Raw genomic sequence first — 72,089 nt, forward strand, 5'->3', positions numbered from 1 at the left:
CAACTCGAAGGTTAGGTTTGGTTTTGATTTACCAGCTCAAAAGCAGGATTTAATTTGACCGACCAGCTCGAAAGTAGGATTTGTTTTGACTTACCAGCTCGAAAGCAGGATTTGTTGACCGACCAGCTCGAAAGCAGGATTTGTTTTGACCGACCAGCTCGAAAGCAGGATTTGTTTTGACTTACCAGCTCGAAAGCAGGATTTGTTGACCGACCAGCTCGAAAGCAGGATTTGTTGACTGACCAGTTCGAAAGCAGGATTTGTTGACCGACCAGCTCGAAAGTAGGATTTGTTGACCGACCAGCTCGAAAGCAGGATTTGTTGACCGACCAGCTCGAAAGCAGGATTTGTTGACCGACTAGCTCGAAAGCGGGATTTGTTGACCAACCAGCTCGAAAGCAAGATTTGTTGACCGACCAGCTCGAAAGCAGGATTTAATTTGACCGACCAACTCAAAAGCAGGATTTGATTGACCAACCAGCTCTAAAGCAGGATTTGTTTTGACCGCCAGCTCGAAAGCAGGATTTGTTGATTGACCAGCTCGAAAGCAGGATTTGTTGACCGACCAGCTCGAAAGCAGGATTTAATTTGACCGACCAGCTCGAAAGCAGGATTTGTTGACCGACCAGCTCGAAAGCAAGATTTGTTGATTTGAAAATGATTGACATTAATGAAGTTGTAACCCGAAGGCTTGGAAAGTGATAGGTATTGATAAAGTTGTAAACCGAAGGTAGAAGCATGACTGATGTTTGTAAGATTGTAACCCGAAGGCTTGAATTGAGAATCTGATAGAGTGGGCGGCCCAAAGGCCTGATTGATCAAATTGGATGATTCGGAGGTCAAGATTTGAGAATTACATGACCCGAAGGTCGAAATTGGGAGTCGAACGACACAAGGGATTGAAATGGGAAATCAAAGGTTGAGATTGAAAAATTGAATAACCCGAAGGTCGAAGTTGAGGATTTGAATGACCCGAAGGTCGAAATTAGAATTTGAGTGACCCGAAGGTTGAAATAGAGAATTCGGAGTCGGAAATTAGAAATTGGAAATTGGAAATTGGAAATTGGAAATTGGAAATTGGAAATTGGAAATTGGAAATTGGAAATTGGAAATTGGAAATTGGAAATTGGAAATTGGAAATTGGAAATTGGAAATTAGAAATTTGAAGTTTAAAAATTGGAAATTGGAGATTTAAAAATTGGAAATTGGAAATTGGAAATTGGAAATTGGAAGTTGGAAATTGGAAGTTTAAGAATTGGAAATTGGAAATTGGAAATTGGAAATTGGAAATTGGAAATTGGAAATTGGAAATTGGAAATTGGAAATTGGAAATTGGAAATTGGAAATTGGAAATTGGAAATTGGAAATTGGAAATTGGAAATTAGAAATTGGAAGTTTAAAAATTGGAAATTGGAGATTTAAAAATTGGAAATTTAAAAATTGGAAATCTAAAAATTGGAAATTGGAAATTGAAAGTTTAAAAATTGGAAATTGGAAATTGGAAATTGGAAATTGGAAATTGGAAATTGGAAATTGGAAATTGGAAATTGGAAATTGAAAATTGGAAATTGATTGACCTAAAGGTCGAAATTGGAAATTTGAAATTTGGATTCTGAAATTTGGTATTTGAAATTGGAAGTTGGACATTTGGAAATTGGAAATTTGAAAGTTTGAAATTTGAAATTGGAAATTGATTGACCTAAAGGTCGAAATTGGAAATTGGAAATTTGAAATTTGAAGTTTGAAGTTTGAAATTTGAAATTGGATGACCTGGAGGTCAAAATTGTGAATTGGTTTACTGGGAACGACATGGGTTCTATAGGGATTCAGCCTAAGAACGACATTGCTTCAGTTGAGGACGACATTGATTCATTGGGAACGACATGGGTTCTGTAGGGATTCAGCGTAAGAACGACATTGGTTCAATTGAGAACGACATTGGTTCCGCAACGGTTCGACCTACGAACTATCAATTCCATAGGGATTTAACCTAAGGTGCATAGTTTAAGGAGGAATGATTCCAACTTGTGAGCTTTAAATAGACCAGGTGTTAAACTGGGTTTTTGAGGGAAGATTCGAATCAGAATTCAACTCTTCAAGGAAAAACTAGATGAATTGGATTTTGAAAGAAAATTCGAGTCGGAACTCGGATCTTCTAGACCAACTCGCAGGATAGTTTGAGTAGAAGTTCAAACTTTTAAAGAAAAGCTAGGCGGATTGGATTTGGAAGAAAATTCAAGTCGGAACTCTAATTTTCTAGACCAACTCTGATGGAAAAGAAAACTTGGATCGGAACCTGAATCTTCGAAGGAAAACTAAATCCATTGTGGAAGAAAAAGAAATTCGAGTCGGAACCTGAATCTCAAAGGAAAACTAGATCAACTTGGAAGGAAAGAAAATTTGAGTCGGAACTCGAATCTCGGAGGAAAACTAGGTTAACTAGAAGGAAAGAAAACTCGAGTCGGAACTCAAATCCCGAAGGAAAACTAAACCGGTTAGAAGAAAAGGAAATTTGAGTCGGAACTCGAATCCCGGAGGAAAACTAGATCAACTAGAAGGAAAGAAGATTCGAGTCGAAACTCGAATCCCAAAGGAAAACTAAACCGGTTAGAAGGAAAGGAAATTTGAGTCGGAACTCGAATCCCGGAGGAAAACTAGATCAACTAGAAGGAAAGAAGATTTGAGTCGAAACTCAAATCCCGAAGGAAAACTAAACTGGTTAGAAGGAAAGGAAATTCGAGTCGGAACTCGAATCCCAGAGGAAAACTAGATCAACTAGAAGGAAAGAAGATTCGAGACGGAACTCAAATCTCGAAGGAAAACTAAATCAATGTGGACACTGAATTTTAAAGTGTACCAGTGCGAACACCGGATTTTAAGGATGTACCAATACAAGCATTATGTTTTAAAAAATTACCAGTATGAATACTGGGTTTTGGAAGATTACCAATACGAGCACTGGATTTTGGAAGATTACCAGTACGAGCACTGGATTTTGAAGAAAAATTTACCAGCACGAACACTGGATTTTGGAAAATTACCAACATGAACATTGGGTTTTGGAGAATTACCAACACGAACACTGGTTTTTGAAAAATTAACAGCACGAACACTGGATTTTGAAAAATTATCAATTGATTCTGATAGAAGATTTTTGGTCTTCACCCTCACGATGACTTGGACAACTGTGGGGGCCTCAGGATTTATCCTTTATCCTGAATGGGTAGTTCGATGCAAATGCAAATTGATGCAGATGAATGCAGGTGAATGCAAATGAATGCATGCAAATGCAAATGAATGTAAATGGGTGCACATGCATGCAAAATGAGCGATTTGTTTGATACTGCCTGCATGCAGAAAGTTTTGAAGCCAATTTTCAAAATAATGCCCCAGTATAACTGGGGAGTGAGAGTTTGGATGAAAGGATAAGTAGTTGATATTTGAAGAATGCTTTCTGACTTTCGATTGATTCAGAGACTCTGAAGAGGATCATTCCTCCTGAAAAAACATTTTGCAGAGAAGGAGAATAAAAGTGGCACCGAGCTTGCAGGAAAAATAAACAACTTTATTGATATATTGAAGGAAAGTGACAACTCAAGGAAAGACAAACGGGATTGTATCATCCCATAAAAACAAGACAAGAAATTGGAAAAGCACTAGTGTTATAAAAAATTTTTTGAATGATGGAAGAAAAGTGTGATCAGGATGATCGGTCCTCCTTTTCATCTCCAACGAGGAGATTCTTGTCAATGCCATCTTGAACAATATTTTTAAAGACAAAGCAGTGCTCGGTGTCGTGACCCATTGTCCGATGAAATTTGCAGAACTGATCTTTAAACCTTCCCATGGTCACAGCAGGATCCGCTATCTTGGGGAGTCTAACCGTCCCTTTGGCTATCATTTTTTCCAAAACTTGCTCCAGTGGCTATTCTAAGGGAGTAAGATTGCGATCGTATCCCCAACCATCATGCTTTGGTTTTCCTTGGAATTTTAATTCAAATTGGACACTTGAGGAAGAGTTGCCATTTCGCTTATCCATTTTATCCTTTCAACTCGCGAGGTCATTTCTCTCTGGGTTTGGGTTTCCTGAGCCTCCAACATGATTTTTTCTACCTCCTCTTTTGCTTTGTTCATTGCTATTTCTGGTGGAATTGGTGAATACTGTGGAGTGAGCCTTCAGAGATCCGACTGTGTCTTTTGCCAGCATGAATTCCAGAAAAGTCTCGAATATTTGATCCAATGGGGCCATCTTGCGATCCTGGTTCGGATCATCACGCTGCACCTCTTGTCGAGTGCTTGATTTCTGCTGAGACTTGGATAAGACAATCGACTGGTATTCTTTCTTATTCTCAACGAAGAAATTCTTGTCGATATGATCTTGGACAATGTTCTTGAAGATGAAACAATGGTCGGTATCATGCCCTACCGCCCTATGGAATTTGCATAATTGGTCTGTGAATCTTCCCATGACTGTAGGAGGATTTGTGACTCTTGGAAGCTTTACCAATTCCTTGGCCAACATATATTCAAGGATTTCATCGAGAGACTGCTCGAGAAGAGTAAACTGGCGATCGCAATCCCAGTCGTCCCGCTTTATCTTTTCTTTCTGTTGATTCAATTTTCCACTCTGCTTTAAAGATTTCTCTTTCTGACTTGTATGATTGCCTTTGTTATCTTTGCACCCATCGCGGTTGGTATTGACAAAGAAGGCGGGATTCGTCTTCTTTTTTTGGATCTTGATTATTCCTGACGGGGGTGATGCTCTTGTAGAGGTCTTTGTTCGTGAAGACCTTCTTGCCCTTGTCGCGGGCTTCTAAATTTTTAATCTTCTTTGCCAATTTCTTCAGTTGTATTTGGACTGGATCATCCATTGCTTGATTTTTCAATTTATAGGTTGTCCCTTGTCTATGAGAGGATCTTTGAAGTGCTTGTTGAACTTCATACTCTTTATCGGTGTCACCTACCGATCCTGATTCATCAGATGTATCTTCATGTTGGATATGTTTCTTGGATAGCTTTAAACATTTCTTGACTGACCGGCCTTTTGCCTTCTGCTTGACCTGAATCTTTTCTGTACTAGCTTCGGTTTGTTCTGCTAGCATTTTTGTCAACATTTCTTTGAACATGACATACATTTGGGGATCGATGCCATCATCCGCCTGCTGACCCTGACTCTGAATTGATCGAGGTGAGTCCATTTCTTCTTCTGAGGCTACTGAGTATGCAACACCTTCAACTGATGAGGTTTTCTTTCCGGACCTTGTGTGAACCATCAAGTACCACAAAATGCTCTCTTGAATGTCACTAATGCTCTCTCTGCAAGGCAGAACTGATGATTAGGCTTTTGAAGGAAATTTGGTTGGAGGAAAATATTTGTTGTGAATTTTGGTAGACAATTGAAATAATATCCCATTACTAGGGATTGAGTCGTCGCTAGAGTTACGACAATTGCACTGCTATTCTTTGGAAAATAAACAACTAAAAAATATGCCTTGTTACCTAGGCGAGGTCGTCAAACCAAGGTGAAATGAAGATTAAAGGAATTTTATTGAAAATATGATTTTAATAATACACTTGACAAAGGGGAGGGGGAGAGACAATTTTCCACCACTCCTGATAATCAGAGGACACTCGAGGACCAGGAAAAATAGTAAGAGTAACAAAGGAATCTCAGCCATGTCTGGCAGAATGGTATGCTCCGGACCACTGATCTGATGTGAGATCGAATTCTGGCAAGATCCCTAATAGTGGACGAATCTCTATACGCTTTTGTCTCTGAGAGAACTGCCTGACACACCGCTCTGGATGGTAGTATGCGCAGAAGAAGGGACCAAGTAACCTGAACCGCTTGCTGTATGCATAAGTATATCTGAGAAGTGACTCCTGACGATCAAAGTAGTCCCATACGACTTCTTCCTCCTGAAGGTTGTCGATCAAGAACCGATATCGAGCAACTGGAAGAAGCTTTTCACCATTATATCTGAATGAGCTGGCTCGGGCTGGCGCATGCCGGAGGAACCAAGATTGCAGGGCATAGGTACATCCTTCGACTAGAATCGATTATCCAAGTGTGAAACGAGTCAACCCTCGGTATAAAAAGGCGAGTGCGGCCATGACAATGGAGAGGCGGCTGGTCTGTCGACTTTTCCACCTTCGCAGAAGTTAAACTATTCTGATATCCATGTAATTTCGTCTGTTTGGAAAGAGAGCGAGTCCCACAGTGCATAAGACCATCGCATGCTGGATTCTCTCTCGAGCTGTCCTAGACAACGAGCTGACTTCCACAAATGCCCCATACTGTCTATAGATTTCGAGCAGGTCCACATATTCGTTTCCATCCTTCTCGATCAATGGACAAGACTTGCGTCCTGTCATTCGAGCTAAAGCGTCTAGGGGGTCCAGACCCTTGACATTAATAAAAAATTGCTTCTCCAATGGATCTCCAGGCTGACCGACTGGCTCGGGCAATCCCATGATTTCTGAAAATTCATTTATCAGCACTGTCATCTCGCCCCATGGGAACCAGAAAGTAGAAGTGCTTGGATTCCATCGTTCTGCTAGTGCATGGATCAAATTGTTGTTGACTGTCTGTTTTCCCACTGCGGACGCCAGTTCTAACCCACAATCGTCCAAGTGGTCCGGAAACATACGAGAGAAGTTCTTGAACTATGAATAGTACCACCGGAGAAAGAAGGATCCGGTGTTGAGGACTCCATGTTCAGGAAGACCTTGTCGCACCTCGTAGGAGATGTGACCCTCAGGGAAGACTGAATCAAGTTGACTGGATGCCATCAGACTGGAAAACACAGAAAATTGGAATAAGACTTGGGAAAATATAGAGATTTTAAAAAAATGCAGGTAGGATAAAATGAAGTAGGAAATTCGAGATCCAGAAGAGAGAAATGATGAAAAATCACCTGTAGTTTTGAAGGAAATTAAGAAAAATTTGGAAAATCGTCCAGGGTTTGATGAAATATGAAGGAACACTTCATAAAATGGAAAATGAAGCATTTGAAAAATCGTCCCAGGTTTAAAGCATGGACAGTATATGGAAATGGATTGGGGATTTCTGAAAAATCGTCCAGTATTTTGGAAAATTGGGAAAATATGGAAAATAACAAAGAAATGACTATAACACATTCTTCACAAACAAGTATGCACATATAGCATTCCCTAATAGCTGTAGGACCTTAATCCTAACTCTAAGGCTCAGATCATCTGTGTCCAATCATGCTATGCCTATATACTCAAGCCGAGGCTCGATGTACGTGGCATAAAATCAATTTCTCTGGTTCTAGGTTTAAGTTTTCCAACATCCTTGAGCACCTGGCAATATACGTTGAACTATAGCCCTTGGTACGTGGCAGGGGGTTTTCACCCAAATAGGTGGACCAGTTGTGAGGCTCTGTCCCGAACTATGATTCTGGACGAGAGCCCAGCAACGTGAAGACCCGGTAAAGATAGGTGGGGTGGTTTTTGAAAATATGAGCACATGCAATCAAATCAGAAGGCTCTAAAACCTAAAGAGATAGAGATTTTGAAAAATTTGAAGAAGCAAACATTGCTTTCAATCAAACCTAGATTGAGGAGGGTTGTATTAGACCTAAGTCTATGTGAGCATGAAAATTTCCTCCTTAATATGGTCCTACCAAATCATACTTAGTCTATATGAGATCCATGTCAGCTGGGTTCAAGTCTAGGCTCCTAGGTTCACATGATATTAAAAAGTAAAAGCTGACATTCCATGGAACACGATTTTGACAATTTGAACTAAGTTAAGCACACAATTGATCAGGCGAAGACAGGTCCCATCACGGTCGCCAAACCTGTTATCATCGCAAAATTTTTACTTTTGCGAGTCAAACTGACCTTTGAAAAAGATTTTGAAAATAACTCGCCTCCGTTTTAAAATGCGGGATAATTCCGAAGAATGGGACTCGCTTGTCGGTACGAGGTTCAACCGTTCCTGGCGCCTTTACCAGGGGTAATTGAACCAAGGATCAATCTACTGCTTTGCTTTGTTCAACTTGTCTAAACCATATTCTAATTCCTAAATGCACAAAGAATCAGGCATGTGCTATGAATTTTCTAAAAATGCAGATTTGAAAAAAAATGATGTTTGCTTTGAATATTGGAATACTTGAAAAATTCTTGGAAAATAAACTCTTTGAAAATCGTGCATCATGATTGAGATACTGTATTTGAGAAAGTGAAAATCAATTTCTGAAGAATCTAGAGGTTTTTGTGAAAATCGATTTTGAGAAATGTGAAATAACTTTGGAAAACTTCATTTCTTTCAATTCAAACTTTGAAATTGAAAATATAACTTAGAAAATCGAATTTGGAACTTGGGAAATACTTGAAATATCATTGGCAAATCCATATTTTGGGAAAATCGATTTTTGAATAAGACTTAGAAAAATTTGAGAAAACTGATTTCTCTGAATTGAAATTGAAATTTGTAAATGCATTAATTGAATGAATATGGATTTGAAATACTTGATTTTGAGGAATTGAGAATTTTTTTTTGTATTTTTGAGAAATGCAATGCATTTTTGAAGTTAGCCTAAGAGTGTAGACTGAATGTGGCTAATACGAAGATTACAAATCTGGGTATCATTCGTATTCTGACTATGGCCATAAATACAAATTCCACCAAGTTTGTCAACTCCATAAGAGCTAGTTCACGTGTCATTCGTGTACACCATAGTGAATTTATGAAAATGTGCATGAATGATACATTCATCAGACATTTAATATTTGCAGAATTAAACTATATGCAATGCAATCCTAGTCTAAGCTGAAATTTAAATTCTTATTCAAAATTTAATTTAATTTACTTCACTATTGAATATTAATACAAGAAATTAAAGGAAAGTAAAGTCTTCAATGTCCCTGCAAAACTTAGAAAACTTTGTTAGTGATGATATGTTGGCTTTTCTAGATTTATCTAGTAATATCTAGAAATTACTGGATTTTGTTAGATATAAGTCTTTTCCATGATTCTCTTAAATCAAAATTGATAAAATATGAAATAAGATTGAATAAATAAGGAAGATAAGATATGAAATTTCGAAATTGGGGTCAAAATGACCAAGATACCCCTGATAGCAAGACTATGGCCTTGAAATCAAGGTTTTCAGAAAGATATTTTGTAAAAATGCAAGTTTTGAAATACAAACAATGATAAATGAACTCAAATATGATATGACATGATTAAAATGATAAAATTAGGGTTTAGAATTTCGAAATTGAGGTCAAATGACAAAATTGCCCCTGATAACAAGACTATGGCTTGAAATCAGGGTTTTTTGAAATAGATTTTGATAAAAATTTGAGATTTATGATTGAAATAAGCATAAAATCAAACATGAAACATCCTAATATGATTCTAAACATGAAAAAACCCTAAAAACACACACTTATTCACGAAAATCAAGAAATATCACCAAAATTGTGATTTTATCAGTGTTTTTAGATCTTTCAAGGACCCTGTTTTGCAATTTTATTAATTCAAACATCAAACAGATTCCCAAACTCATAAAAATTGGTACTTGCACTTGTTATAACCCTAAAATCAGACTGGAATTGCAAAAATAATTTTTTGACATTATTTTAATCCGAAAAGTGTATTAAAAACCTAAAATAAGCTATTTTTAACCTAGTTCACCAACCAGTTTCAGAGTTAGACCCGAATCAGGGGTCAATCCTTCATGAAAACTTTTGAATTTTTACAGAAATAAACTAGGAAAATGAGCAGAGATTTCCCAATTTACAGATCGGAAAAAACATCTTCGGTTAGAGAGAAACTTATCCGGCAATCTGAACTAGAATCTAACAAACCTAACAGGGGTTAAAACAGCTACTTCAGATTGAAAATACAGACATAAATATCAAACTTAATAAAAAATCTCTGAAATTTTAGAAGTGAATAGTAGACATAAAAATAATAATACTCATTTTTTACATATCATGAATTTGATCTGTGGTTTGGGATCTACGAATAACACAAGTCTGATTAGGGTTTTGGTAAACCCTAACGAGTTTTAAATTTAAAATCAGATTCTCTGACAGAGGAGAAATACTGAACAGATATCAAAAGATCTTAAAATTTTACAGTAGATAGATCTAATCAATATGAATCCATGGCATTTTACATATCTCAAATCGAATATAGGATGAGAAAAATATCATAACAACAAGTTACCTTTTTTATTTTAACAATGATTTTAAAGCTTTAAAAACCCGATTTGGTGTCTGATTTTTCTGACAGGGTTCCCAAATTCCAAAATCTCTGATTTTTTTACAGTAGTTTGATTACATATGCATGTATCACATATAAAAAAATCAGACATTAACAGTAAGTATTTCAATCCGAAACAGCATGCTCTTTTCTGTTCTAAACTAAAAACACACAGAAATCTAAGAAACTTAGGAAATCATGCATTAACTAATAAAAACAATAAAATAAACACTAAAACAGTAAAATAAAAATTATTTCTATGCTGGAAAACGTGTAATAAACATAAATAAACAAATTAATAAATAAAATACAGGGAATCAATGGCTGGAATTTGATGTTACCTTTAAAAGCATGGATTTAACCCATTAAAAGGGTAAATCACATGTTTTATTGGTTAATAATATAAAAAATAATGCAATAAACGATTCTAATGGATTAGAATAATAAAAAACAACATAGAATAGAGTTATATCATTTTTTTGAATTGATTTTGGGGTTCTTGGATGAAATCCATGGTTAAATCTATGAACACAAGAGTTTCCATGGTGAAATCTATTGAAAAATCATAAAAAACTAATAAAAAATAATAAAATAATATTAAATAACTCACCTTGGGGCTGCAGCTGCAATAGAGGAAGGTGGAGGTGCTGGAGAGGAGAGAGAAGCCACGAAAATTTGAGAGAAAAAGAGCTCTCTTTTGCCCCTCTAAAGACCCCTTTTTATAGTTTTTCAAAACCCATGTAATTAGGACTAATTAATACCTAACTTTGACTTTTTCAAACTCTATCTAAAACCACCAAGGGAGGACGATTTTTTGTGGTTTCCTAACCCTAAATGAACTCTAACTAAACCTTAATTAACACCTAATTAAACCCTAAAAAGTCCAAATGTGGCACCACCTAGTATGGACCCACATTTGGTTTTTAAAACCAGAATTTAAAACCTTTAAAAACCAATGGTTTAAAACTTAAATAAAATGGATTTTTAAAATTGATTTTGACTCCTCTAAACCTCTAACACTAACCAAGACACTGACTAACCGTAGTCTAGCCCTGACTTACTCGAATACGGCGCCACCCCAAGTGGGCCCTACTCGAGTTTTTCCAAAAAAAATGATTTTAAAACTTGAAAATAAGAAAGTTTTCAAAAGATTTTCAAAAGTAAACTTTGAAATTAAAATTTTTGAAATGACAAAGGGTTCTAACTGGGTCAGGACTCCTTTGAATATGGTTCCAACTGAGTGGGCCCACATCGATTTTTGAAATCTTTGAAATAACACTGAAAACAACTTTGAAAAGGGGTTAAAATCAATAATTGAAATTCAAGATTTTTGAAAACAGAGTCTCAAGCGAACTGGAACTCCGGGTTAGAGTCCTGAACTCTGAGATTTTGAATTTTAAAAGCCAAATGAAGGAGTTTTTGAAAAGATTTCATCAAAAATATTAAAACAAGTCAGAAAATACAGTCAGGGTTAGACTCCTAACTTAATTAGAACTCTGAAATAGAGTCCTGAATTAACTGGACTCTATAAAATGACCTAATTTTTGAAAAACAAATGAAAATAAATAAAAACAGACTTTAAAACAGACTCCTGACTAGACTTGGACTCCGGGACAGAGTCCTGATCGGACTGAAACTCTAGATTTTTTTTGGTATTTTCTAAAAAACAGACGAAAGAACTTGTGAAAGCAGTGAAAACAATAACATGTATTGAAATAGAACAGAATTCTGATTCAACTAAGACTCTGAAGACAGAGTCCTGATTGAACTAGGTCTCTCAAATTTTTGGATTTTCTGAGAAAACAAATGAGAGAATTTTGAAAAACAGTTAGAAACAGGATGAAATTGAAGTTTTGGTTTAGAGTCCTGTTCTGATTAGGACTCTAAAAAAGAGTCCTAATTCGATCAGAACTCTAAGAATTTTGGTTTTTTCTGGTAGGCAAATGATGAATTTTAAGCAAAGCTTTTGAAAACCAGTGAAAATGAAGTGAGAAAATCAATTTTGGATAGAGTCCTACTTCGATCATGACTCTGGGGTAGAGTCCTGATTTGATCAGGACTCTGAGATAAAATCTTAGAATTTTGAAATTCTTTGATAAAAGTGTAATAGTTTTGGTATATTGAAAGATTTCTGAAAGATTTATCTCAAAATTGAAATCATGATCAGAGTCCTGATCCAACTAGGACTCTCTGAACAGAGTCCTGTTTTGACTGAAAATTTGAGTTTCTGACTCATTTTGAAAGATTTGATTGAAAATGGATAAAATAGCTGTAAAAGATTAGAGTCCCAATCCAATTGAAACTCTGAAGAAGAGTCCTGATCCGACTGGACTCCTGAAGAAGTGTCCTGATCCAACTAGGACTCTGAAATTTTGGCCAAAACAGAAGATTTTGAAAGGTTTTCTTCAAAGACTTGTAAAAAGGTAGTGAAAATTAGAGTTTTGATCCGACTAAGACTCTGGAAAAAGAGTCCTGATCCAACTAGGACTCTAAAATTTTTGAGATTTTTTTTGATAAGTGAAGGAATCCAGAAGAGACACCACCTAAATGGGCCTCATCTGAGAATTGAAATCAATTGAAATTGAGTTTGAAATGAATCTAGATTGTTTTCTGAGAAAATATTTCGAAATGTAAGGTCTCGGGGGTTGAAAAATGACAGAATGTTGAATAAAAACCCAGGTTTTGAAATTGATTTCGAAAGAAAAAGTTTAAAACTCAAATCTGGATTAAATATTTTAAAAACATGAGTGCTGGATCTCGAAAATGAGATGTAATGACATGCAATGCTATGCAATGCTATGCAATGCAATGAGATGGTATGCCGAATGCATGCAATGATATGCAATGACACATGAAATGTGAGCACTGAACGAGGATGAAAATTTGGGGTGTTTACAGATGCACCCGTGGCACTGCTTTAAAGCCTCTGGGGAATCCTCTCTCGGCTAATTGCCATCCCCTTTGGAGCGGACTCAACTAGTTATTCGGGTTATTGAAAATACATAGAATAACAGACCCCCGAACTAGTCTCAGTTGTTTCTACGTTTTGTCTGCGCGTACCCGCAGGCCAGTAATTATCGAAACATAAGGTCTGTTCACACTGGTCGTGGGTCGTGAGATTTGCTTGCACTACGGATTCGCTTGCACTACTGATTCACTTGCACTACTGCTTCACTTGCACTACTGCTTCGCTTGCACTACTAATTCGCTTGCTTGCTCGATAGTTCAGTATGCTACTCGTTGAACTGTGCACGCCTGGTAAAGCGTTACTCTAGTTGGTTAAACTGCTTACGCAGTTCTTTGCAGAGTAATAAGGAGTTTCTCATACTAGTTAAATGCTTATAATAATAGCATTATACCAGTTGCTACATATTAGCATGTGACTTGCTTTATCCCTTGGTCGAACTATTTGGTGCTTATTGTAGCGTAGCACTTGTTGGCTTGCATCTCTTATGATTGATATGATTGCATACAACTCGTAATCTATGAACTGGTGGCAACTAGGATTGATGTGGACTCTTGTCTTATAAGCTGCTTACATATTGTGATATAACTGTTGTCGTATGATTGCTTATGAATGACTTATGATGTAATGGTTTATGCCTTATAATTAATTTAATTACTTGTCGATGGACTGAGTCATTTTATGGTAATTATATATTTTACGAGCATTGTTATGAGTGCTTGTCTTATTCAGTTGTTTTGTTTGGCTGACGGGTAGAGTTAGTTACCCTTCGCCCATAGAATCAACTGAATTGTCATATCTGCGCGTTCTCATGTGTCGTTTATACATGCTTTGAGGGCCTATTTGAGGATTGCAATATTCCTTGTGGCAATCATACGATGTGTAGGATTATATGCTTATGCGTGGAGTGATACAATGCATATTGCTGATATACATGCTTATGCCCATATTGTGGCTACTGACATCGAGAGCAGTAAACTGTTCGGAGCAGTCGATTGTATAGATGCGTGTATCACCGAGTAGGATGTTTGTCGAGCACCTGATCTCCAAAGGATTATCTGCGAGGGCGTGTATGATCAAGACCAGGTACCCGACTAGAGTGGTAGATTTTCTGTGAGGATGTACATTGTCCACGAACGGGTAGCCGCGAAGACGGTGAACTCCTGTGAGGAAGTGTATGGTCCAAGACCAGGTATACCATCTAGGGCGGAATTCCTTGTGAGGTTATACATTTCCCAGACCAGGTGATCCGGCGTTGATCTTGTTGTTTGTATTAGTGGCTATCGACCCTGAGAGCGGTCATTTGTGTGGATGCATGTATCGCAATGATTTTCATTGGATATGGCATTTGTTAGGGACTGATCTCCCAAAGGTTTCGCTGTGAGGTTATACATTTCCCAGATCAGGTGACCCGGCTAGAGTGGGAGATCTCTGTGAGGATGTACATTGTCCATGAACGGGTAGCCGCAAAGACGGTGAACTCCTATGAGGAAGTGTAGGGTCCAAGATCAGGTATACCCTCTAGGGCAGTAATTCTTTGTCCGGTCATATATCTCTCTGACCGAACGATCCGACGTGGATCTTGTGTTTTTGCTTACCATAAAAAGTTATGGTGAGCTGTGATGATCTTCTAAGATTGTTTGTGATAGCCAACTATGAATTCATAGTTTTGGCTTTTTGTTTTAGCATGATTACATGCTTGACTCAGGTGTGAGAATTAGATCATTAGCGATTTGAGTTAGTGATCATGTTTTGGACCTTCTACGGAAGGGTGAGCTTTTCTAAGAAGGTATGACGCCTTAGTGCCTCATAACCGATGACGGTTAGCCGCGTAAGACTTTGAGGGATGAGGATAGATTAAGGTCATTCAGGACAAAGCGTTGGTTAGAAGTAGCGAGTGACAAACAATGTCCTGATGGTGATTAGATGCAGAAACCTCGTTCTAGGAACGAGGACAAGCTTGTTGTGTAGTAGTTCACAGCTTACGATCAAATGGATCGTATGCTGCGTTGGTGAGTTGCACTACTTACTTGCGTTGAACTACTTACTGTTTGCACTACTTACGCATTTGCATTGCTTACTCACTTGCACTACTTACTCGCTCGCACACCTTATTCGCTTGTACTGCTTACGTGTTTGCACTATTCACCTGCTTTCATTGCTTACCTGTTTAACTGCATATCTGCTTTAAACTGCGTACCCTACTGAATTAAATGTACTTAATTCAGTTTCTTGTAGTCTCTCTTGTGCACCTACTAGTTTTTTGAGAAACTAACCCATTCTATGGGTATAGGTGATGATTAGGTACACTACGGGCGATGACGCGATTGCAAGATGGCTTCAAGACTTCTTCTTCCTGCTCTTAGCTCACGTTCTGGATGCTTGGGTTTGTATCAGATTTCCCTTAGGATATCCGAATCTTGCGAGTTTTGGTTCTTTTAGCTAACGTGCCCAAAGTTGTCAACTTGCTTATGATTTATCAAAGAAAAATCTTCCGCTAATTTCATAAACAAACTCTAAAGGAAAGAGATATTTCTAGTCTCTTGCCTGTTTTTCTGAAAAGGTTCGCAAGTTTGAAATTTGGGGCGTTACATGACAAGTAGACGTAGCGCGATGCGACGATGCATAATAAGAGCCTTGAGACCCACACTTAGCAGTGAATTCTGGCTTCTTCTGGTTTTGGGGTTTGAGGTGTTTTTCCTCTCTTTTTTAGAGATTGTTCCTTTTTGTACCTAGTCTCCTTTTGTAATATTGTAAACATTATGGTAATGAAATGTATTTTGTTTGACTCGTGGTTTGACTTTCGTACTGTGGCTCGCTCAGACTTGCGGCCTTTGTTTTACCCTTGTTTTCCCTTTTGTACTTTCGATGGTTGATTTTAAACTACTTATCTTAAAAAAAAAAATTTGCTCAAAAACCAAAGGTGTTTACAAGGTCGGGGTTTGGGGCGTCACAATTCAACCCTGACCCTAAACAACAAAGTTATAGAGTTATCTCTTAGCTTTCTACATAATCAAACCAATTGAATTTTAATTGAGGGAGTCAGGAGAAATCCTAAAAATACAGAACGTTGTCCAGGGTGTTTTGGGCTAAACAGGGACTAACAAAAATCCAAATATTTTATATTTTGATAAAGGATTTAGAAGACCCTACAGACCGAATTAGGAAAAGTCTTCAACTAAAAAGTTGGCGTACTCTGCCTTGGCTTTCGAAAATGTTTAAGAACACAGAAATCCGACCTGTATCCAAGGCAATACAGTCATTTTATCAGATGTATCTCTGACAACTCTGGATTCGAGAAAGAATCAATGCATGCAAAAACTATATTTTTGATAGAGATTTTATAAGATTCTACAGACTGAATTAGTCTAAACCTTTAACTACAAAGTTAGAGGACTGAGTCTGAGCTTTTCAGAATATCTAAGAACACCAAAATTAGACTTGTATCCAAAGTGATACAGTCGGTTTATCAGAGGTGTCACTGACAACTTTAGATTCGAGAAAGAATCAATGTATGCAAAAAACATATTTTTTATAGAGATTTTAGAAGATTCTACAGACTGAATCAGGCTAAATCTTTAACTACAAAGTTAGAAGCCTGAGTCTGATCTTTCCAGAATGTCTAAGAACACCAAAATTGGACTTATATCTAGAGTGATGCAGTTGATTTATCAAAGGTGTCTCTGACAACTCTAGATTCAGGAAAGAATCAATGCATGCAAAAACTATATTTTTTGTAGAGATTTTAGACGACTATGTGGACCGAATCAGGCCAAACCTTAACTACAAAGTTAGAGGTATGGGTCTTTTCTTTCTAGAATGTCTAAGAACACCAAAATCGGACTTGTATTTAGAGCGATACAATCAATTTATCATAGGTGTCTCTAACAACTCTAGATTTGGGAAAAACTAATGCATGCAAAAAGGACATTTTTGATGGAGCGTTTAGAGAACTTGTCATTCTGAATATGAAAAAGTCCTCAACTACAAAGTTGGAGGACTAGGTCTGGGATTTCCAAAATCTCTAAGGACACCAAAATTTGACCAGTATCTAGAGAGATATGATTGAATCTTCAAAGGTGTCTTTGACAACTCTAGATTCGGGAAACTCGTTTTGACAAAATACATATTTTTTTTTTGAAACATAAGTGTGTGCACGTGACGCATCTCACACAAGTGCTATAAACTAAATATAAGGAACAACACACAAATCTAATACACATGCAATTCACACCCATGCAATTGGAAAATCCGGTTTCATGAAGGAAGAAGATACAATCACATATATTTCTTTGAAACGAAAACAAAGAATTTGCAAATGGAAGATGGAAGAAAACTCACCCTCGATGCTACCAAAATAATGGAGGGATCTCCTCTTGCTTGGGCATGTAGGATGGAGTCCCACGTGGTACACAACCCTACACACTAGTGAGGTGGAGAGAAGGAAGGTCGGCTATGGTGGGAGTCCCACGATTTTGGGAGAGAGAGAGAGAGAGGGGAGAGAGGAGGGAGAGATAATGGTTTTCTCTCTCTTCTCAAAGGTTAAATATGCTAGGGTTTTAAGTGGATGGCAAAGATTAAAAGTTAGAAATAAATGGCTAGGATGTATGTCACACCCTTCTAGGTGGTGGCATACTTATAAAATTTTAGTTCTACTTTTCCAGCACCAATAGGCTTATTTCGTTTGAATTTATCTGAAAACCTTTCAAAAATGTCATTGCCTAGCTGGTCAACCCTTGACCAGCTGGTCCACTGGTTGACTTTTTGCAGTGATATTTTTAAAACATTATTTTCAATAAAATCATTTGAAAAATCGTCAACAAAAAATAAAAACCGACTTTCCACAGATGTGGCGAGTACATGTCGAATCCACAGGGAACGGGATACATTCACATTATATCTAAAACTTCAATTTATTAATATCACAAAGGGTTACAACTATGTTAATATTACAATTCTAATTAAATAACAATCTAAAAATGAAAATCAACTGAAACATGATTGCTAAGTCTTCTCCGGATCGCCAGGAATAGTTCATTCTTTTCACCACACGTGCATCTGCACTTCGCATTGTAAATACACTTATAGATCTGTTTCTAACTTAACAACCTACAACAATGAAAATCAAGAGTCAGTAAACAATTAATAATTAAATATAAGTCACACTCTAACTAATTCTGAAGTAATTAATAAATTAAACTACGATTAATAAACAAAGAAAACTAAAACTACAAATTCTAACTAAATTTGTAAAGTCCATGGTTTATTTTGTTATGATATTATGTATATTGTGTGAGATCAATGAAATTTTATTGATTTGGCAATTTTTGTAATTTAGCCTACATCGAGATACAGGTCAAATCGTGTAATTTTATGTAAAAAGGCAATTGAAGGAAATCTAGAGCGAATTAACTTCCAAAATTTTTAGGGTATGTTTAGAATAGGTCTATGGTGATTTACCTCGAATTTGAGGTCCGAACGACAAAAAAATCCTGTCAGTGCATGTGAATTACGAGAGATCGCTTAGAAATTTAGCGAGGGCCTAAACGAGACCAATTTTGCTCGAAACGAAGATTTCTTTGCTTGAGTAGCTGTGTGATGACATTTACATTGATATTATAAAATAAAATTATTTAGCATCATGGAAAAATCATTGGAATTTAATTAAAAATAAAAATTGATAAAATAAACTATTTATTCTTCCATTGGTCAAGGTCGACCAAGGCCCTATCCATCCTTGTTGAAGGGCCTTGGGATGACTAAGGCCATGGAACCAGCTGGCCATGTTGACCAGCTGGATTAGTGGCAACTCTGTAAAAGAATTGGTAGCTCATAAAGGGAGGGCCACAATTGGCCCTACCCAAATCATTAAGAAAAAAGAAGAAGAGAATTTTATTTAAACTAAGTATTAATGTCATGTCATAAGGAGCTTAGGAGACGTTTTGGGCATGTGTAGGGTGTCATTCCCTCTTGGGGAATGCGTGGAGCTGGAATGCATGCCTTTGGATTTAGAAGAAACCCCAAGGGCTCTTCCCAAGAGAGAAGAGCCATCATTAGGATAGACTAATATCTATTGGATGCACGGGGTGGCAGCCCCATGGCATCTTTGTAATTTTTTTAAAGTAATTTGAATCTCATTAGATGATTGGAAGGGCTGGGCGGCGGTGGAAAACCGTGTTCCACCCCAGCCCTCCATCTTGGATGGGTGGTTTCTAACCCTCCATATCAGCCCAGCCACCCTTATAACCCCGCTTGGAAAAGTCGAGCCCCATTAGGGGGTGATTTTTTCTAACACTCTCTCACTCTCTCTCTCTCATTCTCTCTCCCAAACTCCCTCTCTCACCTTCTTCTTCCTCCAGCCGTGGGAGCCCCTTCCTTGACATGAGGAGCAGCTACATACCCTCCTCCATCCCTCAAGCACTAAGGTGAAGACTCAATGTATTTTGCTCAAGGTTTCGTAACACAATGAAACCGATGGAGCAATGCACCCATGCGTGCATGCTCCAAAGGTGGATTAGCTGTAAAAATTGTTTCTCTTCATGTGTTCATTTTGGTTTTCATTAACTTAATGGCTGCATGTCTTATAATCGGTTCCTTTCGTTTCCTTTTTCAATAGTATTTTCGGTTTTTCATCACCTTTGCATGCAGTTTTTTATTTGTTTTCCAGCAATGTATGCTTTTATGTCTTTAGTTGCATTTATGGCATGTTCATGGTCGTGGCAGCCATGCTGGGGTGCGCTGGACCGAGCTGAGATCGTCCAGCATGCACCCAACCCTTTTTGGAACTCTCGTGGAGTGCATGCAGGCACAGATATTACGCTGCAGCCGATGCCTCTCTCAGAGCTTTTTCCTTTGGCGTTGGGCTCAACCCAGTCCCAACACAGTTGGGACTGGTGCTGCAGTCGTGCGTGGCCTGGGTCACGGTGTGACCAGGCCCCATTTGCAGTGGAAAGCCTTGGCGCCCAGCAACAACATATCTCCTATCGTTTTATCTTTTGGGGTTCTTTGTTGGCGCACGACCAACCGGACAAATTGTGGGTTGGGGCCGGCCTTGGACAGGCGCCCAACTGTGAACACCCCAAATTTTTCAAAAGTTTGTAAATATTCCCTTTTTGCCCTTTATCTTCATTTTCCAGGTAATTGAGTCAGTTTTAAATCTAAATACCAGTTTTTTTCTCAGGTTTTACTGAAATTAAATCATTTTATACATCTGACTCAATTTCGGATTCGGATCCATTGTCAAAATCCAAATTTGAGCTTTGTCATCCAATTTTAAACCAAATTTTCAAAATTACCAAAAGAACCTTTTTGAAAGGGCTCAGACACTTCGCCCGGTATTCGTTTGGATCCATCATGTTATATTCCTAGATTCGAGGTTTAAAACTCGAATATTTTCTTAAAACTTGGGTCCAAACCCATTTTTTGAAGAAATCAAACCCAAATTTTCAGAAAACCTCTCTTTTTTGTAAACATTTCTCAAAAAATAATAAAATAATTTTTTAAATCCCTTATTTTCTTAGTTTCATAGCTTTATTTCAAAAAAGATAAAAAAAAATATAAAAATATATATAAAAGAACAAAAAAATAAAAAAATATAGAAAAGAAAAAAATAGTTTTGAAAACCTCCTTTTTGGAAATATCCTTTTTCTAAAAACCTTTTTTTTTAAAAAACGTTTTTAAGAACCACATTTTTTTAGAAAACTCTTGAAGGGAGCCCCCTCTTTATAAAATCCTGAAAATAAGAGGGCCCCCTTTTTGCAAATCTGTTTTTAGGGTTTTTTTTTAAGACCCTTCGTAAAACGGGATGGCGCCTCTCTCTCTCTCTTTTTCGAAAACCCTATCCTAGAAGGACCCCCCCCCCCCCCCATCGCACCTCCTTCATCCCCCCATCTCCAACGGAATCCTTCCTCAACCCTTCATCACCAACCATCTTCTCTCAGCCACCGATTTTCTAACAACCCCTCCCCTTCTCGATGGTTCACCTCTTCCTATATGAACAAACATCGAGAAGAGGGAGAGGATCGAGTTTTTTTACAATCCACTTCATATCGAGCATTCGCAAAAGATTTATCAAGCGTTATCCCTTTACCCGGCCTCCTCCATTCGCCCTGGTTTTGGTCGCCAGCTTGCTCCTCTGATTTCCTCCCTCCTCAAGCCTGATCCCCTCCTCCAGATTTCCGGCTAGCAGGAGGAATCAAGGAGCTCCCTCTCTGGTTCCACGGAAAGAGCCTCGACTCCATCCTTCAAAATCCCTATAGAATCTTCGGTACAGAATCTTTGGTAAGCTTATCCTCCTCCTCCGTTCTCGGTCATCCTCTTATGTTTTCCGTTAGATTTTTTTTTTCTTCTCTTTCTTTTATTATTTCATCGCCTCGTTAACGCAACACGGAAGAGGTTGATTTACCTATAGCAATATCAACCCTTCCCTTTAAGCAATATCAATGCAACAAATGGTTCCAACACTTTGTTTTCGGTATTATGATTATCCTTATCATATTTGTTCAGTTTGTATAAAGACAAAATCTCTTCAGAACTCATGCTCCTTTTGCAATTCGCAGTATTGTTTCCCTTTCCTTTTTCATTTTTTTTTTTGGGGGTTTTGCTCGTTTTCCTTTTTTTTTTTTTTGTTATTTTCTTCCCTATCCTGTTTACAGTCGTGCAGTACTCTCTGCTATGCATTTCTTTACTCCTGTGACTACACAACTTGGAATGGTTAACCTCATTTTAACGAAAGGCATCCCCTGAGATTATAATTTTGTAAATAACAATTTGGAATTGTTGATTCATTCAAGTGATTAATCTTCTTTGAAGTTTTGTTTCTGCAATTAGTGGCAGGAAGATATCGCTTATTCTAGTGATTTTATCCTCTGAGGATACATTTTTTGTTTTGCAACGTGGGGATTCAAAAGTAGTTTCCTTTTAGTTTGCCATTCCCCTTTTCTTCGGTCGAAGCTCACATCTGTATTTTATGCCCATTATGTTGATTCATCACCTAGATGCTTCATTCAAAAGTTTTAAATATTTGATCATCTGCATTTTAAATCTCCTACATTGAGTATTCAAGTAGATATAGCAATATTGCGTTCACTTGTATTTGAGTGTTTGCACATCAAGGGTATCATTTGTCTGTTCATTTTTGTTTCCTGCATCATGGATGTCGCTTGATAGGTAATCACTCAGAATATGATTTTAAATTATTGCTTGTGAGGCTTTCTTTCTCCTAAAAAAAAAGGGGGGGGGGGGCTGAAATCTCAATGAAATCATAAATAAAAAATCCGATGGACTAAATTCGCTGAAACCATCTATTATGGTGGCGCCATGTCAAATCTAGGACTGAACTCATCCAAATATATATATATATATAATTCAACTTCAATGGATTGGGATGGGAGTCATGATCTGCGCCACACACACACACACCCCCCTAGGCGAAAGAACTTTGTGGATAAAATGTTCTGTAAGTTATAAAGAGCAAGTACAAGACGTGGATATTTAGAACCAGGAGGTATTGCCACTTCTCAGAGACTCCTCTGACCCCAGGAAGGAGATGGTTCTTGAGACCTCTAAGAGGCTGAAACTTCATGTCAATTGCGCTTATAAACGATGAGGTTTGTTCTTCTATCCTAAGGTTCATATGCCCTGCCATAGTCAATAAGCATATAGTTCAGTAAACCGAGCTTCTCTTTTTGCTTGTCGTACTTCAATAATACTTATGATTATGGCTATTTAAAATCCTGTATTTGTAAAGATATAACATTGTCTGCTCTGCAATATCATTCCTTCATTTCACGCACCCACAATGCACACCTACTTACACTATCTCTTCAGCATCCTACATTGATTTTATTCTCAAGTTGTATTCCATCCTGTAAATTAGGATAAGTGTTACAATTTGTTGTAGGAAGCATAATATGGCCTCATCTCCAGTTTCATCAATACTAATGAGTCAATTCCCTGTGCACACCTTCTCATTCACTTTATTTAATGCTCATGACCTGCACAACATTTTTTTTTATTGTCTTCCTGTTCCTAGTGCCATCCATCCCATTGTTGAAAGTCTGCTAATTCTTTTGTTTATGCTTGTAGTAGAATATATAATATCGGATATGTTGAGAAACTCTGTTTTGATGTCACATAATATGATACACTGTCTCATTTGATTTTATATATGATAATATGTCCTCTTGAAAAATGTTATATTATGACTAAATATGTTTTGCCATGAATCTAACGAGTATTTAATGCAAGGATATCTCACCCAATAAGGATGGAGACTTCCTGTTCAAGTACAAATATGGTGCAATCATACTCCATGAAGAAAAAGCTTGATGAGCCATGCATTCCTAAAGTTCAAATGAAGAGATCGGCTACCTCAAGATGAAGACTTCTTTATTCTTTAGATTCATATGTAACAGAACCTTCAGAAACTTGCATATTGCATATTACATACTCATTCATAAACATTATATCATAAAAGTATACGATAGTTTCAAAAAGCTCCTTTTTGAAAACCAATAATTGTACCTTCTTACAACCTTTTATGAAAAAGATATTTTGTCATGTAATAATTGTACCTTCTTACAACCTTTTATGAAAAAGACATTTTGTCATGTAATAATTGTACCTTACACTATATACAAGACAACATGAAAAAAAGGAATGTAGGAAAAAGACAAAAACATAAAATCGGCTACATGGAGAAAACAAATATAATATGTTTTTGAAAAGACTCTAGTTACCTTCTTTAAAGAAATATTTCTAATATAAGAAGAAGACAAAAACATAAATCGGCTACACAAAAGAAAAACAAATAAAATATGTTTTTTGAAAGGACTCTAGTTACCTTTTTACAAAACCATAAAATGTCGACTTATTTGAAGTCATCATTCTCTTTACAAAGCATTAAATACCTCCTGTAACAAATCCTTGTTAATATCCTTCTCAAAGAATGTCAACCTTCTTTTGGTCCTCATTCTCTCTGGAGACTTTGAAAAACACAACATAAAGAAAACACTTGACATGACTATGTACAAATAAATATCTCAAAGCACTCATAGTACTTACACTCATTTAAAGCAAAGAAGTACTAATGTACCTCAAATCATTAATTAGAATAAAGACAAAACTACAACCCAAAGTTCAATGTACTATTGTAAGAAATAGACTTTTTACATAAAATATGTATTACCTAAAATATTACAACGACTAGTGTACCATCTATTTCACTTTTATGGAAAAAGGCATTCTCGAACTTCTCTAAAAGATATTTTTGAAATGACATAACATTTCACATGTCAAAAAGTTACAATTCCAAAATGTAACAACTACTTTTTAAAAGCTATATAAACACACTCAAATAAACTATTCAAACAATGGAATGGAATAGACGTGTGAGCTTACAAAGAGAAAAATTCATATTCGATATTTAAAAAGAGAGTCTTGAAAAAGAAAGAGAAAAAGAAAAGAAAGAAAAGAGAAAAAGTCAAGTCCATCTCTTTGACAAAGAGTATCCTCTGAGTGACAAACAGAACATTCTGAGAATCCTTCATTCGTGCATTCATATCATTCTGAAGGTTCTATAGGAAGTATTGTAACTCGGTTATTCACTGTATTCCTTCTTTGTTGAAAGAAGTAGACCTTTGTGAAAGAGGGTGTTGCCCTTCTCTGTTGAGAGAAGCAGACCTCTGTGAAAGAGGGTGTTGTCTTTCTCTGTTGAGAGAAGAAGACCTCTGTGGAAGAGGGTGTGCTTCTTCTCTGTTGAGAGAAGAAGACCTCTGAGGAAGAGGGTGTTGTACTATTTATCCGGTGACTCGGATGTTATAGTGGAAAGCTCAAGTGGTTTGCTTGGGGAGTGGATGTAGGTCTGGATACTGACCGAACCAGTATAAATTCTGTGTTTTATGTGTTGTGCCTTATTGCTTGATTATTTTATTTTATCGATCTTTATCATATTTCACTATTCACCCCCCTCTAGTGGAATTTCATTTGGTATCAGAGCAGGTTTGCTGGTTTCGATGTAACAAGTCTTCCAGCACAAATGGCATCTACCTCCTATGCTCGTGATATTGAAGGTCAACACTGTAATACCCAAAATTTTTAATGATTTATAAATTCTGAAGAAAATTCAAGTTTTAATTTTTATTTATTCTGAATGTGAATTATAGTGTTAAAACCCTTATTTTTATGGTTAGTATTGTTCAAAGTAAAGATCTGAATATATATTTAAAATCCTGATAAAATTTTGTTGAGGCTTGTTCAAAAATCAGAATTCAGGGACATTCTAGTCATTAATCAAATTGTCAAAGGGTAGCTTAGTAATTCGCCAATTCAGTGGCATTTTTCTGTAAAATACCCAACTATATAAGGTCAAAATAGTAATCTTTCTTTTAGGATATTTTCAGGGAATTAATAAAATTGTCAGGGACGAAAATGGTAATTTACCATTTTCAATGGCAGGCTATGTAATTTATTGAACCACAGAAGGACACTCAAGTAATTCTAAATCTCCTATGGCATTTCTGAAAGATGGAATTGAGCCAAGGTTAACTTGGGTATTAAAAAGTAGCAAATTGAATAAAATATATTAATTTATAATATTTTAATCTCAGACCATGGTTTTAGAAAAACCACTGGCCCAAAACCATGGACAGGCCATGGTTTTCCAAAACCATGGGAGGACAAGTGTCACTCCTCAGTGAGGAGGTGACACTAAGCCTCTCTCTCTCTTTGACACTTGTCAGAAGAATGACAAGTGTCATTCAAAAATTAATTTTTTATTTACTTTGGTGACAAATGTCACCAAAGTGGGCCCCACAAGGGGGGGGCGACCTCCCTTCTCTCTCCTATAAATACCCCTCACCCTCTCTCTCTCTACTCAAGTTCAAAACCCTCCCTTCTCTCTCTAAGCTCTCTCTCTCCTACTTTCTCTCTCTACCTTTGATTTTCTCTCTCTAACTTTTAAACCAAAACCTCCGTAGAATCTCAGATTTTTTCTGAGAAACCTCTTCTAGCCCTTTTCCTCTTTCTTTTAGCAAAGTCCGTTCTTCTGCAAGAAGCTCCGTCAGATCAGAAACAGCCTCAGAAGCACTACCTGCAGGAGTTCTGCTAAACTTAGCAGAAAAGTCAGATTTGGATAGCGGAAGCGCTGCTCAAATCAACTAAACAAGGTTAGTATTCAAGAACCATCTTCTGAATTCAAATTCTCCTTCTAAACCCCAATTCTACTTTGTGTGGATTTAAATTTTGACAATTTTGTCAAAATTTAATCCAACCCAGCCTCTACGCAAGGGAAGTTCTGTTCAAATTTTTCTAAATATTTTTAAGTATTCCAAACTACTTTAGCAGTAGTTCTGGCAAAAATTTTATAAAAGACTTTTGAAAAATTAAGTTTTTATAGCAGGAGTTCTGTCAAAATGATTTAAAGATTTTTGAAAAAAGTAGAATTAGTATAGCAGTAATTCTGACCAAATTTTTAAATAATTTCTAAAGATTAATTATTTTAATCAGAATTTTGGCAAAAGCTTTTCAGATAGTTTAGAAATTTTTAGTAGAAGATATATCAAAATTTTTATAATTATTTCAGAAAAAAATTGATTTTTATAAAAGAAATTTTGTTAAAATTTTTCAAAAATCCTTTTAAATATTTAAATCAAAATTTTTGAAAAACCTTTATAAAAATATTTGTGACGCAAAGTCATGTTCGAATTCTTACAACTCGAATTCAAGTTCAAACCTTTTTTCGAACATTTGAGTTATTACAGAGGAAACTCTGTGAAAATTCTTATAAAAGTTTTAAAGTCAATTACAAATAAATTTTTTTTAGATTTTTAATAATTTCTTCAAAAGATACTTCTTTAAATCATAGGGCAAATACTACTCAAAATTTGATATAAAAATATTAACTAATATAATGAATTCTATCAGATTAAATCAAAGCACGAGCGCTTTATCCTATCAAAATCCAAGTAAGTTATTCTATCAAAATCTTATAATTTTATATTAGACATGCTTTTGATTCATGTTTTTGATTCATGCATGATTATCTAAATTTGATTTATGATCAAATGCATATTTCAATATCTGCATATTTCAATTTCAAATTTTATGATTTTAAATCGAATACTATGGTTAAGACATTGATGATATTGATAAATAGAAGAATTTTGTATAGCATGTTGATTTTTGAAAGATTTTATTGCTGCATGAGTCATGTCTACACAAACTTAATTCTCGCCTTCACAGGCGAATGCTCGTTATGATAGAGCAAAATTCTGGATGGGCTGGATACATATGAACCGTGTTTATTTGAAAGGAATGATTTGGCTATTGAGCCTAGTTTTTGAAAAGATGAAAAGTCCTATAAAAGAATCCTTCAAGCCCATCTAGGTTTAGCCTACCCTGGAAGGGGTAGTGGTACAACCAGGAGTGACATTGTGAAGATGATGATTGTTGGGAGCGATAGATTCCCTGGACCTCCTGTCACTCGGGTTGAGGAGGTCGAGACATCGGGTCTCAAGGCTGCCGCATGCCAGTGGATGCATCCAACTCTCCTTGTTTGCTCGCCATTGCTGAGAATCTTCCCGGTCGTTGACCGCTCGCATGGGAGCCCGTTTCACTCAGGTATCCGGGTAATCCACAATAGAATAATATACCCCCGGAATACTTAGTTTGAGATCGGAGTACTCTCCACCGTACCAGGAGGGCGTTAATATCGAAACAATGACCTCTTTCTTTCATAGAATTTGATCTGAGATTATGCATTATTTTAAATTGTTTTTAATTGCCTTATTTTGCATAATTGTTCTTGAATAAATGCATTTTGATTTGTAAATTATTGAAATCATGCTTAATATTTGAATTGTATGGTTTTGATTAATGACTTACTTGGCTATCATAAGTCTAACCCTGTTTTATGGGGATTTCAGGTTCAAATATGGAATAGGAAATCTTACAATGGATGTTGGACAAGTGTGGCATCGAAGAATCCAGATTCCCAAGATCCTGAGATTAATTTAGGATTTATTTTAAATTTAATCCTAAATGTTTTCATTTTTGAACCTTGTGAAAAGACTATGTATATAATGTTGATATAAATTATTGTTGTTTTTGTTGTTAATTGGAATGTGACGTGCCTGAGGTTTAGGAAACCGAAAATCAAAAATTATTTCCGCTGTTTAAAAAAAAAAAAAAAAAAAAAAAATCTGCATTTTTAAAGGTTTTAAAACCCCGGGGCGTTACAGTTGGTATCAGAGCAGAGTTTTGGGAAATCTGGTTCGAGATCCACCTTGTTCATACATTACACTGTAAGTATGTACTTTAGATTTTTATTTTATTATTATTGTTAAATCATTATTCTTCTTATAGATGACTCCTCAAGATCTGGTCAATATCATTAAAGAACTTGTCAAGGATGTTCAAAAGCTAGAAGAATCACAGACAGTACAAAAACGGCTGGTGGATAATTTAGAAAATCAAGTTCTAAGTCTTACAAAAGAAAAAGAAAACTTAGAAAAATGTCATAGGTGTTTACAGACCCATTTATCACAACCTTGCCCACTGGAATTGGAAGAATGTTTATTTTGTGGAGAAGTTGGGCATATAGAAAAAGAATGCCAAGTGAAGACGGGTTGCATTAAAAGACAGCAAGCCGCTGAAAACCTACCAGATCAACAATCCCGTGTGGATATTCTTGCTCCTCCTCCTCCAATGGAACCTATTGTCATTTCATCCGACTCAACCATAATACCTGCTCCTGCACCCACTTTAACTCCTTTGGACTTTGTATTTTCACTCCAACCCCCTGATCCTATATATACCCCAAGGGAACCTAAGGATGACCTTAGCTTATATTTAGGAAATCCAGATAAACAAGTTTATAATATAGATCCAAATATTGCAGGGCCTTCTCATCCACCAGAGCGAATTTGAAACAAGAGGAATTATTTGGGAAAATTCCTCAAGCTTCCATAGGATATCTTTTGTTTACTTTTGTTAAATATGTAAATTCTTGTAAATATGGGTTTTGATGTATATATATGTTCATATGAATAAATGTTCTTTCTACTTTAATCTAAGTCTGATCATTATTTATCAAGGATGCCTCGTCAAACATCAAAGAAGCAACCCAAGGAGCAGAATGGTCAACAAGAATTCATTATGGAAACATTAAATAATTTGGCAGCTGTTATAAGAGATCAGAATCAGAATAGGCAAGACTCAGCTACATCTTCAAAATCCTATCAAAACCATAATGAAGTATCTTATGAGAAGTTTCTCAAATTAGATCCACCTACATTTTCAGGAAAGATGGATCCAGAAGCTGCTGAGGTTTGGATCCGAGAAATAGAAAAGATTTTTCGTGTTCTGACCGTACCTGAAGATCGTAAGGTGAACTATGCAGCATACAGATTAAAAGGAGATGTAGAAAGATGGTGGGCATCCACCTTAGAAATTAAATTTAGCAATGGATCCGTTACTTGGGAGCAATTTGTTGAAGTTTTCTATGCTGCATATTTCCCCAAGCATGAAAGAAGCCGTAAAATGAGGGAATTCCTTGAATTACTACAAGGAGGACTCTCTTTATCTGAATACATTACTAAATTCAGAAATTTAGAGAAGTATTGCCCAAATGTCTATAATACGGAAGACGAGAGGGCAATGAAATTTACTAGAGGATTGAAACCAGTTCTACGAACCAAAGTCCTCACTAGTAGGCCAGAAACTTTAGACAAGGCGGTGGAAATAGCTACATTGATACAAGAAGATTGGGAAGAAATACAGAAGAATCAATCTGGCAGAACGGTTTCTCAATTCAGAGGCCAAAGGAGTTGGCCTAAAAGAAATTTTGAAGAAAGAAGGTTCATCCCTCCAGCAAAGAGGCCACGACAGCAGTTTCAAGTCAATCAACCACAATTACCAGCTACACAACTACCAGCTAGATCGTGTCAGAATTGCTATCGATCCCATCCAGGACAACCCTGCCCCCGAACAACTGGTGGTTGTTTATATTGTGGTAAGTCTGGCCATTTCATTAAAGACTGCTATAAAAAGGAAATGGATGAACATGCTCGAGGCCTTATTAGACCTCGCCCTCAGCAACAACCCCAGTATCCGTACCAGCAACAACAACAACAGCAGCAACAACAACAACAACAACGACCGCAGAATAAAAAAGTACCAGGTCGCGTTTATACCGCCAATGTTGATCAACTACCTAAGGGTGACCTGATTCAAGGTACTTTATCTATAGCTGGACATGCTGCTTTTACTCTATTTGATTGCGGTTCAACTCATTCTTTTATTTCCAAGAAGTTTACTACTTTACTTAATATGCCTATCAAGTCTTTGAACTGTGCTCTGGAAGTGGTCAACCCAGTAGGATGTAAATCTTTTTGTGGGTTATACTTGCCGAATCTAGAAGTATATATTGAAGGACAGAATTTACCTGCTGACCCAATTCTATTAGACATGTCAGATTTTGATATTATATTGGGTATGGATTGGCTACATCAACATCATGCAAGAATATTTTGTCAGGAAGGAAAAGTTACTTTTTCTCAACCAGGTATTCCTAAGGTAGAATTTAGATTATCCAATTCTACTCCTAAAAATCGAGTTATTTCTTCTTTAAAGGCCCAGAAATATTTGAGGAATGGATGTACAGCCTTTCTAGTCAGCATTACTCTTGCCAGACCAGCAGAAATTTCTCTTGAAAGTCTGGATATTGTTCATGAATTTTCAGATGTTTTTCCTGATGAATTACCAGGACTTCCTCCACATAGAGAGATAGAATTTGGTATTGAGTTAATGCCAGGAACTGCACCAATTTCTAAAGCTCCTTATAGGATGGCTCCAGCAGAACTCACAGAATTAAAAAAGCAATTATTGGAATTAATGGAGCTGGGATTTATTAGACCAAGTATGTCTCCCTGGGGTGCACCAGTATTATTTGTAAAGAAGAAAGATGGGTCATTAAGATTATGTATAGATTACAGACTTCTTAATCAAGTTACCATAAAGAATAAATATCCGTTGCCACGAATTGAAGATTTATTTGATCAATTACAGAAGGCTAAGGTATTTTCAAAGATTGATCTTAGATCTGGATATCATCAACTTAGAATCAAGGAAGAAGACATTTCTAAGACAGCCTTTCGGACAAGGTATGGACATTATGAATTCACTGTCATGCCTTTTGGACTTACAAATGCACCAGCAGCCTTTATGGATCTTATGAACCGTGTGTTCAGACCGTTTGTAGATACATTTGTGATTATTTTTATTGATGATATTTTAATTTATTCTGAAAATAAGGAACAACACCAGGAACATTTAAGGATTATTTTGGATACTTTGAGGAAAAATCAGTTATATGCCAAATTTTCTAAGTGCGAATTTTGGCTGGAAAAAGTTATGTTTTTGGGTCATGTAATTTCAAAAGATGGAATCTCAGTAGATCCTGCTAAAGTGGAAGCAGTATTAGAATGGAAACAACCTAAGAATATTACAGATATTCGAAGTTTTCTTGGACTTGCTGGATACTACCGAAGATTTATTCAAGATTTTTCCCGTATAGCATCACCACTGACTAGACTTCTGAAGAAGGGTGTTAAATTTGATTGGGACATTAAATGTGAAGAAAGTTTCCAAATTTTGAAAGAAAAGCTCACTACATCTCCAGTGCTTACTTTACCCTCAGGACATGGTGGATTTGAGGTATATGCAGATGCTTCTGGTACTGGTCTAGGTTGTGTATTGATGCAACATGGAAAAGTTATTGCTTATGCATCAAGACAGTTGAAAAATCATGAGAAGAATTATCCAACCCATGACTTAGAACTTGCGGCAGTTGTTTTTGCACTAAAGATCTGGAGACATTATTTATATGGAGAACAATTTGAAGTATTCAGTGATCACAAGAGCCTCAAATATTTGTTCTCGCAGAAAGAATTGAATATGAGACAGCGACGTTGGCTAGAATTTATTAAAGACTATGAGTTCACACTTTCTTATCATCCTGGAAAGGCGAATATTGTAGCTGATGCTCTTAGTCGCAAAACTAGAGACACTTTGGCAAGTCTCATAGACAAAGAATGGAAACTTATTGAAGATTTCATTAATTGGAAACCCTTTGCAACTAATACAGGAAGGATTTTATTATCAAACTTAATTGTTCGACCAGAAATCCTCATCCGAATTATTTCTGAACAAAGTAAGGATTCTCAACATGAAGAATTTTTAGCTCGAGCCCAACAGGAAGATGATGTTTCTTTTCGACTTAAAGAAGATGGGAGTATTTTGATGAATGATCGAATTTGGGTACCAAATAACCCTGAATTGAGAAATGAAATCCTTGAAGAAGCCCATAAAAGCAAGTATACTATCCACCCAGGAAGTACAAAGATGTTCAAAGATTTGCAAAGAAAGTACTGGTGGACTGGTATGAAGAGAGATGTGGCAAATTATGTTTCAAAGTGTTTGATTTGCCAACAAGTTAAGGCAGAACATCAGAAGCCAGGTGGAATGATGCAACAAATTGAAATTCCACAATGGAAATGGGAAGAAATTACTATGGATTTCATAGTGGGTTTACCAAAAACTCGAAAACAGCACGATGCAATTTGGGTTATTATTGACCGATTAACTAAATCAGCTCACTTTCTACCTATTCGTATAAGTCAATCTTTGGAAAGTTTGGCAGATTTATACATTCAAGAGATTGTAAGACTACATGGAATACCATTTTCAATTATCTCTGATCGTGATCCCAGGTTTACTTCTCGATTCTGGAACCAACTTCAGCAGGCTTTGGGAACAAAGTTAAAGTTCAGTTCTGCATTTCATCCCCAAACTGATGGACAATCAGAGCGTACTATTCAAACTCTGGAAGATATGTTACGCGCCTGTATGCTAGAATGGAAAGGAGATTGGGATATTCATATTATGCTAGCTGAATTCGCTTATAATAATAGTTATCATACCAGTATTGGAATGGCGCCATACGAAGCTTTATATGGAAGACCTTGTCGATCGCCACTCTATTGGAATGAAATTGGTGAACGAAAGTTAGAGTCACCAATGATACTACAACATTATACTCAGCAAGTAAATTTGATCTGAGACAGACTACGCGCTGCCCAGAGCCGACAAAAAGGATATGCTTATCAAAGACGGAAAGAACTCGCTTTTGAAGTTGATGATATGGTCTTCGTCAAAGTATCTCCAACCAAAAGTGTGTTCAGATTTGGAAAGAAGGGAAAGTTAAGTCCTAGATTTGTAGGACCTTTTAAGATTCTAGAACGAATCGGTGAAACTGCTTATAGAATCGAATTGCCTCCTCAGTATGCACAGATTCATAATGTATTTCATGTTTCAATGCTGCGAAAATATGTTTATGATCCATCTCATATTATCCAGCATCAAGATATAGCAATTCGAGAAGACATGACTGTTGAGGAAAAGCCTATAGAAATTATGGATAGAAGAGATCAAATTTTGAGAACAAAGATTATTCCTCTGGTTAAAGTCAGATGGCAGCATCACGGAATTGAAGAATGTACTTGGGAACCTGAAAACAGCATCAGAGAGAAGTATCCAAAATTGTTTGTTTAAATTGTACATAAATTTCGAGGACGAAATTTTTTCTTTTAGGGGGGTAGAATGTAATACCCAAAATTTTTAATGATTTATAAATTCTGAAGAAAATTCAAGTTTTAATTTTTATTTATTCTGAATGTGAATTATAGTGTTAAAACCCTTATTTTTATGGTTAGTATTGTTCAAAGTAAAGATCTGAATATATATTTAAAATCCTGATAAAATTTTGTTGAGGCTTGTTCAAAAATCAGAATTCAGGGACATTCTAGTCATTAATCAAATTGTCAAAGGGTAGCTTAGTAATTCGCCAATTCAGTGGCATTTTTCGGTAAAATACCCAACTATATAAGGTCAAAATAGTAATCTTTCTTTTAGGATATTTTCAGGGAATTAATAAAATTGTCAGGGACGAAAATGGTAATTTACCATTTTCAATGGCAGGCTATGTAATTTATTGAACCACAGAAGGACACTCAAGTAATTCTAAATCTCCTATGGCATTTCTGAAAGATGGAATTGAGCCAAGGTTAACTTGGGTATTAAAAAGTAGCAAATTGAATAAAATATATTAATTTATAATATTTTAATCTCAGACCATGGTTTTAGAAAAACCACTGGCCCAAAACCATGGACAGGCCATGGTTTTCCAAAACCATGGGAGGACAAGTGTCACTCCTCAGTGAGGAGGTGACACTAAGCCTCTCTCTCTCTTTGACACTTGTCAGAAGAATGACAAGTGTCATTCAAAAATTAATTTTTTATTTACTTTGGTGACAAATGTCACCAAAGTGGGCCCCACAAGGGGGGGGCGACCTCCCTTCTCTCTCCTATAAATACCCCTCACCCCCTCTCTCTCTACTCAAGTTCAAAACCCTCCCTTCTCTCTCTAAGCTCTCTCTCTCCTACTTTCTCTCTCTACCTTTGATTTTCTCTCTCTAACTTTTAAACCAAAACCTCCGTAGAATCTCAGATTTTTTCTGAGAAACCTCTTCTAGCCCTTTTCCTCTTTCTTTTAGCAAAGTCCGTTCTTCTGCAAGAAGCTCCGTCAGATCAGAAACAGCCTCAGAAGCACTACCTGCAGGAGTTCTGCTAAACTTAGCAGAAAAGTCAGATTTGGATAGCGGAAGCGCTGCTCAAATCAACTAAACAAGGTTAGTATTCAAGAACCATCTTCTGAATTCAAATTCTCCTTCTAAACCCCAATTCTACTTTGTGTGGATTTAAATTTTGACAATTTTGTCAAAATTTAATCCAACCCAGCCTCTACGCAAGGGAAGTTCTGTTCAAATTTTTCTAAATATTTTTAAGTATTCCAAACTACTTTAGCAGTAGTTCTGGCAAAAATTTTATAAAAGACTTTTGAAAAATTAAGTTTTTATAGCAGGAGTTCTGTCAAAATGATTTAAAGATTTTTGAAAAAAGTAGAATTAGTATAGCAGTAATTCTGACCAAATTTTTAAATAATTTCTAAAGATTAATTATTTTAATCAGAATTTTGGCAAAAGCTTTTCAGATAGTTTAGAAATTTTTAGTAGAAGATATATCAAAATTTTTATAATTATTTCAGAAAAAAATTGATTTTTATAAAAGAAATTTTGTTAAAATTTTTCAAAAATCCTTTTAAATATTTAAATCAAAATTTTTGAAAAACCTTTATAAAAATATTTGTGACGCAAAGTCATGTTCGAATTCTTACAACTCGAATTCAAGTTCAAACCTTTTTTCGAACATTTGAGTTATTACAGAGGAAACTCTGTGAAAATTCTTATAAAAGTTTTAAAGTCAATTACAAATAAATTTTTTTTAGATTTTTAATAATTTCTTCAAAAGATACTTCTTTAAATCATAGGGCAAATACTACTCAAAATTTGATATAAAAATATTAACTAATATAATGAATTCTATCAGATTAAATCAAAGCACGAGCGCTTTATCCTATCAAAATCCAAGTAAGTTATTCTATCAAAATCTTATAATTTTATATTAGACATGCTTTTGATTCATGTTTTTGATTCATGCATGATTATCTAAATTTGATTTATGATCAAATGCATATTTCAATATCTGCATATTTCAATTTCAAATTTTATGATTTTAAATCGAATACTATGGTTAAGACATTGATGATATTGATAAATAGAAGAATTTTGTATAGCATGTTGATTTTTGAAAGATTTTATTGCTGCATGAGTCATGTCTACACAAACTTAATTCTCGCCTTCACAGGCGAATGCTCGTTATGATAGAGCAAAATTCTGGATGGGCTGGATACATATGAACCGTGTTTATTTGAAAGGAATGATTTGGCTATTGAGCCTAGTTTTTGAAAAGATGAAAAGTCCTATAAAAGAATCCTTCAAGCCCATCTAGGTTTAGCCTACCCTGGAAGGGGTAGTGGTACAACCAGGAGTGACATTGTGAAGATGATGATTGTTGGGAGCGATAGATTCCCTGGACCTCCTGTCACTCGGGTTGAGGAGGTCGAGACATCGGGTCTCAAGGCTGCCGCATGCCAGTGGATGCATCCAACTCTCCTTGTTTGCTCGCCATTGCTGAGAATCTTCCCGGTCGTTGACCGCTCGCATGGGAGCCCGTTTCACTCAGGTATCCGGGTAATCCACAATAGAATAATATACCCCCGGAATACTTAGTTTGAGATCGGAGTACTCTCCACCGTACCAGGAGGGCGTTAATATCGAAACAATGACCTCTTTCTTTCATAGAATTTGATCTGAGATTATGCATTATTTTAAATTGTTTTTAATTGCCTTATTTTGCATAATTGTTCTTGAATAAATGCATTTTGATTTGTAAATTATTGAAATCATGCTTAATATTTGAATTGTATGGTTTTGATTAATGACTTACTTGGCTATCATAAGTCTAACCCTGTTTTATGGGGATTTCAGGTTCAAATATGGAATAGGAAATCTTACAATGGATGTTGGACAAGTGTGGCATCGAAGAATCCAGATTCCCAAGATCCTGAGATTAATTTAGGATTTATTTTAAATTTAATCCTAAATGTTTTCATTTTTGAACCTTGTGAAAAGACTATGTATATAATGTTGATATAAATTATTGTTGTTTTTGTTGTTAATTGGAATGTGACGTGCCTGAGGTTTAGGAAACCGAAAATCAAAAATTATTTCCGTTGTTTAAAAAAAAAAAAAAAAAAAAAAAATCTGCATTTTTAAAGGTTTTAAAACCCCGGGGCGTTACAAACACGCATCTCATCCACCTTTCTTCAATGGCTCCAACTATGGATACTGGAAGTGCAGAATGGCTATATTTCTCAAATCCATAGATTTTGCTGTATGGAAAATTGTTGAGCATCCATACACATCTCCATCCCCAGACTATAGCTTATGGTCTGATGAAAAAAAGAAAATGGCAAACCTAAATGCAAAGGCTATGAATGCCTTATATTGTGCCATTGATCAAAACGAATTCAATAGAATATCTATATGTGAATCTGCATATGATATTTGGCATTCTTTGGAAGTTATTCATGATGGAACCAACAAAGTGAAAGAAGCCAAAATTTCATCTCTTGTTAGAAAATATGAGTTGTTCAAAATGAACAAAGATGAACCCATCACAGAGATGTTTACCAGATTCACCAACATCACCAACGATCTGAAATCTCTGGGTGTAACATATTCCCAGACTGAAAAGGTGAAGAAAATCTTGAGATCTCTCACAACTGATTGGGAGAAAAAGACTACTGCTATTGAAGAAGCTCAAGATTTATCTAAGCTTACTTTGGACGACTTAATAGGCAATCTTATGGCCTATGAAGTCCACATGAAAGAAAGAAGGGAAGAAGAGCAACCAGTAAAGAAAACTCTAGCTTTCCCAGCCCTATCTGAGAATGAAGACTCAGATAAAGAATCAGAAATTGCGCTACTTACCAGAAAATTCCAGCGCTTCATGAGAAGGAACCGGCTTCCAAACAGGCACAAGGAAAGAAAAGATCCTAAAGAAGATCCCATGTGCTTTCAGTGTAATAAGCCAGGCCACTTAAAACATGACTGTCCCCTTCTCAAAAGAAAGTCCAAGACTGAGGAACCAAAGAAGAGGTTCTTCAAAAAAAAGGCTCTGCATGCTCAATGGGATGGTTCAGAACCATCCACTAGTGAAGAGTCAAGTGATGATGAAGCTGAAACTGCAAATATGTGCTTCATGGCAAACGAAAGTTCGGTAAGTGAAATCTTTGATTTTTCCTTTGAAGAACTTCTAGATGCTTTTCAAGAACTATTTGAAGAATCTAGAAAATTGAGTTTCAAAAATAAAGATTTAAAATCTTAAAATCTAAAGCTTTCCCAAGAGAATGAAAAACTCAGCAGTGAAAATTCTGAGTTGAAAAAGGAAAATCTTATGCTTATGTCTGAAATTTCTTCTACTAGCTCCAAAACTAAAAATCTGCAAGTAGAAATTTCAGAGCTAAAAAGTAAAACTGAGAACCTCATGAAAACGGTTTTCAAGTTTACTAAAGGAAAAGAGAACTTGGATAAACTCTTATCATCTCAGAAAGTCTCTTTTTACAAGAATGGTATTGGCTACTCTCATTTCAAAAAGCCTTCTTGTATAAATCAAAAAACCACATTTGTGAAAAGTTCATCTGAACCAAATAAGGAGTATTATAATGATAATCTTTTTAACTCCTCTAAAGATATAGACAAACCCAAATCCAAATGGATATGGGTTCCAAAGTCTAACAAAAAAGGACCCGATTGGGTACCAAAAAGGAGATTTACTTAATGTTTTGCAGGCTCCAAAGAAGAAGAACAGATGGATACTAGATAGTGGATGTTCAAAGCACATGACAGGACATCCAGACCTTTTTGCTGTTCTTCATCATAAAGAAGGAGGAACCGTCACCTTTGGAGATAACAACAAAGGTTTGATAATTGGTATTGGAAATATTGGTAACATAGATAAACCTCTTATCAAAGACGTTCTCCTTGTTAAAGGCTTAAAACATAACCTACTAAGTATCAGTCAAATGTGTGACACAGGTTATAATGTTAGCTTTAATCATGATGCATGCCTCATAGCAAACACCAATGAAAACATCATCTTAAAAGGTATAAGAAAGAATAATATATATGAACTATACCTAAAAAACATCACAGAACATTGTCTTATAGCTAATAATGACTCTCAACATTTATGGCACTTAAGAATGGGTCATGTAAATTCTAAGTACATGTCTAAATTAGCTAAAAATAAGTTAGTACGTGGGTTACCCAAAATTTCTTTTAAAAAGGATTACTTTTGTGATGCATGTTAATTAGGAAAATTATCAAAATCATCTTTCAAATCAAAAAACATCATTTCAAGTAAAAGACCTTTAGAGCTTCTCCACCTGGATCTTTTTGGTCCTTCTAGAGTAGCTAGTCATAATCACAATAAATACGTTTTTGTTATTGTAGATGACTACTCAAGATTTACTTGGGTAATATTTTTGAAAAACAAAAGTGACACGTTTTGTCAATTTGAAATCTTATGTAAAAAATTACAAAACGAAAAATCTTGTTCTATTGTTAAAATCCGTAGTGACCATGGAGGAGAATTTGAAAATGAACTTTTTGAAAATTTTTGTAACTTGCATGGTATTTCTCATAACTTTGCCTTTCCTAGAGCTGCACCTCAAAATGGTGTAGTAGAAAGAAAGAATAGAACCCTTCAGGAATCTGCCAGGACTATGCTCCAACACAATAATCTTGCTAAATCTTTTTGGGCAGAAGCTGTTAATACTGCATGCTACATAACAAATAAAGTTCTCATTAGACCCTTATTAAATAAAACTCCCTATGAACTATTCTATGACAGAACTCCAAGAATAGACTATTTCAAAGTCTTTGGATGTAAATGCTTTATCCTAAACACAAAAGATAACCTGGATAAGTTTGATGCTAAATCTGTTGAAGGCATATTCTTAGGATATTCGAGTCATAGTAAAGCATACAGAGTTTTCAATAAGAGTCACAATACTATTGAAGAATCTATGCATGTTAGTTTTTGTAAATCTATTGATCAATCTGTTCATAAACATACTAATGATGATGATGTTGAAAGTACAGATTTATTTTTAGATAACACAGCTAAGTCTAATGAAGATGATCATCAAAGAACCTTTGTCGATATCAAAGATCATCCTCAAAAGCAGATTTTGGGAGAACTAACAAAGGTGGTTCAAACTAGAGCTCAGCTAGAACGGATTGCAAACATGACATTCATTTCTCAACTTGAACCAAAGAAGATTGATGAAGCCATCATTGATGAGTTCTGGATGCTAGCCATGACTGAAGAACTGAATCAATTCCAAAGAAATGATGTTTGGGATCTTGTACCTAGACCAAAGGATCATCCAATCATTGGGACAAGATGGATCTTCAGAAACAAGCTAGACGAAACAGGTAATGTTATAAGAAACAAGGCCAGACTAGTAGCTCAAGGATACAACCAGGAGGAAGGTATTGATTTTGATGAAACATTTGCTCCTGTTGCTAGACTTGAATCTATTAGAATGTTTTTAGCATATGCAAGCTATATGGATTTCAAATTATATCAAATGGATGTTAAAAGTGCTTTCTTAAATGGTTTTATAAATGAAGAAGTGTATGTAAAATAACCTCCAGGATTTGAAAATGAACAATACCCAGATCATGTTTTCAAACTCAAACGTGCTTTGTATGGTTTAAAACAAGCACCTCGTGCTTGGTATGATAGACTTAAAACCTTTCTTTTAAAAACTGTTTTTTCTGTTGGCAAAGCAGATTCTACATTATTTGTTAAAGTAGTGAATAATCATACCCTTATTGTTCAAATATATGTCGACGACATCATCTTTGGATCTTCTAACAGCACTCTTTGTGAAGATTTTTCTAAGTCCATGCAGAAGGAATTCGAAATGAGTATGATGGGAGAACTCACCTACTTTCTTGGACTGCATATTAAGCAAACCAAGGATGGAGTTTTCATCAATCAATCTAAGTATGCTCGTGAACTTCTGAAGAGGTTCAACATGAACTCAACTGCTTCAAAATCTACTCCTATGAGCACTACTACTGTTCTGGAAAAAGATGAAGATGGTAAGTCTGTTGATACAAAGGTATACCGAGGTATGATAGGATCACTTCTTTATTTAACTGCTAGCCGTCCAGATATTATGTTCAGTGTTTGCTTGTGTGCTAGATTTCAGTCAAATCCAAAAGAATCACATCTTAAAGCTGTAAAAAGAATAATGAGATATTTAAAAGACAGTTGATTTTGGATTATTCTATTCAAAATCCTCTACATTTGATCTAATCTCATACAGCGATGTTGACTTTGCTGGAAGTAAATCTGACAGAAAAAGCACAAGTGGAACATGTCATATGCTAGGGCACTCACTAGTATCATGGTTCAGTAAGAAACAAAACTGTGTATCCTTATCAACTACTGAAGCCGAATACATTGCTGCTAGCCTAGCCTGTACACAAGTCATCTGGATGAAACAAACTTTGAAAGATTTTGGTTTAAAATTCGAAAATACAACTATTTTATGTGATAACACAAGTGCTATAAACCTTTCCAAAAATCCTGTTTTACATTCTCGAACTAAACACATTCAAATTAGACATCACTTTCTAAGAGAACAAGTCTTAAATAATATAATTAAACTAGAATTTATACCCACAGATAAACAACTAGCAGACATCTTTACTAAACCTTTAAAAAATGAAGATTTTATAAGAATAAGAAGAGAACTAGGTATATGTAAATTGAATGATATATAAAACTAAAATATTGAGTTCACTCGAGTTCATAATATTTACTAAATTCATCTTAATAAGGATAATAAAAGAACTTTAAAAATTTAATAATCGTGTCTTCCTTTTACAATTTTTATTTTTACAAAAGAATCATTTCTAAGGGTCTCAAATACCACAAATTGCCTTAAAAGTTGAAACTTCATGTCAAAGTACATTCTACCTCTTGTAACAACATCTTTCACATCACTTTCATAATTATTGTTTCTCATAACTTGACTTTCTCTTTACTATATAGTTACTTTAGTTACTTTTTTCTCTCTCACACATACGATTTGAATCTCCATTCATAACTTTGACTTCTTTACTATTTTCCTAAAGAAACTATGAACTCCTTCAGTCGAATTCCTCCAAAAACCTTGTTCCTCAAACCAAAACTTCTATGAATAACAACACATTCTTTATGTCTTTCATTTTGTCACCTTTCAAGTACACATTAATAATCACACTTTGTCCTATCCTCCTCCACGCATACCCATGAGTACTACCTTCTTTAAATATAAGTAATTATGACACTCTTTCATATCACTCATCTCATAACATCCTTTCATCACCTTTTGTCCTCTTGTGAAAACCCCTCATACGAATAACAATCTTCTACACTTCAACCCATGCATTATATTTTAATAACACCCACTTGTTTCTTGTTTTAGTAGGCCATCATTTCTTACTTTTTCTCTCTCTCTCTCTCTCTCTCTCTTCACGAGTTTCTCTTTGGTTCTCTCAAAACAACTTTATGTCTAATCAAAATATCTTCTTTCATCATCATCACTCCTCTCTCTCACGATAGGCTAGCCGATCTTCAATAGAATAGTATATTCCTCATATTCAAATGATATATCTCTTTCTTTGTCCTATCAATATACTTCTCTAAAACTTGGGTCAAAAATTTGATTATTTATCCATCAATCTTTTTGTTGCTACATTTCACGTAAATTTTTACTATATCATAGCCTATGTACAATCAATTATTGTCTCTAGCAATCATGACCTTTTTCATATTGTATATCTTAAATCAAGATTCATTAACAACTTGTCCTCAAGAAAAACTTCATCTTATGTCACTCACACATCTCTATTTGTCTTATTCCAAACACATTCTTCACGAATTCTCTCCATAAAGTAGAAACATCTTATAAAAGGATATTTGTTTTTATTAGGCCATTATTTCACCTCATCTCTCGAAAATCTTTAAAAACCATAGAAAAATTCACTCTTTTGACTTTATCACACATCAAGTCACTCCATACATGACACAAACTCACAATTCGATAAAAATCTCACATGATAATTCTTTCCTACTTCTTCTCAAATATAATACACTATCCTCCAAACTTGATTTGATTTGTCATTCACAAGCCTCTTAACTTACTTCTCACGGATTCCCTTATTTGACTAAATTCTAAAAATCACTCACTTCTAATGTCATTCAAAACCTATCAAAATTATTTTCATTCTTCTATTTAATGGATTGGTTCATCCCATACCAATTCCACTCGTATCTATCAATTCTCCTACAAACTATTACCCACTTTAAACTCGCTCTCCTTAGTCCTTTTTTTTTCTTACAAACTCTTGCAATGGCCTCTTCCTCCTCCAACAATGTGATTACCGCAGCAGATCTAAGGTATCCATACTTGTTTCACAATTACAACTTACTATGCTCTCGCCCCATTCATGAAGGTAAATTGGTTAACTTTGACGACTTCATGCTCTTTGACTTAGACACCTATCTCCCTGAACTCAAACCTCTACTAGGATCTTCATCCCCAGCTGCCTATTATCTCGAACTAGTTCGACTGTTTTATACCAACTTCTCTACTGATCATGAACAAACCACAATCACCAGCAAAGTCCGAGGAAAGCTGATGATTTTCGATGCTTCCGACCTAGGTAGAATTCTAAACCTACCTTCCACCGGTACCGACCTTAACACCATAGTACCAATCGAACGATCGGTACTTCAAAAAATACTTCTCTGCACCAACTGCTACCAACTTCCATGGCACATGAGGAATCTCCACCCTCATGTTCAACTACTTGCCCAGATTCTTCTCCACAACATCTATCCCAAGCTTCCCCGCCAGGGATTAGTTCCTCGAAAAATCTCTCTTCTCATCTACGCAATTTTTTTTTCGCTTCCGATAAACTGGTCATCCATTCTTTTCGACCTTTTTATTCGGTATCAAAAATTCGAGTCTCTTCTTTTTGGGTGTTTCATAACTCCCATTCTCAAATACTTCAAAGTATCCCTTCACAATGAAGTCATCCTCCGTCCCTCTCAAGTCCTTGATGGTACCACCTTCAATCTAAGGTCCCTGCACATGCCCGGCTCTGATGAAGCAGATCCAACATCCTCCTTCAATTACTTTTCTGCTATGATGGATATCGAGCACTCTCAGGATCGTATCCTTCGTAATCAAGCCCTGTTGCAGCAGACTCGCAAGCAGAATCGTGCCGACCGAACACATTCACCTCCTCCACCTTCGAGATAAACTCATTTTTTTTATCTGTAATAACTTTTAATTACTTTTAGACTGTAATATTTGGTCTGTAATAACTCTCTTACTCTGATCCCTTCCTTTTTGTCCATGACAAAGGGGGAGAAAACCTGTCTCCATTATTGGAGAAATACTCTCTTTAAAACATTTTTCAAATTTTTTATCATATTATTATTTCTATGCATAATGTCTTTTTGACAGGGGGAGCATATTTTGTCATCATCAAAAAGGGGGAGAATGTTGAGAAACTCTGTTTTGATGTCACATAATATGATACACTGTCTCATTTGATTTTATATGATATGATAATATGTCCTCTTGAAAAATGTTATATTATGACTAAATATGTTTTGCCATGAATCTAATGAGTATTTGATGCAAGGATATCTCACCCAATAAGGATGGAGACTTCCTGTTCAAGTACAAATATGGTGCAATCATACTCCTTGAAGAAAAAACTTGATGAGCCATGCATTCCTAAAGTTCAAATGAAGAGATCGGCTACCTCAAGATGAAGACTTCTTTCTTCTTTAGAGTCATATGTAATAGAACCTTCAGGAACTTGCATATTGCATATTACATACTCATTCATAAACATTATATCATAAAAGTATACGATAGTTTCAAAAAGCTCCTTTTTGAAAACCAATAATTATACCTTCTTACAACCTTTTATGAAAAAGATATTTTGTCATGTAATAATTGTACCTTGTTACAACCTTTTATGAAAAAGACATTTTGTCATGTAATAATTGTACCTTACACTATATACAAGATAACATGAAAAAAAGGAATGTAGGAAAAAGACAAAAACATAAAATCGGCTACATGGAGAAAACAAATATAATATGTTTTTGAAAAGACTCTAGTTACCTTCTTTAAAGAAATATTTCTAATATAAGAAGAAGACAAAAACATAAATCGGCTACACAAAAGAAAAACAAATAAAATATGTTTTTTGAAAGGACTCTAGTTACCTTTTTACAAAACCATAAAATGTCGACTTACTTGAAGTCATCATTCTCTTTACAAAGCATTAAATACCTCCTGTAACAAATCCTTGTTAATATCCTTCTCAAAGAATGTCGACCTTCTTTTGGTCCTCATTCTCTCTGGAGACTTTGAAAAACACAACATAAAGAAAACACTTGACATGACTATGTACAAATAAATATCTCAAAGCACTCATAGTACTTACACTCATTTAAAGCAAAGAAGTACTAATGTACCTCAAATCATTAATTAGAATAAAGACAAAACTACAACCCAACGTTCAATGTACTATTGTAAGAAATAGACTTTTTACATAAAATATGTATTACCTAAAATATTACAACGACTAGTGTACCCTCTATTTCACTTTTATGGAAAAAGGCATTCTCGAACTTCTCTAAAAGATATTTTTGAAATGACATAACATTTCACATGTCAAAAAGTTACAATTCCAAAATGTAACGACTACTTTTTAAAAGTTATATAAACACACTCAAATAAACTATTCAAACAATGGAATGGAATAGACGTGTGAGCTTACAAAGAGAAAAATTCCTATTCGATATTTAAAAAGAGAGTCTTGAAAAAGAAAGAGAAAAAGAAAAGAAAGAAAAGAAAGAAAAGAAAGAAAAGAAAGAAAAGAAAGAAAAGAGAAAAAGTCAAGTCCAGCTCTTTGACAAAGAGTATCCTCTGAGTGACAAACAGAACATTCTGAGAATCCTTCATTCGTGCATTCATATCATTCTGAAGGTTCTATAGGAAGTATTGTAACTCTGTTATTCACTGTATTCCTTCTTTGTTGAAAGAAGTAGACCTCTGTGAAAGAGGGTGTTGCCCTTCTCTATTGAGAGAAGAAGACCTCTGTGAAAGAGGGTGTTGTCCTTCTCTGTTGAGAGAAGAAGACCTCTGTGGAAGAGGGTGTGCCCCTTCTCTGTTGAGAGAAGAAGACCTCTGAGGAAGAGGGTGTTGTACTATTTATCCGGTGACTCGGATGTTATAGTGGAAAGCTCAAGTGGTTTGCTTGGGGAGTGGATGTAGGTCTAGATACTGACCGAACCAGTATAAATTCTGTGTTTTATGTGTTGTGCCTTATTGCTTGATTATTTTATTTTATCGATCTTTATCATATTTCACTATTCACCCCCCCTCTAGTGGAATTTCAGGATACCCTTCCCTCTTTTGCACTTGAGTACTCTAGGTGAATACTACCACACAGCCAGTACATCAGATGAGTTCTGGAGCACTATCTGCAACTCAGAATCCTACCTTACAAAGATTACAACCAATGAGTGTTCTGAGCCAACAGTTGTATCACCCCTCGATTATGAAATTTTCAGTCACATAGCTACCTCCACCTCACAGGTAAGGATCTAAACCAGTAAATCTCTCCAAGTAGTGTGGTGGGACTATGCCTTCCAAATTCAAACATATCAGCTGATTGGCTTGGTAGTGAGACAGTCAATGCATCAACATGGGTTTTAATTTACAGGTTCTTAATAGAAGGTGTATAACCTCCAGTATGTCTATGGATTCAATAACTTCTGTGACACCATCTATTTCTCCAGAGCCATCTCAAGACAAAATGTTGATTATTATTTAGGCTGTCATAAAAAATTCTGAAGGTATTGTTTTCTAAAAATGGTTTTGTCTTCGACCTTTGGAGGCAATATGATTTCTGCAACCTTATCTCATCCCGAATTAGGATGAAAAACTCGCTGGTGAGCTAGCTCATAATCCTCTTCTCTATTGAAGGTTGTCCAGAGATATGGAGGCATGCATATCAGAACTGGACAAGATCTCCTAGGTCATCCAAGACCCTGTAATGCTCCAAGGCTTGTGGCAATGGCACAAGGTTAGAAGAGAACTAGTGTCAAACATAATTGAGGCAGCCCGGTTTGGTCCAGCTGCACGCCATCCACTTGCCTCTTCACCCACTGGCCATAAACACACATACTACCTGCTGCATCTTTGTATCCATGCCTAGTATCCACTGTGTTACTGCAAAATTCTCAGTTGCTGCTAAAAGGAGATCTGATGACTTACAGTTGCAACATCTTCTTGATTTGCCATCTTGATGTGTCAAAAGAAAACCCCTTGGGTTCTGGTATATTGAATTCCATAGATACTAAGTCACATACCACCGACTTGAGTGGTTGTTCTATATGATTTTTTTTTTTACTGTATGATTATTTCATTGGTTGTCTAGAGTTCATAGGCTATATAGCATTTTCCTAATATTTGCCTATTATTTGAATCAAATTACTAGCATATTGATCTATACAAACACTAAATATATCACAACCTCTCTTACCCTCTTCACTTTCCCACATACACCTCTTCATTATCATGATCATATGTATATTGATTTTAGCTTGATTGGCTTCTATGTTTTGCCTCTTTGCTATGTGTTAAACTTGTTTTGCAGAAAATATATGGAAATTGCCATTTTTCTTTTCTTAAAATTAGAGATTCTTGTAATTTAAAATCCAGACTGTAATTGCTAGACATCAATAAAAAATTCTCATTTCCAATACTAGATTAGAATGTATGAGCATGTATTTTATAGAATCCCTTGTTTTCATATCATTTTCCTTTTATTTCTCAAAATTTCATAAATGGGACCACGAATGGCACATACACCATTCTAATAAGAGGTGATTAAATCTTAAGTTGACGATTTGCATCAATGGCCATAGTCAGGATGTGAACAAAACTTAGGATTTTCTTCTTTTATGGAATAACGCCGGATCTACACTTGATCCCTCTTCAAAGAGCATCAGATTCTTAAATATTTTCTTCTTTTATCAGGTTTTAACTTAAAATTAACTCAAAATATATATCAATGGCCATAGTCAGGATATATTGAGAGTTAATTTCATTTTAAACTCTGTAAAAGCACCAAAATATGTTTTATTCTTCACTTGAATTTAAATATGATTATTATATAATACATTCAGTGACCATAGTCAAGGATGTATTATATCTTCAATCTTATTTTAATTCACTTAAAGAATGAGATAAGATTTTCAAAATTCAATTTCAAATTTCTTAAATTCATTCATCATTTAAAATAGAACTGCATCATATTTTTAAAAATTCTTTTCTAAAACTCCAAGTGATCTCAAATATCTTTCTTTAATCTTTATCTCAATTCATTCTTCTATCTTATTTCAAAGATTTAAATTTTTTATTTCAAAGTCCAATTTGACTTTGAAATTGCAAATTCAATGTTATATTCAAATTTCCATTTTCAAATTCAAGTCCAATTTCAAAAGCTCAATTTAAACTTTGAAATACCTGATTCATCTTTGTAAACACCCATAATTTTCCACATCCATTCTCAAACAATCCTCCTCAGGCAGTGCCAACCCTGTCAGGTCAGTGTAGGAGTTAAACCCCCAGTCAGTTTCAGAAAATCACCACTTTACCCATTTTTACTAAGAAATTTACCATTTTACCCCTAGGTCATCTCGGACCCCAGTCAGTTGGAGTCAACAAAGCTCATTGGTCAGTTCAGAACATTTAGAATATCAGTTATCTCAAGCTCATCTGAGCTCACAATGAACAGACCATTTTCATTTCTGACAATTCCTGCCAAAATGGGATCATTTCTTCAGAAATGAGTTCATTTCTCACTCAAATCCAAACCAATTATCTCTCAGTCAGTCATTCCCAGTCAGTCATGTTCCCCAGAGTCTAACTTGAGCTCACCAGAAGTTCAAGCGCTCCATTTTCAGTTCAAAACCATTTCCAAGTGTCTAGGAGCCCATTTTAGTCCATTTTAGCTCTTTCAGCTGAAATTGAGTTGAGTTCAGTCAATTGGGCTAGTGTTCAAGCTTTGATTTTAGTTCATATCAGTATTATTGACCTTTGTTCTAGCTCAAATCCAGCTTAGGTTCATAATTCACTTCGCTCCAGTGATCATTCCGTACCATTTCTCTAAAAATGGCAACTTTTCTTGAAAATTCAGTCAGAAAGGTCAATTGAGTCATTGTCTGGTGAGTTCATTTGAGTTCTGAAACTCTAAAACCCAGCTCAATCTAGCTCATCTCAGTTCAATCCAGCTCAAACCCCAATTTTCAGTGTCACTCTGACCCAATAGAGTCCCGAAAACCATTTCTTGAGCTATTTTGCAAATTTTATCAATTTTAATGCCTTTTAAACTGGTACAAGTGTCAATCGGGGTCTGACATCCAAAATTCTTTATTCAGGGTTAGCATTTCGCATAGTATTTCATGTCATTTCTCATAATTTCATATCATTTCTTAGCATTTCAAAACATTTCATCACATTTCATTCTATTTTCGAAGTCCAGAACTCCAGATTTATAAATTTCAATCCAGATTGAGTTTTAAAAAATTTCAGAAATCAATTTCAAACCCCGGGTTTCCAAAATTGACATTTTTACCCCCGGGAGTCTAAATTTGGAAATATTTTCTCAAGAAAAATAATCTGGATTTATTTCAAACTCAAAATTTTCAAATTCTACATTGGATTTGCTTCGCAACGAGCTATTAAACTTCAAAATCTGAGATCGTTTCAAAAACTGCCAAAAATAGCTCGTTTCGTTTGGAAATATTTTCTCGAGAAAAACAATTTGGATTTCTTTTAAAATCAAAATTTCAAATTCTACACTGGATTTGCTTCGCAACGAGCTATTAAACTTCAAAATCTGAGCTCGTTTCTAAAACTGCCAAAAATAGCTCGTTTTGTTTGGAAATATTTTTTAGAGAAAAATAATCTGGATTTCTTTCAAAATCAAATTTTCAAATTCTACACTGGATTTGCTTCGCAATGGGGTATTGAACTTCAAAATCCGAGCTTGTTTTAAAAACTGCCAAAAATAACTCGTTTCGTCTGGAATTTTTTTGAAAAGACTATTTTAATCCTTTAATCGTCAAAATGAATTTCAAAAGTGGAATTTGGACCCGCTTTGAGATGGCCCATCCATTTGCATTTTTTTTGTTTGTTTTATTTTATTTATTTTAATTTTTTAAATTATTTTATTCTTCCTAAGGTGGGACCCACAAGGGGTCACCCAAACCTCCAGCCCATTTCCTTTCTTTCTTCCTCCATTTTCTTTTTTTTATATATTTTTTTTTTATTTTATTTTCTTTTCTTCTTTATTTCTTTTCTTTCTTTTTTCTTCCTCTTTCTTTCTTTCTTTCTTTCTTTCCTCCTTTCTTTCCTCTCCAGCACACTCACGTAAACCCCTTCCTTCTCTTCCTTTCCCTCTTCTTTCTTCCCTCTTTCCTTCATCTTCTTTCCTTTTTCCTCCTTTTCTTTCTTTCCTTTCTTTTTCCCTTCTTTTTCTTTTTTTTCCTTTTCTCCTTCCTTCCCTTCCTCCCTTCCTTTCCCTAACCTTCCAGCCCATCCACGTCTGCTGAGGGATTCACGCACTTCCCTTTCCTAATTAAATTCATTCCCTCTTAGAAAACTTAGGTCTTGATGATTTCTACCTAAGTTATTAAAAAAAAAGAGAAAGAAAGGCTAAAAAAAGAGAAAAATACGGCTGAACCCATCTCCCATTGAACGTCTCTCTCTCTCTCTCTCTCTCTCCCTTGAACTCTCTCTTTTCCTCCCTTTGCTGCTACAGCCCAGCAGCACCCTTCCTCCATTACAACCTTGCAGCATCTTCACCACCGGTGTCCACCACCTCCCCATCGTTGCAGCCACTCCTTGGTCCAGCCAGCAGCTTTGGTGAAGCTTCCCCTTTGGTGACAGTAGCAGCCACTCACCTTCAAGCACAAGACTGCAGCCATCTTCATCAGCTGGTGCCTACTTCCAACTGCAGCCTCCACAGTTGCAGTCATCATCCACCAAAGCTCCAGCTGCCTCAAGCAAGTTGTAGTACCTCCAAAGCTCCAGCTTCATTGAAACAACAACAAGCAAGTCCTCCAAGCACTTCATTAGTCCAGCCTTCTTATCCACCGATTCAAGCAAGTCCCCGGGTAAGAATCCTTCCTCTTTGATTCTTTTATAAGCCTATCATAAATCCAGTTCAGAACTGGATTCATTTGGCTAGGAGAGCTATTTCGTGAATGGATAATGGTGGTTTCTTGTTGCTAAGGCCAGGTAAAAGAAGGGGTCCATCCAACGGATGGATCGGATCCCTCATTTCGATTGCCAACATCAAAAGAAAGAGTTCATGTCTCCCTAATGATTTCCATGTTTTATTATTATTATCATGAAGATTGCATGTTTCTTTTTTATTTAATTTAGTTTTATTTCTTAGTTTAATAGTCGTTTTACTCATTTAGTTTAGTTTTTTTATTATTTGATGATTAGTTTATAGGTTTCAGATTCATATGCTTAGTCCAATTATTATTTCATGTTTAGTTTCCTATCAACAAATCCAAATTTTTTTATTTTAAGTGCCTTCATTTGTCTGTAACCTTCTGTCAAAAACCCAGATTGATTTGGGTTCTACAACTTCATATTAAAAATCAAATCCCAAACTGGAATTTTGTATTTCTGGAACTTCCAGTTTCTTCTTTAGCAGACTAAAACCTCCGACACCACCATCGTGGGAGATCATGATCATTCTACAAAAATCACGGTGGATTCATGATTAAATCTACTAATTATATGGAAATTTTTAGGTTTTTCCAGTTAGTTTTGCTCTCTGTAAAAAATCGGATTTCTCAGATCTCTGGGAAAATCTCGATTTTTTTTTGTCAGGGTATAAATAGACCCTAATGCACAGATTCCGCCCAATCCGTAGCCCGTCTGAAAAAACTTTCAACATGAAAGTTGTTCTTAACATAATTTCCTATCATTTTCCAATATTTGGGAATTTTTGAATCTGTTTCATTATTTTTTCCAGATTTTCCATTTCTGTCTAACAGATTCCAATGTCCAGAAATCTCAGAGATTTAGGTCTCTAATAACAGTATGGCCTTTTCCAAACCATAACCTGAATCTCAATGGTGTCAAAAAATAAAATCTTCCTCTGTTTGTAGGGGACATGTTTCCACAATTTCAGCCTTTTTCCCATCTGTCTTCTATTTTCCCCATGTTTTCTATCGAAACCCATCTGTTTCCCCTAAATCCTAGAGTCGCCGGATTTCGATCCGACTTGCCGGAGTGGTACAGCTCCGACCATAGGTCAAAACCAGAAAGTGTAAAAGGAAAAAATCCTTGCCTTACTGTCCTATGTCACCCCATAAAATTTGGGAAATGTTTATGGAAGTTTGATATCCTAAATCGCCTTTAGAATCAACATTTTAGGCAAAAATCACAAAATTTAGGATTTTTATTTGATTTTATATGTTTAAAAATACAAGAAAATTAGATTTTCAAGCTTCATTATGTTTTTAGGGTTATTTTAAGTGTCCATACCAAATTTGGTTTAATTCCAAGTTCATTTGCTCCATGTGTTAGTTTATCTTTAAATTCAGAAGCGAAAATCAGGTTAAATTTGTTTTTTTATGATATTTCCACCATTTTAGGGTTTTTATCATGTACATAAGCATGTAGAATCATATTAGGGTTAATTTTAATCTTATTTGCATTTCATATTTTTCAATTTTGTAAAATTTATTTCAGAAAACCCTGGTTTCAAGGCCATAGTCTTGTTATCAGGGGTATTTTGGTCATTTTGACCTAAATTCCGAAATTTTAATTTCTAATTCTCCAAAATTTCATTCATATCAACATATTTTATCATGTTATGTTTGATTTATTTCATTTGATTTTCAAAATTCCAAAATTTACAAAATTTCTTTCAGAAAACCCTGATTTCAAGGTCATCAGGGGTATTTTGGTCATTTTGATCCCAATTTCGAATTTTCAAGTTTATTTTTGAAATTTATTCATTATTTATCATGTTTATATCAAAGGGGGTATGAATTTGGGTTTATATCTGAATAATATCTGATAATTTCCCATATTTTTGGATAAATTCAGAAAAAACTATATTTTTGTGCTAACCTTGTTTTCTAGTTTTGCAGGAATATTCAAGAAGAAGATTTAGTTTTTATTTCTTTTATTTCAGTTCAATGTAAAAATCAATGTAATATTTGGAATAAGAGTTACTTTTCTGCTTAGAATAGGGTTGCATTGCATATAGTTTAATTTATGCAAATTTCAATATGTGATGTATGATTCATTCACATTATTTCAAATTCACTATGGTTTACACGAATGAAACATGCACAAGCTCTTATGGAGTTTATAAATTCGGTGGGATTCGTATTTATGGCCATAGTCAGAATACGAAGAAAACCAAGATTTATGATCTTCGTATTAGCCACATTCAACCTACACACTTAGGCTAACTTTAAAATGCACTGCATTTCTCAAAGTTTTAAAAAGATTTCCCAATTCCTCAATAGAAATTCCCTTTTCAAATTCATATTCATTCATTTATATCATTCAAATTGCATTATTCTCAAATTCATTTTCGAATTTCAATTTCAAAAAATTCACTTTTCTCAAGAATTTCCAAGTCTTTCTCAAGATCTGATTTTCTCAAAATCCTGAGTTTTCAAAAGAGATTTCAAAGCATTTCCCAAGTTCAAACCAAGATTTTCCAATGTTTTAAAATTCTCAAATTTCAAAGTCTCAAGTTTTCAAAAAAAAAAAAAAAGAAGATCGATTTTCTCAGATTTCCCATTTTCCTGAGAACTCAGATTCCTGAGAATCCATTTTTCATTTCAAAAGTCATTTTCCAATGAATTTCTTAGATTTTCTCAGAATTCTCAAATCCATTTTCTCAGAAAAGCAATTCTAAATTTTAAAATCAATTTTCTAAAGTTTAATTTTTCTTGAGAAATCACTTTCCAATGCAAATTTCTGATTTCCAATGAAATTCAATGATTTTCTCAAGAATTCAATTTTCAAGTACTTTTCCAATCAATTTTCAAGCATATTTCAATTTTCCAAAGCAAACATCATATTTTCCCAAACTTGCATTATTTTCAAAATTTCATAGCACAAGCCTGATTCTTTGTGCATTCTAGGAAAATAGAGCATAATTTAGCTATTTGAGTCGAGTTAAAGCACGTAATTGATCCTTGGTTCAATCACCCCTGGTAAAGGCGCTAGGAACGGTTGAACCTCGTACCGACAGGCATATCCCATTCCACGGAATTTTTCTGCAAATTTTCAAAACGGAGGCGAGTAATTTTCAAAACCAATTTCAAAACTTTGGTCGAGTTTGACTCGCGAAATTCATTTCTTTCTCGCAAGGGAGGGGAAAAATTTTACGATGAGAACAGGTTTGGCGACCGTGATGGGTTTCTTCGTCTGATCAATTATGTGTTTTGACTTAGCTTAATTATCAAAATCGTGCTCTATGAACTGTCAGCTTTTAATTTCTGATATCATGTGAACCTAGGCGCCTAGACTTGAACCCAGCTGACATGGATTGCATGTGGACTAGGCATGGTTTGGTAGGACCATATTGAGGAGAATTATGCATGCTCACATAGACTTAGGTCTGAAATACAACACTCCTCAATCTAGGACTTGTATGAAAACAATGTTTGCTTGTTCAAAAATTTTCAAAATTCTATCTCTTTAGACTTAGAGTCGTCTGTTTGTCTGCATGTGATCATATTTCAAAAACCACCCCACCTATGTCTACCCGGTCTTCACGTTGCTGGGCTCTCTTCCAGAACCATAGTTTGGGACAGAGCCTCACAACTGGGCCACTTATTTGGGCTAACGCCCCCCTGCCACGTACCAAGGGCCATAGTCCAACGTATATCGGCAGGCGCTCAAGGATGTTGGGAAAACACAAGCTTAGACCCGAAGATGAATTTTATGCCACGTACATCGAGCCTTGGCTCGAGTATATCGGCATAGCATGATTGGACACAGTTGATCTGAGCCTAGAGTCAGGATTAGGGTCCTAAAGCTCTTTCAAAATCAATGCATTTAAAGTCAGCTTCTTAGGGATTGCTATATGTGCATAATTGTCTGTGATTGAATGTATGCTTTTTTTCATCTTATTTTCTCATATTTTTTCCAATTTTACCAAAATATCGGGCAATTTTTCAAAAATACCTCATTTTCCTTCTTTTGTGAAATATCTCCTTTTTCTCAAAAACCCTGGATGATTTTTCCAAATTATCCACCTTTTCTTCAAAACTCCAGGAGATTTTCCATTCTTTCGTTCCTCTGGACTTCGAATTTCCAGCTTTCATTTTATCCTGCCTGCAATTTTCAAAGTTCTTGAATTTTTCCAAAGTCTAATTCCAGTCTTCTTGTCTTTCAGTCCAATGGCATCCAGTCAGATCGATTCTGTTTTTCCTGAGGGTCACATCTCCTATGAGGTGCGACAAAGTCTTCCTGAGCATCGATCTCTTAGCACCAGACCCTTCTTCCCCCGGTGGTACTATGTCTGGTTCAAAAACTTCTCTCGTATGTTTCCGGACCACTTGAGCTATTGCGGCTTGGAATTGGCATCTGCAGTGGGAAAGTTGTCAGTCAACGACAATCTGATTCATGCACTGGCAGAGCGGTGGAATCCGCGCACTTGCACGTTCTGGTTCCCGTGGGGCGAGATGACACTACTGATGGATGAATGTTCAGAGATTATGGGACTGCCTGAGCAAGTCGGTCAGCCTAGAGATCCGTTAGAGCAGCAGTTTCTGATCAATGTCAAGGGTTTGGACCACAAAGATGTCGTAGCTCGCATGATAGGGTGCAAGTCTTCGCCACTAATTAAAGAAAACGAGAATGAGTACGTGAGCCTGATCGAGATCTACCGACAGTATGGAGAATTCGCAGAAGTCAGCTCGCTGTCCAGAACAGCTCGAGAGAAAATTCAGCATGCGATGGTTTTGTGCACTGTGGGACTAGCTTTCTTTCCAGACGGACAGAACTATGTGGATGTCAGAATAGTTCAGCTTCTGAGGAGATGGGGAAGTCGACAGACCAACCGTCTTTCGATAGCCATGGTCGCGCTTGCTTTTCTATACAGAGGACTGACCCGCTTCACACTTGGAGAGTCCATCTTAGTCGAGGGATGTACTTATGCTCTTCAGTCTTGGTTCCTTCAGCATGTACCGGCCAGAGCTAGTTCGTTCAGATACAATGGCAAGGAACTTCTTCCAGTTGCACGGTACCGATTCATGATCGATTATCTGCAGGAAGAAGAAGTGGTGTGAGACTATTTTGATCGAGAATTATCGCCTCCCAGATACACCTATGCATATGGCAAGACATTCAAGTTGCTTGGTCCATTCTTCTGTGCTTACTATCATCCGAAGCAGTGTGTTCAACAGTTTTCTGAGAGACAGAAGCACATAGAGATGCGGCTGCTATCAAGAGTCGTGCCAAAGTTCGACCTTACATCAACATAGTGGTCCGGAACATACCATTCTGCCAGATATGGCTGAGACTCTTTTGTTACTCTTCCACTTTTTCCCGGTGCTCGTGTCTCTGCCAGTTATAAGGAGTGGTGGCAAATTGTCTGTCCGCCCCCTCTTTCACAAGTTTATTATTGATGCAATCATGTTTTTCTTTCAATAAATAAAAATCTTGCAAATTCTTTAATTCTTGGTTTGACGACCTCGCCTAGGTAACAAGGCATGATTTTCAGTTGTTTATTTTCTTTGCAAAGGAATGACAACACAATTGTCGTAATCCCAGCGACGACTCAATCCCTAGTAATGGGATATTCTTTCAATTGTCTACCAAAATTCTCAGCAAATATCTTTCTTCCAGTCAAAATCTCTTTCGAAAGCTTAACCCTCAATCTTGCCTTGCAGAGAGCATTCATGACATTCAATGGTTCAGACAAGGTCAGGGAAGAAAATTGCACTAGTTGAAGGCATCGCATATTCAACAGCTTCAGACGAAGAGATGGATTCCCCGCGCTCGGGCAAAAATCAAGGGCAGCAGGTTGAGGATGACATTGATCCTCAGATGTATGCCATGTTCAAGAAGATGATAACCAAGATGCTGGCAGAGCAAGCTGAAGCCAGTACAGAGAAAACGCAGGTAAAGCAAAAGACAAAAGGTCGGGCAATCAAGAAAGCCGCAAAGATATCTAGAAAGCCTACCCAGAATATTGATACAACTGATGAAGAGGGATCAGCAGAGGATTCAGATAAAGAGTTTGAGACTCATCAGGCATTCCGCAAATCTACTCAGGGGCAGGGGTCAGCCCACAAATTCAAAGAGCAGTCCGTCAATGACTCTGACCAGCCGCAGTTCAAAGATGTGGTTAGAATGCTTCGAGACCTGCAGGCCCGCGACAAGGGCAAGAAAGTCTTCACTAGTGAAGACTTCTATGATGGTTCGGATGGGGACGACAATCTCGAGAATCTCCCCAGAAAGTTTATCAAATTTGATGGTTCTGGCGATCCTAAAGCTCATCTTGCCATGTTCTTCGCTGAATGCTCCAAATTCAAGCGAGAAAACCGGGCACTTTTCCTTTGTTTCCCTCGCAGTCTGGAGGGAACAACAACAAAATGGTATTCAGAACATGTCAATCCTATCGAGCTGAAAGAATTTGACAAAGTGGTGATCATGTTCATCGAGCGATTCCTCTTCAATGTCGAGGCGCTTCCCACCCTCAGTCACCTATGTGGCCTCAAACAGAGAGAAAATGAGAAGGCCCGAGATTTCATTCACCGTTGGAGGTCAGCTTGCAACAAGATGAGGGACCCCATATCAGAGGGACATGCTTTGTTCCTAATTCTGAGTAACTTCTCACAGCCTCTAAGAGGTCTCATTTCTACTGCACCATCGAGGACATTCATTGATCTGACAGAGCGAACCGAATGGCTTGAGTTGAGTATGGAAAATGGTTTCTATGAAGGTTTCACCTTCACTAAAAACAACGGCTAAATTGAGCAGAAGAAGAAGACTCACTTCACTCATTCTGTCAGAAATAATAATTGGAACCACCGTAAGGGGCAGAACAAAGATTTCTGTTATGGGGCAGGAAGTTCCAACAAGAACGATCAGAAAGGCAAGTCAGTGCCTCAATACAATAAGCCACTTCAACTAGAGCAGGGACCGAAGCCCCGAGAAAAAGTAAAGCATGAAGGGTGGAGTTATGACAGGAAATTCACTCCACTAGACCAATCCCTCGAGACTGTGCTCGAGTATATGTTGACCAAGGAGATGGTCAAATTGCCTAGGTTGGTTGATCCCCTGTTCCCATTGGGAAATTCAAAGATCAATTTTGTAAATTTCACAGAACAGTGGGGCACAATACTGAGAACTGCTTCGTTCTCAAGAATATTGTTCAGGATCTCATCGACAAGAATCTTCTAGTAGAGGGTGCCGAAGATGAAAATATGGATATTCTGAAGAAACCCTTTCCCCATCATTCTACGACAGTCATCTCTGAACAGCCTTTTCAGCCGCAGGAGCATATTAGGCCATGCTCTAAAAGGGATATGCAAATCCAACATCAGGTCCTTGTACTGCAGCAGGCTCAGTCCAAAGCTCAGAAAATGGATCTCATTGCAACTTTTGGTAAAATGAAAGTGTCTGATAAACCCGCTGGGTATCTCCTGAGGTGGCTAAAAGAATGCCATGGCTCCCCAAACACTTTATTAAGCCCGCCCAGAGAAAAGTGAGACATCCACACCAAAGCCGATAACTGCATTATCCAATGTCTCAATTTTGGACTTAGCTCAAGCTTCCACCAAACACCAGCAGGTGTTGAATGATCTGTTGCGGAAAATCAAAGTGAAACCGAGCATAACTCTAGAAGACATGGCCCAGATAGTCAATCAGGCCATGATAAATGCTCCGATCACTTTCTCAGATGAAGATTTTTCCAAGCCGCATGTGTTTCACAACAACGCTTTGTATGTTGTGATTCGAGCCAGAGGAATGACTGTTCCTCATGTGCTGATAGATGGAGGCAGCAGCCTCAATATATGCCCAGAAATGACAGCCAAAGCTTTGGGCATCAAAGAAGAGGAATATATCGCGGACCCGATCACTATCTACGGGTTTGATAATCATGGTCAGACAGCGAAAGGAAAAATTTTCTTGGAGATTTTCATTGACTATTCAGTCCACTCTGTCCTTTTTCATGTGGTCAATGTGCCACCCACCTATAATCTGATTCTCGGGAGACCGTGGATTCACAATACAAACGCTGTGCCGTCTACTCTACATCAGTGTGTCAAATGGTCAAAAGGTGGAATGATCACAACAGTCTTGGGCGAGGATCCAGAATAGAGGCTTGCACAACCCATGGTTCCTAGGCCCACTTTCACTACTGATATCCTTAGCATTAGGGGCATCAATGAGGCCAGTTTCGAGAAAAACTCAGGAATACTGCAGACAGCTGAACAACCAGCACATACAGTGGCCATGACTTGATGGAGAGGCCCACAGTTTTTGAAGATTGGAGGACGAATTTACTATAGCACATTCAAAGATCATCCATTGTTCTCCCAATTTATGAAGGCCAAAAAGGGATTTGATCTGTTAGTAAAGCATGGTTATCAGCCTTTTCAAGGCCTGGGAAAAAATGGGAATGGTCGTCTCGAGGGCCGGATTGGGCTTTAATGGCAGAAGATCTCAAAAGGGCACTATTTTTGTCAAAGGAACCCACTAAGGGCATCTGCTTGTCTTTTCATTTCTATTCTTTTGTTTCCACATTTGGGATGATATCCTGTTTCATTTCAACCGTTGTCATCAATTCAATCCTTCAATAAAGTTGCAAATTTCCTTTGTCTGTTTGGATGCCATTTGTCTCTTTACTTCTCATTATCAAATCTTTACAAAATTGCCATTATTTTGCTCTTTTATTTTTCCAATTATTTTCTGAATAAAAGCAGTTTGTTTTATGATGGGCGATTTCCCTGAATCGATTTATTCTTCAATTTTCAGAATGTCTTCCCGATCTATCAAGAAGCTCGTTCTTAATCTAGAGGCCTTTTCGAAGCCAAAAGTGATTCATCAGGTTAAAATAAGAGCAGAATGTAGTCAGATTACAAAGCAGTCAGAAGAACCTGCAGAATTTGAGTCAGCTCTTCAAGAATTACCAGAATTTGCAGCAATTCAGAAACAAGATGAGCCATCATCCGTAGTTCAGGATCCGACTGAGGATATCAATATTGGATCAGAAGACGATCCTAAAATTCTCAAGATTGGCAGCAATTTGAGCCCAGAAGAGAAAGAAAGGCTCACCCATTTTCTCAAGCAATATGAAGAAGTGTTCGCGTGGACGTATGAGGATATGCCATGTCTAGATACCAAATTGGTTGAGCATCGTCTCATCCTAAAATCAGATGTCAAGCCGGTTAAGCAGAAACTGAGAAAGATGGATCCTCGAGTGGAACAACAAGTTAAGGAAGGTCTGGAAGACCTACTCAAAGCAGGGTTCATTCGAACCATTGACTATCCAGATTGGCTAGCAAATATTGTTGTTGTTCCCAAGAAAAATGGTAAAGTTTGAATTTGCATCGACTTCAGAGATCTCAATAAAGCGACTCCTAAGGATGATTATCCACTTCCTAATATTGATCTTTTGATTGATAGCACAACAGGTCACGCTATGTTTTCTTTTATGGATGGATATTCCGGATATAATCAGATCAAGTTGGCTGCTCGTGATCAGTCCAAGATGTCTTTTACTACTCCTTGGGGCACTTTTTGTTATACGGTCATGCCATTTGGGCTTAAGAATGCTGGAGCCACTTATCAGCGTGCTATGACCGTCATTTTCCATGATCAGATGCACAAAATCATGAATGCCTATGTCGATGATATTCTGGTAAAGTCCAAAGAAGAGGAAGATCACATCGAAGCTCTCAATCAAGTTTTCAAGTGGCTCATTCTTTACAAGCTAAGACTCAATCCACAAAAATGTGTTTTTGGAGTCGAATCTGGCAAATTGTTAGGCTTTCTAGTCAGTAAAAAGGGGATAGAAGTTGATCCCGCTAAGGCCAAAGCTATCATTGACATGTTTTCCCCGAATAATCTGAAAGAATTGTGTAGCCTTCAGGGACGTATGTAATCAATTCGGCGATTCATATCCAATTTGGCCATGAGATGTGAGCCTTTCAATCATTTGCTCAGAAAAGGAGTGAAGTTCGAATGGGGACCAGAGTGTCAACAATCGTTCAAACGCATCAAGAAATATTTGCTCAATCCTCCTGTTTTAAAGCCGCCAGAATTGGGGAAACCCCTACTACTATACATTTCAGTTAATCAAGTTGCTTGCGGCGGATTCTTGGCGCAATACGAAGAAGGCAACTTGATAGAGCACGTCATTTATTATGTGAGCAAAACTTTCATTGATTATGAGAAGAAATACTCCCAGATAGAGAAGACATGCCTAGCTCTGGTTTGGATTTGTCAGAAATTGAGACACTATCTGCTGGCATCTGAAGTCAAGATCCTATCCAAATTAAATCCTCTCAAGTACATTCTAGAGCAACCCTTCCTCAGTGGACGGATTGCCAAATGGCAAGTCCTATTGATGCAATACGATTTGGAATATGTCTCTCAGCAATCCATCAAGGGCCAAGCAATTGCAGATCAATTGACAGATTTTCCTCTAGCGGAGGATGTTAAAGTCGAGGATGATTTCCCCGATGAGCGGATCTGCAATATTGAACAATCCCCAATTTGGAATTTATTCTTTGACGGTTCCAAGAATATGACACGTATAGGAATCGGGATTCTGTTGATCACACCTGAGAAGGAGATGATCCCCTTTTCTCTCAAATTAGATTTTCAGTGCACTCATAATATGGCCGAGTATGAAGCTTTGATACAATGTTTGAAAATTCTACAAGACTTCAATGTCAAAAGAGTGCATGCTTATGGCGACTCTTTGCTCGTCGTCGATCAAGTCTTAGCCGAATGGCAAGTGAAGGACCAGAAATTACTTCCTTATCAGAAGATTGTCTCAGCTCTTGTCAGCAATTTCGAAGAATTCCAACTTTTCCATGTCAAGAGAGACTTCAATCAAATTGCAGACAGTTTAGCCAATCTGGGATCCATCATGTCTTTCAAGAGCAGAGAATCTTGTCGCTCCGTTGAAATTGGCAGACTTGATCAACCTGCTTTCGTCCCAGTAGAGCAGATAAACCAGGTTGAGCAAAAGAAGAATCCCTGGTATCATGACATCAAGAATTTCATTGAAACTGGCGAATTTCCTCCAGAACTCTCAAAGAAAGAGTAGCAAGCAATTCAACGCATGTCTGCTCGATATTTTATTCTTGCTGACGTCATTTATCGTCGTGGATTCAACTCTGAATATTCCAGATGTTTGGACGAAGAAGAAGCCAAAGAAGTTGTGCAAGAAGCACATGAAGGTATCTGCGGTGGTCATGTTGGCTACCAAACTCTTGTCAAACAAATCATCCGAGCATGATATTATTGGAAGACTATGCTACAAGATTGCTACCATTTTGTGAAGAAGTGTGCTCTATGCCAGATACATGCACCTTCTGTTCATGCGCCAGCAACATATTTGCAATATGTTATCTCTCCATGACCATTTTTTATGTGGGCCTTTGATGTTGTAGGCCCCATCACTTCTTCTGCTGCAAATGGTCACAAGTATTTTCTTTCCGTAGCAGAATATTTCACTAAATAGGTCGAAGCTATCACTTTGCGTACAATAGAAAGTCGACACATGGTCTCATTCATCCACAAGAATATCCTTTGTCGTTTCGACATACCGCATGATATCATGTTAGACAATGGCAGTCATTTCAAGAATGAGAGAATGAGGACATTTTGCTTGAAGTTCAGAGTTCAGCATCATTTCTCTGCTCCCTATTATCCTCAAGGGAATGGTCAGGCAGAGGCCACCAATAAAATTCTGATTAGAATCCTGGAGCGAACTTTGGAAACAGGCCGTGACTGGCATGAGAAGATTCATGAAGCGTTGTGGGCGTATAGAACCACCATTCGAACTCCAACTAATGCCACTCCGTCAGAACTTGTCTACGAAATCGAAGTAGTACTGCTTCTACATGTTTAGAAACCTGCTCTGAAATTTGCATCACTTCTAGAATTACCTCTTGATCAGTATCAGCAACAACGACTGGTGCAACTTGATTTGCTCAATGAAAGAAGGCTCCGAGCAGCAGAGCATGCTTAATCATATCGACAGAGGGTATCTAGACAAATATGCAAAATTTGTCATTGAAAGGAAATCCTGAGTCAATGATCTAGTGCTCAGATCAATGGCCTATCTCAAGCACCGCCTGAGTGGCAAATGGTCGCCGAATTGGGAAGGTCCCTATGTTGTCGAGGAGGCATTACCTCGTAACTCATATTGGCTCATCAATGCCGACGGAGTGGAATTACCAGATCCCATCAATGCTCAACATTTGAAAATTTTCTACACTTAAATTCTCTATTCCATCCTTTGTAACTCCTCAATATATTTTCTTCAATAATGGTCAAATTATTCTTTCCCAGTTACACTGGGGCATTATTTTGAAAATTGTCTTCAAAACGTTGTGTATGCAGGCAAGATCACACAAATCTCTCATTTTGCATACGTGTGCACCCATTTACATCATTTGCATTTGCATGCATGTGCATTCATTTACATCATTTTGCATACATTTGCATTTACATGCATTCATTCGCATTCATCCGCATCAATTTGCATTTGCATCCAACTTCCCCTTTAGGTTAAGGGATAAACCTGAACTACCCATTCAGGATAAGGGATAAATCCTGAGACCCCGACAGTTGTTTAAGTCATCGTGAGGATGAAGATTGAAAATCTCTTATCAGAATCAGTTGGGTAAATTTTCAAAAATCCAGTGTTCGTGCTGGTAAGATTTTCAAAAATCAGTGTTCGTGCTGGTAAAATTTTCTAAATCTAGTGTTCGTGGATGTAAATTTTCAAAATCCAGTGTTTGTACTGGTAAGATTTTAAAAAAACAGTGTTCGTGCTGGTAAAATTTTCTAAATCCAGTGTTGGTGCTGGTAAATCTTCAAAATCCAGTGTTCGTGCTGGTAATTCTTCCAAAATCAGTATTCGTACTGATCCATTTTCAAAATCCAGTACTTATATTGGTTCATTTCCAAAATCCGGTATTCACAATGGTATATCTTTAAAAATCCAATTGTTATTGGTCGGACTTTCAAAATCCATTTTTTATTGGTCAAACTTTCTAAATTTGGTTTACTGGTTAATGTTTTCAAACCTAATCCATGCTAGTCTAGTTTTTCTTCGGGATTCGAGTTTCGACTTGAATTTCCTTTCCTTCTAACCGGTCTAGTTTTCCTTCGGGATTCGAGTTCCGACTCAAATTTTCTTTCCTTCTAATTAGTCATTTTCTTCGGGATTCGAGTTCCGACTCGAATTTTCTTTTCTTCTAACCGATCTAGTTTTCCTTCCGGATTCGAGTTTCGACTCGAATTTTCTTTCCTTCTAATTAGTCTAGTTTTCCTCGGTATTCGAGTTCCGACTCGAATTTTCTTTCCTTCTAACCGGTCTAGTTTTCCTTCGGGATTCGAGTTCCGACTCAAATTTTCTTTCCTTCTAATTAATCTAGTTTTCCTTCGGGATTCGAGTTCCGACTCAAATTTCCTTTCCCTCTAATTAATCTACTTTTCTTTCAGAATTCGAGCTCCGACTCGAATTTCTTTTCCTTCCACAATGGATCTAGTTTTCCTTCGAAGATTCGAGTTTCGATCCGAGTTTTCTTTTCCTTCTGAATTGGTCTAAAAAATTAGAGTTCTGACTCGAATTTTCTTTCAAATCCAATTCAAATGTCTAGAATTGGTCTAGAAAATTAGAGTTCCGACTTGAATTTTCTTTCAAAACCCAATTCATTTAGTTTTTCCTTGAAGATTTGAATTTTGATTTGAATCTTCCCTTAAAATCCAGTTTAGCACCTGGTCCATTCAAAGCTCACAGGTTGAATCCTTACTTCTTACACTGTGATCCCTAGGTTAAATTCCTATGGAATTGATAGTTCTTAGGCTGAATCCCTATTGAACCCATGTCGTTCCCAGTGAACCAATGTCATTCTCAACAGAACCAATGTCGTTCTTAGGTTGAATTCCTATTGAACCCATATTTTTTCCAGTAAGCCAATTCTCAATTTCGACTTCCAGGTCATCCAATTTCCAATCCCAACTTTGACCTTCGGGTCAATCAAATTCCAATGTCGGCCCTCAGGCCATCCAATCACCAATGTCGGCCCTCAGGCCATCCAATTACCAACTCGGCCTTCGGGCCACCCAATTTCCAAATCTCTAATTTCAACCTTCGGGTCACTCAATTTCCAATTTCGACCTTTGGGTCAATCAATTTCAATTTTGACTTTTGGGTCAATCAATTTCCAAAATTCCAATTTCGACCTTCAGGTCAATCAATTTCCAATTTCGACCTTTGGGTCAATCAATTCCAATTTTGGCGTTTGGGTCAATCAATTTCAAAATTTCCAATTTCAAAATTTCCAATTTCCAATTTCCAATTTCCAATTTCCAATTTCCAATTTCCAATTTCCAATTTCCAATTTCAATTTCGACCCTTGGGCCACCCAATTACCAATTTCAGACCTCCGGGTCAACCAATTTTCAAATTTCTAATTTTGACCATCGGGTCAATCAATTTCCAAATTTCCAATTTCGACCTCCGGGTTAACCAATTGTCAAATTTTTAAATTCGACCTTCGGGTCAATCAATTTTCAATTTCCAAATATCAATTTCCAAATTCCAAATTTCCAATTTTCAATTTCTAATTTCAAATTTCAAAATTTCAATTTCCAATTTCGACCCTTTTGGTCACCAAATACCAATTTCAATCATTTCCTCTTGCGAGAGACCCTTTTTACAAGGAGAGTTCGAGGGAGCTCAATCTTTTTGCATGCTATCCTTTGTTCACTTAGCCCCTTTTCAGGGAGAGTTTGAAGGGACTCGTGTCTTTGTGAACGGTTTGCAAAACAAAATTCCAATTTCATACAAGGAACCCTTAGTTCAGGGAGAGCTTCGTCGGAAGTTCGCTTTCCTTGTGATCACAATTTCATACTAGACCATTTCATCATGAAGGACCCTCTTTTCAAGGAGAGTGTGATGGACTCGTTCCTTCATGACCAATTCACCGACCTCACCATTACCGCCCCCCTTTCCATAAGAGAAGCCTAATGTTAGAAAGTTTTGACAAAAGCTTAATTTTTATTCAAAAGTTCATTTTGCAAACACCTCCTCTTCAGGGAAGAGAGGAGTAATTCCTATTTCCAATTTCTGAATCTTCTCCTTTGGGGAAAGGAGAAGAAAATTTATGTCATGGATGCGTTGCGTTGTGCTTCAAATGCTCACTTTCACAAAGGATTTCAAGAAGATTTTGCCAATTTGTCATTAAATATTTGTTGATTTCAAAATCTTTATTGCACAAAATCATTACCTCAGAATACCTTCAGTATTACTTTCGAAAGGACAAAGCTTTAAAAGGATTTAAAATTCAGAATCTTTCTATTGGCCGACCAAAATGATGAAGAATAAATCCCCGATATGGCCAGCAAAGGAAATTCAATATTGTTGCAAAGCCATAAGTGATCGGTATTGATCGCAGTCAATGGCACATTTTTAAAAGATCATTCTTGGAAAATAAAGCAGTCAAAATATCCTGGGTGATACAGAAAAATCCATTCAATCCCTATATCTCCTCAATCACCTAAAGCTGCAATTAAATATCTGCAAAAGGGATCTCTCAACTGTCGTCAAGATGAAGGCGAATTAGGCGAGTAGACCCCCGGGGCCAAAGAAGCTTTGAATCATCTCCAAGATGACGGAGTTTGTGACGGATCCTTCTAGGGAAAGTTTAGAGCACCGTCAAGATGAAGCCGACTGCGATGAGCCTCCCGACAAACCCTAAAGGATATTTAATTTCTACTATCATCAAGAGATTTCCAACCAAAGAGCCAATAACCGTCAATATAATCTTTGAGAGAAAAGAAGGATCGAAGCATCTCTGAGATGATGGAGTTTGTGACATACCCTTCCAAAAAAAAGAGAGAGAGAAAAGTCAGGACATCTCCAAAATGAAGGATGATGTAATCCCCAAAAACCGAAGAGAGCTCTAATTCTGCCCAAAAAAAAAAAAGGTGGGCAGAAAGATCATCATAAGAAAAGAATCCCAGGATATCAGACTGTCGAATCTGTCAAGAATCTTCTTTAAAATTTGTGAAATACTATTATCAATATTCCTTCACCAATTGCTTTCACAATATCAAGAATAGTCTCTTTTCTATTCATATCAAGGAAATTGATAGCCTCCTTGAAAGAAAGTCAATTGCAAGAAATTTGAATTCGAATCTTGATTCTACGAAGTTAAGCCCAGTCGGAGGTAATACTTCAGGTAGAAAAGAGGGAATATTTTCAAAACAATGTGCATCATTTTAAATTATTTTGAATCAACGATAATTTTCAACATTTTGACAATATTTTTTAGCTATCCTGGCGTGAAGCAAGAGCTTGAGGTTCATCTTTGGCGCATCCTTACATCAGCTGTTATCCCTTTTAAGGACTTGATAACGGGAATTTTCAAGATTCCTTCCCTTCTGTTGGTATAATCTGAGCACCTGGGCTCTCAGATTCGCACACTTCCCTGTGTCTCCACTGTCCCACCATAGACAGTCCAATTTCGGCTTGAGGTTAAGCCATCAATTATTTTCTCGCAAAAGGTCATCAATTTCAAAAGTTATTTAGTCTCAGCAATGAGGCACCCAAAATCAAACCCCTTTTCAAGCTTTAGGGACCCCAATTTCATCCTTTTGCAAAACCCCTATCGGATTCATTGTGCGGAAATCCGAAGGTTCCATCATGGTTTCTTCCTTTGAGGATTCCATTCATTTTCCGCCCAATCAGGATAAGGGTACAAACCTGAGCCTCCTTTGATGAGGTATTTCATTTTCCGCCCAATCAGGATAAGGGTACAAACCTGAGCCTCCTTTGATGAGGTATTTCATTTTCTGCCCAATCAGGATAAGGGAACAAACCTGAGCCTCCTTTGATGAGGTATTTCATTTTCCGCCCAATCAGGATAAGGGTACAAACCTGAGCCTCCTTTGATGAGGTATTTCATTTTTCGCCCAATCAGGATAAGGGTACAAACCTGAGCCTCCTTTGATGAGGTATTTCATTTTCCGCCCAATCAGGTTAAGGGTTAAACCTGAGCCTCATTTTGATGAGGTATTTCATTTCTCGGTCAGGTTAAGGGTTAAACCTGAGCTTCGTTTCTATACGAGGAACTTTCCGTCCCATCCAGGTTAAGGGCAAAACCTGAATCTCACTTCTTTTGAGGTAAAATTTTTCTTCTTTATTCTCCATTTCATATCTACCATTTTCATCAAGGCTAATATTTTCATATCCAGTCAGATCCTTCTAACTGGGGCATTTTTATAGCCCAAATTTGGTGTGTTTTCTTTGCCACTAAGCTCGTCTTCAAGCCGACTTAGTAGCAAAGAGGGGCATCTATAAACACCCCAAATTTTCCATATCCATTCTCAAACAATCCTCCTCAGGCAGTGCCAACCCTGTCAGGTCAGTGTAGGAGTCAAACCCCCAGTCAGTTTCAGAAAATCACCACTTTACCCATTTTTACTAAGAAATTTACCATTTTACCCCTAGGTCATCCCGAACCCCAGTCAGTTGGAGTCAACAAAGCTCACTGGTCAGTTCAGAACATTTAGAATATCAGTTATCTCAACCTCATTTGAGCTCACAATGAACAAACCATTTTCATTTTTGACAATTCCTGCCAAAATGGGATCATTTCTTCAGAAATGAGCTCATTTCTCACTCAAATCCAAACCAATTGTCTCTGAGTCAGTCATTCCCAGTCAGTCATGTTCCCCAGAGTCTAACTTGAGCTCACCAGGTGTTCAAGCGCTCCATTTTCAGTTCAAAACCATTTCCAAGTGTCTAGGAGCCCATTTTAGTCCATTTTAGCTCTTTCATCTGAAATTGAGTTGAGTTCAGTCAATTGAGCTAGTGTTCAAGCTTTGATTTTAGTTCATATCAGTATTACTGTCCTTTGTTCTAGCTCAAACCCAGCTCAGGTTTGTAATTCACTTCGCTCTAGTGATCATTCTGTACCATTTCTCTAAAAATGGCAACTTTTCTTGAAAATTCAGTCGGAAAGGTCAGTTGAGTCAGTGTCTGGTGAGTTCATTTGAGTTCTGAAACTCTAAAACCCAGCTCAATCTAGCTCATCTCAGTTCAATCCAGCTCGAACCCCAATTTTCAGTGTCACTCTGACCCAGTAGAGTCCCGAAAACTATTTCTTGAGCTATTTTGCAAATTTTATCAATTTTAATGCTTTTTAAACTAGTACAAGTGTCAATCGGGGTCTGACATCCAAAATTCTTTATTCAGGGTTAGCATTTCGCATAGCATTTCATGTCATTTCTCATCATTTCATATCATTTCTTAGCATTTCATCACATTTCATTCATTTTCGAAGTCCAGAACTCCAGTTTTAAAAATTTCAATCCAGATTGAGTTTTAAAAATTTTCAGAAATCAATTTCAAACCCCGACTTTCCAAAATTGACATTTTTACCCCCAGGAGTCTAAATTTGGAAATATTTTCTCAAGAAAAATAATCTGGATTTATTTCAAACTCAAAATTTTCAAATTCTACACTGGATTTGCTTCGCAACGAGCTATTAAACTTTAAAATCTGAGATCGTTTCAAAAACTGCCAAAAATAGCTCGTTTCGTTTGGAAATATTTTCTCAAGAAAAACAATTTGGATTTCTTTCAAAATCAAAATTTCAAATTCTACATTGGATTTGCTTCGCAACGGGGTATTGAACTTCAAAATCCGAGCTCGTTTCAAAAACTGGCAAAAATAGCTCGTTTCGTCTGGAATTTTTTTGAAAAGACTATTTTACCCCTTTAATCGTCAAAATGAATTTCAAAAGTGGAATTTGGACCCGCTCTGAGATGGCCCATCCATTTGCATTTTCTTCTTTTGATTTATAAGAAAAAAATTATATTTTTCTTTATTTTTTTTTTGTTTGTTTTATTTTATTTATTTTAATTTTTTTTAATTATTTTATTCTTCCTAAGGTGGGACCCACAAGGGGGTCACCCAAACCTCCAGCCTATTTCCTTTCTTTCTTCCTCCATTTTCTTTTTTTTTTATATTTTTTTATTTTTATTTTATTTTCTTTTCTTCTTTATTTCTTTTCTTTCTTTTTTCTTCCTCTTTCTTTCTTTCTTTCCTCTCCAGCACACTTACTTAAACCCCTTCCTTTTCTTCCTTTCCCTCTTTCCTTCCTCTTCTTTCTTTTTCCCTCCTTTTCTTTCTTTCCTTTCTTTTTCCCTTCTTTTTCTTTTTTTTCCTTTTCTCCTTCCTTCCCTTCCTTTCCCTAACCTTCCAGCCCATCCACGTCTGCTGAGGGATTCACGCACTTCCCTTTCCTAATTAAATTCATTCCCTCTTAGAAAACTTAGGTCTTGATGATTTCTACCTAAGTTATTAAAAAAAGAGAGAAAGAAAGGCTAAAAAAAGAGAAAGCTACGGCTGAACCCATCTCCCATTGAACGTCTCTCTCTCTCTCTCTCCCTTGAACTCTCTCTTTTCCTCCCTTTTGCTGCTACAGCCCAGCAGCACCCTTCCTCCATTACAACCTTGCAACATCTTCACCACCGGTGTCCACCACCTCCCCATCGTTGCAGCCACTCCTTGGTCCAGCCAGCAGCTTTGGTGAAGCTTCCCCTTTGGTGACAGTAGCAGCCACTCACCTTCAAGCACAAGACTGCAGCCATCTTCATCAGTTGGTGCCTACTTCCAACTGCAGCCTCCACAGTTGCAGTCATCATCCACCAAAGCTCCAGCCGCCTCAAGCAAGTTGTAGTACCTCCAAAGCTCCAGCTCCATTGAAACAACAACAAGCAAGTCCTCCAGGCCCTTCATCAGTCCAGCCTTCTCATCCACCGATTCAAGCAAGTCCCCGGGTAAGAATCCTTCCTCTTTGATTCCTTTATAAGCCTATCATAAATCCAGTTCAGAACTGGATTCATTTGGCTAGAAGAGCTATTTCGTGAATGGATAATGGTGGTTTCTTGTTGCTAAGGCCATGTAAAAGAAGGGGTCCATCCAACGGATGGATCGGATCCCTCATTTTGATTGCCAACATCAAAAGAAAGAGTTCATGTCTCCCTAATGATTTTCATGTTTTATTATTATTATCATGAAGATTGCATGTTTCTTTTTTTATTTAATTTAGTTTTATTTCTTAGTTTAATAGTCGTTTTACTCATTTAGTTTAGTTTTTTTTATTATTTGATGATTAGTTTATAAGTTTCAGATTCATATGCTTAGTCCAATTATTATTTTATGTTTAGTTTCCTATCAACAAATCCAAATTTTTTTATTTTAAGTGACTTCATTTGTCAGTAACCTTCTGTCAAAAACCCAGATTGATTTGGGTTCTACAACTTCATTTTAAAAATCAAATCCCAAACTGGGATTTTGTATTTCTGAAACTTCCAGTTTCTTCTTTAGCAGACTAAAACCTCCAACACCACCATCGTGGGAGATTCGGATCATCTTTCAAAAATCACGGTGGATTCATGATTAAATCTACTAATTATATGGAAATTTTTAGGTTTTTCCAGTTAGTTTTGTTTTCTGTAAAAAATCGGATTTCTCAGACCCCTGGGAAAATCTCGATTTTCTTTTGTCAGGGTACAGACAGACCTTAATGCACCAATTCCAACCAATTCGTAGCCAGTCTGCAAAAACTTTCAACATGAAAGTTGTTCCTAACATAATTTTCTGTCATGTCCCAACATTTGTGAATTTTTGAATTTCTTTCATTATTTTGCCCAGATTTTCTATTTCTGTCTAACAGATTCCAATGTCCAGAAATCTCAGAGATTTAAGTCTCTGATAACAGTATGGCCTTTTCCAAACCATAGCCCGAATCTCAATGGTGTCAAAAGATCAAATCTTTCTCTGTTTGTAAGGGACATTTTTCCACAATTTCATCCTTTTTCCCATCTGTCTTTTATTTTCCCCATGTTTTCTACCGAAACCTGTCTGTTTCCCC

The sequence above is a fragment of the Nuphar pumila genome, chromosome 9, assembly GCF_984573655.1.
Source record: "Nuphar pumila chromosome 9, dmNupPumi1.hap1.1, whole genome shotgun sequence".
Classification (NCBI taxonomy): Eukaryota; Viridiplantae; Streptophyta; class Magnoliopsida; order Nymphaeales; family Nymphaeaceae; genus Nuphar; species Nuphar pumila.